This window comes from Eurytemora carolleeae, unplaced genomic scaffold (genome assembly GCF_000591075.1).
Source record: "Eurytemora carolleeae unplaced genomic scaffold, Eaff_2.0 scaffold1768, whole genome shotgun sequence".
NCBI lineage: Eukaryota > Metazoa > Arthropoda > Copepoda > Calanoida > Temoridae > Eurytemora > Eurytemora carolleeae.
This window is the reverse complement of record NW_019397655.1, coordinates 1-50,886: the sequence shown is the minus strand read 5'-3', so window position 1 is coordinate 50,886 and position 50,886 is coordinate 1. Positions and strand designations below refer to the sequence as shown.

General features: G+C 32.8%; 6 protein-coding genes and 1 long non-coding RNA gene across 7 annotated transcripts; 3 read left to right on the top strand and 4 right to left on the bottom strand.

Annotated features, from left to right (window-relative positions):
• The first annotated feature begins 764 nt into the window (after positions 1-764).
• LOC111715363 (uncharacterized) lies at positions 765-6,843 on the top strand. The gene is made up of 7 exons (XM_023490676.1): positions 765-924; positions 2,760-2,936; positions 3,144-3,192; positions 4,032-4,107; positions 5,518-5,548; positions 5,905-5,963; positions 6,529-6,843. Exons 1-7 carry the CDS (start codon positions 868-870, stop codon positions 6,545-6,547), a joined length of 468 nt encoding a protein of 155 aa, XP_023346444.1. The 5' UTR covers positions 765-867; the 3' UTR covers positions 6,548-6,843.
• A 5,470-nt stretch (positions 6,844-12,313) lies between these two features.
• On the top strand, positions 12,314-18,339 carry LOC111715361 (CTL-like protein 2). Its single transcript, XM_023490673.1, has 6 exons — positions 12,314-12,880; positions 13,143-13,331; positions 14,206-14,374; positions 15,032-15,204; positions 16,272-16,365; positions 16,860-18,339. The coding sequence occupies exons 1-6, from the start codon at positions 12,652-12,654 to the stop codon at positions 18,160-18,162; spliced, it is 2,157 nt and encodes a 718-aa protein (XP_023346441.1). The 5' UTR covers positions 12,314-12,651; the 3' UTR covers positions 18,163-18,339.
• LOC111715362 (uncharacterized) lies at positions 18,295-25,007 on the bottom strand. Its single transcript, XM_023490674.1, has 13 exons — positions 24,891-25,007; positions 24,358-24,456; positions 23,351-23,430; positions 22,895-22,979; positions 22,091-22,218; positions 21,568-21,633; positions 20,680-20,778; positions 20,430-20,500; positions 19,985-20,049; positions 19,361-19,416; positions 19,157-19,229; positions 18,595-18,718; positions 18,295-18,447 (listed from the first exon to the last, which is right to left on the bottom strand). Exons 1-13 carry the CDS (start codon positions 25,005-25,007, stop codon positions 18,329-18,331), a joined length of 1,182 nt encoding a protein of 393 aa, XP_023346442.1. The 3' UTR covers positions 18,295-18,328.
• Positions 25,008-25,044: 37 nt separating this feature from the next.
• Positions 25,045-29,008, bottom strand: LOC111715360 (uncharacterized). Its single transcript, XM_023490672.1, has 4 exons — positions 28,811-29,008; positions 28,649-28,693; positions 27,771-28,550; positions 25,045-25,090 (listed from the first exon to the last, which is right to left on the bottom strand). The coding sequence occupies exons 1-4, from the start codon at positions 28,828-28,830 to the stop codon at positions 25,045-25,047; spliced, it is 891 nt and encodes a 296-aa protein (XP_023346440.1). The 5' UTR covers positions 28,831-29,008.
• A 156-nt stretch (positions 29,009-29,164) lies between these two features.
• LOC111715364 (uncharacterized) lies at positions 29,165-31,882 on the bottom strand. The gene is made up of 3 exons (XR_002768222.1): positions 31,437-31,882; positions 29,621-29,740; positions 29,165-29,184 (listed from the first exon to the last, which is right to left on the bottom strand). It is a non-coding gene; the product is annotated as an uncharacterized LOC111715364 (long non-coding RNA).
• An 8,344-nt stretch (positions 31,883-40,226) lies between these two features.
• On the top strand, positions 40,227-44,032 carry LOC111715365 (protein croquemort). The gene is made up of 9 exons (XM_023490677.1): positions 40,227-40,377; positions 40,512-40,594; positions 40,733-40,863; positions 40,928-41,161; positions 41,264-41,435; positions 41,859-41,924; positions 42,123-42,229; positions 42,394-42,518; positions 43,260-44,032. The coding sequence occupies exons 1-9, from the start codon at positions 40,350-40,352 to the stop codon at positions 43,841-43,843; spliced, it is 1,530 nt and encodes a 509-aa protein (XP_023346445.1). The 5' UTR covers positions 40,227-40,349; the 3' UTR covers positions 43,844-44,032.
• A 908-nt stretch (positions 44,033-44,940) lies between these two features.
• On the bottom strand, positions 44,941-49,895 carry LOC111715366 (solute carrier organic anion transporter family member 5A1; the record flags this gene model as incomplete). Its single annotated transcript, XM_023490678.1, is given in 4 exon segments — positions 44,941-45,829; positions 46,809-47,003; positions 49,015-49,113; positions 49,821-49,895. Coding segments are annotated over 4 exon segments (422 nt in total), but the record flags the coding sequence as incomplete, so codon positions are not given.
• Between the last annotated feature and the right edge of the window lie 991 nt (positions 49,896-50,886).

Here is a 50,886-nt window from a genome sequence, read left to right as displayed (position 1 = left end):
TCCTTCCAATAAAATCCCATTACTCACCCTTCCCTTTCCATTTCACCCTTTTCTGTTCGTCTACAACCTCCCCCCCCATGATCCGTCCCTACCAACTTCCCCCCCATGGTCTGAAAATTCAGAGGCTGTAGTCTGGGACGGCCTCTAGAACAGAGGTCTTAGTGTACACTTATCCCGTTTCAGTACAGTACAGTACAGAGTACATAGTGCATAGTACATCTTTAAACGGCTATAAATATAATCCCCTTAGTTTAACAGCTTACCTCTTACAGCATCAACAAAATCATTCTGTACGTTATTGTTTTCAATACTGGTGTCAAATGTTTTAGGTGTGAGACAAACCATGTAATTAGATTACAGGGTAATCGGTATACTTACGTCATATTTGGGTTCGATGCAATGGATTTTTCCGAGCATATTTTCGTTTTTTTAAACTGCAAACCGGGTTGAGACTTGAGAGATCCGTTTCGGCCAGTTTTTCTTGGATACACTTTAGAACGTACTGAATATCGGTGTTCGTATAATTTCGAAGATTCATTCAGAGTCAATATTCTAGTTTCATGAAATTGTATGCCCAAGAGGAACTGAACAAGTGAATTACCGTATGCCCTTTTTCTTAATGTACATTTTCCGTGAAAAAAACAACATTTTTCCAATTACCAATTTAGGTTGAAATGGAAATTTTTTGATGAAAGGCTTTACAGTTATACGGTTTTACCATATCGTGCAATGTCTCTGGGATCCAGGATACACTGTATAGGATTGTGTACTTAGAAGTTGCCATCTTGAAAAAGCTAGTATCTTAATATATAAACATTTTCTTTATCCATCTCTGTTTCTAGGTTGTATAATAAAGCGGGTGAAAAAATGTTTAAGTATAATAAGCTTGGAAGTCTTCAAAGTTTAATCAGTACAACAGAACAGGTAAACCAAACCAGTCCAGTACATACAATAACACATTAGCCAAACCAAACCAGACCAGTACATACAATAACACAAGTAGGCCAAACCAAATCAGACCAGCACAGTACAATAACACGTGTAAACCAAACCAAACCAGACCAGCACAGTACAATAACACATGTAAACCAAACCAAACCAGGCCAGAACAATACAACAACACAGGTAGACAAAACCAAACCAGACCAGCACATACAATAATTCACACGTAAGCCAAACCAAACCAGGCCAGAACAATACAACAATACATGTAGACAAAACCAAACCAGACCAGTACAGTACAACAACACAGATACGCCAAACCAAACCTTTACAATACAGTGCAGCAGACTTTCACAATTAAACTAAAACAGTACAATAGGGTATACGATCAATCGATCATAGGTAAATCAAACCAACTGCATGGTGTTGACTAAATCAAATCAGTACAAACATCACATTAAAGTATCTTTAATGTAAAAAAAATTCGATTGATTTAAAAACAAAAGACACATTTTCAAAATGTTTGATTAACAGTTGTGTTTTGATTAAATATTGTACGTAATACAAAGCTTAATGTAAAACAAAAGCAAAACTAGCTAAATTATCTGAACCCGCCAAAAAATATCAGAAGTCGAATTTTTTTTATTGTGAATCTCTGGATCAGGCATTGATCTCCATCTTATGCAGACAAACGGATTCACTTAATTTGTCTTTGATACCTCGTGATAGTCCTACCCTGCAGAGATAACATTAGTGTTGACTTTAAAAGTCAATATGATAAAATAAAAGGAGATCTACATGGATATTTCTAACATTTATTTAATAAAACGGATGTTTTGAAATAGTGTAACTTCAAGTGACCCTNTGGTGGTGCAGATCATCAATCTTGACGGCAGGCTTACTCACAACTAGGCTTAGTCTAAGGGAGAGAGATTGCGGACTTATCCTGTATACAGGATAATGGAAGGACGTCTGATATCCCCCCGGATCTCTGGAACATTGCGGAGCGAACTATTGTTACCTTCTCCTGTGGGGCACGGAGCTAGGTGTAAGCAGTGTCTTCTGTTGTTGGTTCTGTATCTGAATCATCATCATGGAGGAGCCAGGGTTGAGACGGAGTTGTTAATGTCTTGAGTGTTCATGGCTGACTGCAGGGGCTGGGATCTGTATAAGGGGGGGGGGAGAAGAAGCGGGGTTTGACATGTGAGCACTACGTGGAGGAAGTAGATCTTGAGTACGCAAACATCTAGAGAAAAGGCTACGGCAATTTGAGTCGGAAAAATCGTCTTCCTTATATTTCGAATTAATTTTAACAATTAGATATCAAGATCAAGTGTTCAAGATTAACAATATCCACCCAAGCTCAGTGTAAATTGTTGTATGTATATTGGCCCAAAATCCGAAGTTACAAGTAAGAAAATCAATTTTTGAACAAAAAGGATGGAATAAAATGAAATACAAGGTGTATACATTTATTTAAAAAATTGGTTCAGTGGAATTTCTTTTTCACTGTTCCAAAAATATTTTTGATTTTTTTTATCACATTTTATATTTTATGCCTTAACTCCGTACAAAACAAAAATTTGAATAATTTTGTTTAAAAGATCAATAATCCCAGTTATTTTTTTGGACTGACACTGCATGTATTGTATTATAGGCCAAGTGTGGATAATGTTTATCAAATCTAAAAGGACTGCATAAACCCTCATTTCTGTCCAGAGAGAACGTTTCATTTTTTGTCGCAGAATTTTGTGCAGGAAAGTGTCTCCTTTTTAATTTATAATATTTATTTTTTTAAATGTGTTTTTTTTCTCGAGGCTGAGGATATCCTTGAGGTCGACAAGAATGAATCTGCACCGAAAGAGAAAGATGTTCCGACGAAAGAAAAGTGTGAAGATGAAAAACCGAAGGAAAAAAAATGGGTGAAGGCTGATTCTGATGATGAGGGGAAAAAAGAGAGTTCTTTATTTCGATGCATCCCAAAGAAAAAGAAGGTAAGACCCACACCGATTCTTATTTGAGAAATCGAAAAAAAAATTCTTTGTCTCAGTTTTTTAAAGCAACTTTTTTCAGAAAAAAAAATAAAAAGTTAACACTTTACCTTGGTAAACGCGTTTAAAGTAATAATTTAACTATGGTATAAAAGTTGTTTATTTGTGAAAAAATAGATAAAAATCTTGAAATTTAATTTTTTCGTTAAGATTGAAGACCTTGAGAAAACAGTGAATGTTTCCACCAATGACGATATCGGTAAGAATAAAAAACAATTCTTCCATTTTTATCTTTATGTTCATGCAAGATGAAGTGCCCGGCATTGCCCGTGGAATTTAAAAAAATCGAAAATAAAAAACCCTTTTTTTCAGTGTATGCTTCTGTTTTGTTCTATCATACAGGGTGTCCCAAAAAACATGGGAATTCAGTGACGAATTAGATATCGTCTTTTCAAATAATTCTTTGATTTAGTATAGTGATTCCTACTGAGAAAGCTGTAATCTGTAAGAGTTTCGTCTGCTATGTTTACATTTTGTTTGTTTATGTTTTGACTGCAACCGGTTGTACTTAATAAAACAAGAAAATTACAGTATACAAACAATGTAAACTTGTCCGTATTCACTGTTCATCTTGCGGAGACATTATAGACACATCTTTGCAGTCTTTTACCATTTTCATTAAATAAACTCTAGCAGACATAACAATATTATGGCTTTTGAAATTAGGTATTACAGTGCTAATTCATAACAAAGACGATATCGAATTCGTCACTGAATTCCCATGTTTTTTGGGACACCCTGTACGTAATTTGTGGTGTTTTATTCAGTTACTAGCTTGGGAACCATAGTTGCCCAGGTTACTCATAGTAAATCTCGCTGTTTACCTGCACTTGAACGATTTTACCCAACTAGAATCTTGAAACCAAGCTAAGAACATTACCGTGGGTATCCCGAGTTCCCCAATCAAAATTTGAGGCAAATCGGTAAAGGGGTTACTGAGTTATAATCGGACAAACAAAAAACAGACAGACAAACAACTTTATATATATATATATAGATATCTGGTCACCAGGATTTATAGAGTTTATTTTTATCCAGTTATATCCGGTCACCAAGATTTCCAGAGTTTATACGCTACTAATGATATGGTCACTCCTTCCTTCACTGTTAATAGGTATCAAAATAATTAGGAATATAAACTGTGACATAGGAAGAAGAATGTAAAAGTCAAGTAATGTTTTCTAATAGACTAATGACTAGTGCAGTGTTCTTATACCATACCTATTTTACTGACAAAGTTGATTTTCAAATTATTTGTTTTGTACCTCCAGCAGGAAACATACAGACAATTGACGAAATGTCGTCTTTTTTCCCACGTAATTATTGATTCATGTGCACAAGAGGTCGGAACGAAAGAATAGTAAGAAGTAGTTGAAGGGATTGTAACCGTAATTTCAAGTGACCTTCCATGAAAAGATGGTAATGCCCGATTCACAACAGTACCAATAAAACCTTGTCAGTATGCCATCACATTGCCATCTTGTCACAATGCCATCACATTGTCATCTTGTCACTATGCCATCACATTCCCATCTTGTCACTATGCCATCATATTGCCATCTTGTCACTATGTCATCACATTGCCATCTTGTCACTATGCCATCATATTGCCATCTTGTCACAATGCCATCACATTGCCATCTTGTCACTATGCCATCATATTGCCATCTTGTCACTATGCCATCACATTGCCATCTTGTCACTATGCCATCACATTGCCATCTTGTCAATATGCCATCATATTGCCATCTTGTCACTATGCCATCACATTGCCACCTTGTCACTATGCCATCATATTGCCATCTTGCCACTATGTCATCACATTGCCATCTTGTCACTATGCCATCATATTGCCATCTTGTCACTATGCCATCACATTGCCATCTTGTCACTATGCCATCATATTGCCATCTTGTCACTATGCCATCACATTGCCATCTTGTCACTATGCCATCACATTGCCATCTTGTCACTTTGAAGTTATGAACTATAGTCAAAGCTCTTGCACTAGTTATTTACTGTGACCGAGAGTGTTTTATAGAAGTAGTTCAATTTGTCGACAACTTTAGCGGTTAAAAAAATCCTCAGGAATTCCTTAAGATGGGATTTAATGAACTTGAGAGATTTAGTTCAAAGACCTACTACGTTAAACTATACCAAGTTCAGTTCCGGCAAAAAAATTGTGGTTCGACGACTAAAGTATATTAAGTTCAATTCTTGATAATGGGATTAGTCTTTGTCACAAAATCTGTTTTCTAATCCCTATATCTTTGCAACCCCATGTCGCAGACCTTAAATATTGCAAAACAAAAAATCTAAGTTTAAAAGTTTACCCTCATATCAGGTATCCTATCCTTATATCCGTATAGGATTAGAAAATTTGAGTCTGTGGCAAAAAATTCAATTTCGTTTTACCTAATAACAACCGGTAAAGTTTTAAAATCTTATTTCGAACAAAATCTACTCAATAGATTTTGTACAGTTGATTCTACTAAACTAAATTTTTAAAAATAATTATTTTCAGATTGGGGGCTCCGAATAACTCTACTGTAATGGTAGGAACATCTACTCTTTTTAATTTTGAAAAACTCTGCTAGACTTTTTTATTCAGAGATGATAAAACAAGCATAGATAAGATAGAAGTTTAAATTTACTATGTTTTAAACTGTTTAATAAATTCATGAATTCTTAAAGGGCATGTTGACGTAAATTTAATTGAACCTCCGTTAAAAGAATTACATCACAACGGTATCCTTTAAAGCTTTGTCTGCTGAAAAATAACAAGAATATTCTTGAATTTAAATTTGAAAATTTCTTATTCTCTATTTCGGTTTCGTTGGGAGAAAAACTTTCGGATTAATGCAGCAGGAGATTTAGGCAAGGAATAAAATTGACAGAATTAATTGTTTAGTGTGGATGTGACAATATAAACTGTCCTTTCTGTAATATTGTACAGAGTATTCGTAACAGGTATCAACTATGTACAGGGTGTCCTATCAACTATGTACAGGGTGTCCTATCAACTATGTACAGTACAGCTAGGGTGTCTAGTCAAAACGGAAATAAGAATTCTTTTAAATCGTATTAAAAAATATTTGAAAAAATATTTTTCAGTTATCAAATATTTAAATAAGAATTATTTTTACTTGACTCTTTAAATTCAGATAGAAGTAACAATTTTTTAAAATAGATTTTTCCTTTAATACCAATTATAAGTTGAATTCTCATGTTTTTATGGTGGTGGTGGGGGGAGGGGGGAGTGATTTTTTTCATCCTTTGACGTTTATAAATATACGGGATTTAAGTGCACTATAGTTCCGCCTGCCTAATATCATTGAGTCAACCATATAATGGGTACACTAGACGGGCTGGTACGAGCAAACACTACACCAGGCAATCATTGTACCGGTTCGGATTATGCAATTTAGCAATTATGTTTTTTGTTCTTTAGTTTCAATAGGGGAAAATATTATATCTAAAGGGGGTATACCTCCTGCACAATCAAATGTTAAATATTCAATCTAATAATATTTAGGGATCCAACTCTGAACTAGGTCTGTTGTCCTCTTGAACTAGACCTGATCAAAGATCAAAGATAATTGGAACAGTCCAACCAGGAGACGAATCAGAAATATCTTCCTTCACCTAATCACAAATATATTAGTTTGCAGGGGGACATTCAAATCAATGACGACATTTTTTATCCTTAAAAAGGATTTTGCAGGAAACACTGCATGGTTGCCGCGTATAATTTTTCTCTAAAAGTCGTCTTTGAATTCCAAATAATTTTGACCTGGGGATCACTTTATATGTATTTGACCCAATCCATAAATAAATCAAGTGTAAACTATATTATCGATCATTGGTTTAAGCAATTGATTGAAAAAAATTATTGAATGGATATAAAAAGAATAATCTGATTTAGATTTAAACAAAGCTAAGTTAAACCCTTAGAAGTTGTACAATGTACAATTGAATATATATTGTTTATTTCTTCTATATTTCTGTAATGATTTAAACACAACTTTAAAAGATTTATAAACAAAACTACAACACTCAAAAACCTGTGTTTAAATTAAACCAAAAATATACTTCCGAAAATTGCTGTCTTGAATCTGTAAGTAAACAAACTATTTGTTAAGATTCATTTAAACTGTTTTAGCAAAGGAATTAAGATCTTGCTAAATACTCAAATTTGTCATCCCTACATCTTTGAAACCTGATGGTAAATCTCTGATATTTCAAACTGAAACTATTTGATTGAACAGAACTCATGACATTATAAGACATCGGGTTGTAAAGACAGGTATTAGAAAATCAGAGTTTGTGGCAAAATCTCAATTTCTTTGTTTCTATGTGTATTCAAATATTATATTGAACAGTAGTTTAATCTTCAAAAAATGCGATGATGTTAAAATACAAGGTCCACTATTTGAAAAAAAATTTAAACGAAGCTTTAAATTCTTTTTTGACTTATTTATTAAAAAAAATCTTTGCGCCTTAAAATGTTAGTTTTGCATGCCATAAGTTTGGAAATTGCCTTAATATCTATTATGTACTGTGTACATGATCTAAGAAGATGTTCCTATAAACCAACAACTATGTACATTCGGAACTTCCCAATACTTATGTGTATTGTGTACAGTGTACTGCAGTGTTTATATTTCTCCCACACACAATGTAAATTAGATTTAAATAACCTACATTGAGTTTCTTTATATCCATTTCAGGGGACATTAGTTCCAAAACTAACACTTGGCACAAATTGAAAGACTGTGTTTTTGGGATCCCGACCTTTTTATATTCAATCTCTTTACCGTTTTCAACACAATGTCAGGTTTTCCGTTTTCGAGCATATCCTGAATTTGAAATATTGTCGCGTTTTCGAGACAAAACCCACTTTCCCGTTTTTGAGTATAATCCGCAATTCAAAACAAAACTTACCTTCATAACTTAAAAAATAAATAATTGGAATCAAAAATTATCTTATGAAGACTAAATTAATTAACATCTGAATTATTTCTAGAATCTAAGTTTCCACATTTTATCTGTTAAATTATAGAGAATATGGATGATTTATTTTCAAGCATTTTAAACAACCAGTCTCCCGCATTTCTAGTTATTTCTATATGGTAAGAATAAATGATATTAATATTTTGATTTCTCAATGCTGTAATGATTTTCAAATTATAAAAGAACAGTTGTTTTTATTTTCTATTTTTTTTATATTTTACCTTACCAAAAAATCTTATTTTGCTACGTAAGTGCGGAAACGCTAAAAAATTGACATTTATTGTTTCAATATATAGTTTTAGCCATTTTTTATAAATGTATAATGTAATTTTGTTCTACTCGTATTGGATTAAAAGATATATACTTTTGAAAATAATAACTTTGCAGATTTGGCCCATTTCTAACACTCAGTGTTAGAAATGGACAAAATTTTAGTTTTGGAACTAATATCCCCTGGATTTAGAGGGAAACTCAGACAAAACAGTCTAAAAAAGTTGAAAAATGGATTAATTTAACTCCTCTTTGATATTGGTCAAAAGCAAGGATAACTTTAATTGAGGGATCCAGCATTAATCCTTAAATTAAAAAGTGCCCACATCGGATATAGAGATCAAGCATTCAAGAGTAAACGACACTCCGAACAAAAGTTACGACCTGTGAACAACTGAACCTGAAACAAAGTAAAGTAAGCACACCCTGTCAATTCCTCTTTTCCAAATATCTCCTGCTTCATGATACAGCTAAACACTGTGTACACACAATTCACACGTCTTTGAAGATTTCAAATGTATATAGTTTAGTTTCTGCCTACCTTTTAAACAATAGGAGAGAAATATGTTAATTGTACGATATCAAGTAGGGTGGGTCATATTGTTAAATGCCCGATGTCAAGTAGGATGGGTCATATTGTTAAATGCCCGATGTCAAGCAGGGTGGGTGATATTGTTAATTGTCCGATGTCAAGTAGGATTGGTCATATTGTTAAATGTCCAATGTCAAGTAGGGTGGGTCATATTCTTAATTGTCCGATGTCAAGTAGGATTGGTCATATTGTTAAATGTCCAATGTCAAGTAGGGTGGGTGTCAAGTAGGGTGGGTCATATTCTTAATTGTCCGATGTCAAGTAGGATTGGTCATATTGTTAAATGTCCAATGTCAAGTAGGGTGGGTCATATTGTTAAATGACCGATGTCAAGTAGAGGGGGTCATATAATTAATGAAAAAGTACCAGGAATGACCCTTCACAGTTTTCCAACATGTGCACGCTCTCACTTTTGATGATTTTAGCAGGATTTGGCCAATTACTCATTTTTAAACTTATACTAGAACCAAGACCTCTCTAGTTCTAAAATGTACATGTCTAATGTTAATTATCTAGATAAAACTAATGGCCAAGACGTTGCGACAAATCAAACTCCTCCCAGTCCTGAATATTGATGCATGATTTACAATACTGTTTGTATCTTTGTGTGTAAGGGCTGCAGCAGGTTTTATACACCAAAAATGGAACAATTTTTCTGAGCCGATTGAATAAAACCTATTTAGACAAAATCGATTTTTTAAATCGTGATGGTATGACCCACTCTAATGAAAATTATCCTATGTTTCAACTCTTAAAAAAAAATTTGCATTTAAAAATATTAAAACTAACATTTTTGCCTATTTACATAAATAGTTACTTAGATATTTCGGACATCTATCTATAAATTTGGCTTGTCTGTCTGTTTGTCTGTCTGTCTGTCTGTCTGATTGTATCCAATAAACGTCAAAACGGCTGAACCGATCGGGCCCAATTTTTTTGTGGGACATCTAGTGACCCCAGGGAAGGTTTATTAATGATTGAAATTTTAAATATTTGTCTCCATCAAAATTCGATCTTCATTAAATTTTTTAAAATTTTGAAAATCCACGAAATGTTTTGTGAAAATCCGCGAATTATTTTTGTTTTGTTTTACGATGTACACAAAGAGAACATGTTCACAATTAATTTAGAAGATGGGCGCGAAGCGCCCTTTAAGGCTAGTCTATATATACATTTGGCTTGTCTGTGTGTTTGTCTGTTTGTTTGTTTGTTTGTTTGTATCCAATAAACATCAAAACGGCTGAACCGATCGGGCCCAATTTTTTTGTGGGACATCTCGTGACCCCAGGGAAGGTTTATGAATGATCAAAATTTCAAATATTTGTCTCCATCAAAATTCGATCTTCATTAAATTTTTGAAAATTTTTAAAATCCACGAAATTTTTTGTGAAAATCCGCGAATTATTTTTGTTTTGTTTTACGATGTACACAAAGAGAACATGTTTACAATTAATTTAGAAGATGGGCGCGAAGCGCCCTATAAGGCTAGTGTTTTAAAAATAAAATGGCCAGGAATGTCAGAATAAACATTATATGTTTCTTTTGACACATCTCTAGAAGTGCCATATAGTCTTATTCTTTAGGATTTTTTAATAGAAATTTCTAATTGTTGACACTCAAACTCCATTATCCATTTGTCCCTTGCCACCCCTATTATTATTCTATATCTATATGCAGGATTTACATTAAATGTATATATAATTAATTCTTCTTATGCTATATAATCTTTAAATTATTTAAACTTACAAAAAACACTAAAATATGTTATCATTCAAGCTAGTTTGTTGTTTTTTCAAGTTGTGAAAATAAATTATTAATTGTGATATTCTTTTTAAATAAATCAAAATATTGTTTTTTAACAAAATGTTGCCACGCAATTTTGAAATGTATGTGCCTAGGGTTACAAAAACGTGTAAGTGAGTTGGCGAGGTAATATTAGCTTATTTCTCTTACAGCAGCCTTAAGCCACGACCGTGCGGTCTTCATGCCACAGCATTTGAGTCTTCCGGCAATTATTACGTTTTTAATAATTAATTTATTGCATTGAAATGGCTTTTTTTTTTCAAAAATCCAGCCGCATTATACGATTAAATATTGCAAATTTCAGGTTATGGGCGCCCTTTGAACTTAAACAGTATGTTATGGTGCATCATTTTTATTGTTCATAATGTTTTCAAAAATAAGCCATTTTAGATGAAAGATTGATTTTATTTTTGGGGAAAGTAAGTTTAGCAGTTTACATTAATAGTATTCATACTTATTTCAATTAAAAACTTAAATATAAATATCTTTATAGATATCATTTGCATGACGCAGCCGGAATTTTGAAAATCGCAGTTTCAATGCACTAAACTATTTGAGTCTTTGCCACAAATTCAATTTTTGTAATCCCTATATCTTTGCAACTTGATAATTTAATAAACCATTGATATTTCAAAATCACATTATTGTATCTAACAGCATTCATAGTTTGAAATTTCAAAGGTCTACAACATTGGGTTGCAGCGATATTGAAATTAGAAAATCAGAGTTTGTGGCAAAAGCTCAATTCTTTTACCAAATGAAAACGTAATAATTGCCGGAAGACTCAAATGCTGTGGCATGGAAGACCGAACGGTTGTGGCTTATGACTGCCGGAAGACAAAAAAGCTAATTTGTGGCATGAAAGGGGAAAATGTTGTGGCTTATGGCCGCCTGCCTTTCCCCGCTCTTTTTGGACGCACTAATCATATGACACTTTAATAAGAACTCACCATTTAGCACGCGCTATTGAGGCGACACTGTTTGTGAAGCATATTGAGGACGCACAAAGTGTGACATACATATGTACATAAATACTTACATAACTTTTAGCTTTATGTAATAATGATGGTGTGAAATTTTGCAGATTTTACGAAAAAAAAACACTTTCTGGGATAAGCAATGCAACATAACTTGTATAGGATAACAATCAACAGGTGTGGGCTCATCCCTATTCGGACGATGATACCCCCCCCCCTCTAGTTCCCTCCTGGACCCATCCTCCCAACAAATAGTTACGGAAGAGTGGATAACCCGGAGAAAGCCCGCGAACCATGGAAACCAATCCGATGTAGTTCTCTGTAAACACAGATATCAGTCAGTGCAATTACAGAAAATTTATTCATTCCATAAATTTCTAAAAAAATATATTTTAGTAAATTTATAGCATTCTTTTTGAACACAACAAAATTTTTCGTTGTTTTGGGTTTAAATGTATTCTTTTAAAAAAGTTATAATAGTACTTTAATGCATTTCTTTATTTTCGTAACAAGTCTAATTGTATAAAAACTATTAATGTCACTTAAAGATATATTTCATTAATAATGAGTTTGAAAAATGAAAGCCACTGTTTGCGGCAGTCATAGAGCCGTATAGGACTGCAGTTTGAAATACTCCTTTCTTCATTACACACTACACTGCACATACTAGTCTCCACTTCCAGAATTATATGAATTTCTTCTAAAATGCAAAACAGAATATACTTGAAGCTCAATATTTAAAAAACAATTATTCGATCTATTTCATATTTGTCAGTAAAAGATTATTGGTTAAATAATTTCATATATTTTATATATTTCATATAAAGATCAGATGAGAAATAAAACGAGAAAAGTTCTGGTTTCTACTTTCCGAGAAAATCAATACAAACGGACGGACAAAGAAAACTAGAAATAACGACATTATTAGAGAATCAATAAATGTTCTCTTCTTTGTTGAAGCAATGAGTGGAAATCCTTGAAAAGTCTAGAGAAAATACGCAAAATGGGTCGTGGCAAAGCTTGTTGCGTAGGACCTTGTTGTGCTGGATCTCAAGTTGATAGTGAAGAAGAATACGACCCGTCGCACAATGGACCGATTAAGGACAGATCTTGCACAGATGTCATATGCCTACTACTATTTATTGTATTTTTACTCGGTTGGGGCGTGGTTTCCGTGTATGCTTTTGTGAATGGGAATCCTAAACAGCTCATATACCCTAGTAACAGTAGAGGTTTGTATATATAAGCTTTATTCTTAAAAAATCTATGCATATTAACACGCAACTTCGTTAATATAAAACTGTAACTTTTATAAACTTTATTTTTTTCATTTAAAAAAATTTATATTACGATCAAGAGAAAGAAAGAGTTTTAAAAGGTTTCTGCAAAAAGTTTAGTTTCAGTATCATTATCAGTTTATAGATAACAAAGCACTGACTCGGAAAAAAATGCTCACATGACTTACTTTTTACAGAAATAGTTCTCTACTTGTAGGTGAGATATGTGGAACTGCTGATCACTCTGAGAAGCCGTTCCTGTTGTTCTTTGACCTGACAGTATGCATCGGGCTGTCCGCGACTATCGGCGGATGCGCGACCCCGCAAGTGTGCGTGCGCGAATGCCCGTCAGGATACTGGTCTTATGTTACTGGAAAGACAAAGGAGCTCCAATCTTTTTGTACAGGTTTTTAAAATAATTATTATTTATCCAAATTGTATAAATCTTTTCTTTTTTGACATTATTTTCATGGAAATGTAGGCCCATTCAGATATACAAAGATGGTTTGATTTGATGTTTTTTGATTGAATGATTGTATGCCCAGCTTAAATCATTGGATGCTTTTTGATTGAATGGTTTCATGTTCAGCTTAAATCATTGGATGGTTTTTGATTGAATGATTTTATGTCCAGCTTAAATCATTGGATGGTTTTTGATTGAATGATTTTATGTTCAGCTTAAATCATTGGATGGTTTTTGATTGAAAGGTTTCATGTTCAGCTTGAATCATTGGATGGTTTTTGATTGAATTATTTTATGTCCAGCTTAAATCAAATGAATGGTTTTTGATTGAATGGTTTCATGTTCAGCTTAAATCTTTAAATTAAAATTAATCATGAAGTCAAAAATTGACTAAACAGTGAAATCCAGCCTTCAAAAGGTTACAATCAATGTTTAAAAACCCTAAATAATTCAAAGGGACTGCAGTAAACATAATTTTTCAAGTGACCCTCCCCCCTCAGTTAAAGAACTGCATGTCCGATTCACAGTGGAACCCTTTAAACTTTATCTGAGAAATTATGTGGAATATATTGACAGTTTTTTTTTACCCTGAAACGTGTTTAATTCCTTTTTTTTCTCTATGATAAAACTGCAAGTCAGGGTTTTACAGGCAGTTGAAAATTATTAATTTTCCGAGAGAAAAACATGAATATCTTCTCAGCTTAGCTAAGCCCAAGGTTAAAAGGGTTTTGTTGTGATACGGACATGCAGCAGATATTGAGGGTTGCTTGAAATTATACGGACAGTCCCTTTAACAATTATTAAATGTCAATTTTAGATTTGAGTCCTGGTGAGTTTGAAGGAACGGATGTAAATACTTTGATAAGATTACGGAAATGTCCAGCTTACCTCCTGGACAGTACTCATATTCTGGGTAGATGTGTTCCTAACTTTGGTATCTTAAAACTTAACTCATCAGAAGAAACTTTAATTCAACAACTTAAAAAGTAAGTTATCTTCTATATAATAAAACAAGACATTCGTATATATGTTGCGTATAGCTGACATTTTTTGTGGAGACTCAGGGGTGACCGGGGGTGTTATAGGCTAAAAAATATTTAAAGTTTTTCCTCAAAATTTGTTTTTTTTTACATATTTTTTCCACGGTCAACGCCGGGCTCTTCAGCCAGTGTATTATATAATACAAAATTTGCTGTAAAAAAATGTCGAATTCCCCCCCGTTATCGCCAGACTTGAGAGACATTTTAAGGGTTCAACTTCGTTTTTAGAGTACGTTGAGAAACTTGTTTATAAAATCCTCTCTCCGAAACAACGAAAGACAATACAACCTAAAGTACAGAACGATTCATAATTATAAATCATTCGAGAAACTGATTATTCTCCTATGGATAATTTATTTGTCTTTAATCGTGATTGAAGATTTAAGAATTAGAATGTTAGAATATGAGACTAGTACTCAACTCCTTTGGAGTCTTACAAATCCAATTTTTGAAAATATGAAAAGCTACATATATTTTCTTTATTCATAAATGTCTGTAAACAGTAAAAACGTCACCCATTCATGGAACGAAAATAAAGTTTTTGTTAACTTTTATTATTTTATTATTATTATTAGCTTTTAGACAATATTATTTATTGTAAAGGGATGATAACACAGCATTAGATACTGGTAGTCTAACTCAGGGAATAAAGTTCTTGATGAGTGCCATTAACCTGGGAGGTTTAGGAGATAAACTTCTAACTGATTTATCCTTCTACTGGTGGATTCTTCTCCTTTCTCTTCTAGCATCCATGCTTCTATCATTCTTCTGGATAGGTATATTAAGGATTTATTTTAGAGCACTGGTTTATTCCATCAGGTTGTAAAGATATAGTGATTAGTAAATTTGAGCTTTTATCAAATACCCAATTCTTTGATTTAAGTATTTTGAGTGGATAAACGCAAATAAGGGAGAGAAGAGCAATCCTAGTTTATATATATGTAAATAGTAGAGAGGACATTTTATCACTTTTAACTTCAAAACATTTTTTTATCGAGAATTGTTTTCCTAGAAAACGGATTTTGTACTTTATCAATCAACAATTTTATATAAATATTTTGTACTTTATCAATCAACAATTTGATATAAATATTTTGTACTTTATCAATCAACAATTTGATATAAATATTTTCTAATGCATATTAAGTTTATACATTATTGTTGACGTAGTTTTAGAATATTTAGAAAACATGTATAGTTGTTATTTTCAATTATTCAATATAACATTATTGTTTATTGAATATTTATATATATATTGTATACACGCATTCATCCATAGTTCCACAAAAACACAAATTTGCATGTTAATAATCAGTAATTTTCAAAAACCCAATTTATTGATTTATTAAAAAACTCAGATAATTTAACAAGGGATTTAACCAGTTTAAGCCAGTAGTTCTGGTTATCTGTGAGTACTAAGCAAACATGGTAAAATCTATATTCTAAGTTTACTCGTATGAATTACATAAAAGTACTGAAAGCTGCCTTTTTTTGTTAATGCAATAATGTGCATATTAGCACTACTTGGTACGTATGCTGCTCAAATAAAATATTCAAGTAGATATTATATAAAGAGAAATATATTTACAATTATATATTCAAACTAGCTTGGGAACCCAGCTTTGCTTGGTAACTAAGTTTTCCCTATAAATTCAACCAGCGCTCAACTTAAAACTTTTAAACCAAGCTAAGAACAATTGCGTGGTTCTACTGATTTCCCATATCAAAATTTTAAGCAAATCGTGAAAGGGGTTCCTGAGATATAATCGGAGATACAAACTGACAGACTAAGAGAGATTACTATTTTATATATATATATATATAAATGATATTGTACGTTTAGCACTGTTGAGATATGCTGCTGGTCCTATGGTCTGGTTAAGTATTATACTCGGAGTAACACTACTTTTAACAGCTTCAGCTCTATTCTGGTACAGGTACAACAATAACAACAACAACAACAACAACAACATTAGACACATTTTCAATTTTTCAACTTAATTCGTAGAAGGGTATAAATAGGAAGAGAATCTAAACCTATAATTAAGATATGAAGACTTTATGTATTTTCATCTTCATATTTCCTGATTGAATCATCTTTATATGATTTAAGGTTTGAAATACAACCAATTAAGCAACAAATCAAATTAAAAAAGGATTGTACTCATCCTCGATTTCGAGAGCATTTTTTACTAGGTAGAACATTATTTAATCAGATAAATAACGTTTTTTAGCAACTTAGACGATCAGGTTTACACTATCTTTTCAAAACTTAATTTAAATAATCATTGACACAAAGTTAAAGTTTCTAAAATTCATTAAACCCAATCCATAAGAGAAGATCACTTAGTCTGTAGTCGCAGAAGAGTCTAACTCACAAGTTTAATTTAGCTTGATGTTATTATAACTTTTGTAAACATGTTTATTGTAGGTATACTTTGCTGTTGGAAGCAGGAACTGATGCGGATAAAGATGCTATTTTTCTCCCTCCAGGAGTCAGCGCATTCTCCTCATTCTACTTTAGTCCAACATTTTGGATAGTTGCTGCGATTATCCTTACTATAATCACCGTATTCATCATCCTCATCCTTATCTTTCTTAGATCAAGGATAGTTATAGCAATAGAACTCATAGAGGCGGCTAGTCAAGCAATAGGAAGCAATATGACAACCTTGTTTTTCCCAGGAGGTCCATTTATCCTCGAGGTTCTCTGTATTATCTGGTTCTGCTTAATCGCATCCTTCCTTGCATCCTCAGGAGAAGCGCAGTTCAAGGTTGTGGATACATGTAAGGAGATGACCTGCTTGAACCCTGAAACTAACCAGGCCTACTACAAGAACCAGGTGTGTGAAACAACCTCCTTCAACTGTTCCACCTGTCCCCAGGCTAAATGTGTGTTCCATAAATTTGGTCCTGGTCTACTAGGATCCGTTCTCCAGGTTTATAATCTCTTTGCACTCTTCTGGGTTCTTTTCTTTACCCAGGCTCTAGGAGAGATGATACTAGCTGGAGTATTCGCTGGTTGGTTCTGGACAATGGATAAAGTAAACGATCTACCCCTAGCTCCGATATTCTCTAGTGCTCATAGAACATTCAGATATCATCTTGGAACCATAGCTTTCGGTTCTCTTATCCTAACAGTAGTTAGGATGATACGTGTATTCCTGGAGTTTATAGAGCAGAGATTGAAACAGTATGGACCTGATAATGTAGCTGTTAAAGCTATTCTCTGCATGTGTAAATGTTGCTTCTATTGTCTAGAGAACTGTTTACGGTTTCTCAACAGGAACGCGTATATAATGACCGCTGTTTATGGATACAACTTCTGTAGCGGAGCCAGAAGATCATTTATGCTGTTAGCTAGAAATCTAGCTCGTGTAAGTGTTCTAGATAAAGTGACAGATTTCATCCTTCTCATTGGTAAAATAATAGTTCTGAGTCTAGTTCTACTGTTTGCTCTAGCGTTGTATAAAGCAGGAGCTATAGATGCAGAACGCCAGCTCAACTTTCAGATAGTTCCAGTCCTTCTCATCATCCTTACAACATACGCAGTATCTTCAAGTTTCTTCTCCGTATACTCTATGGCGGTGGATACAATATTCCTGTGTTTCCTGGAGGATATAGAGAAACATGATGGTTCAGAGGAAAATCCATATTTCATGCATCAAGATCTCAGAAGGGTTCTTGGATATATGAACAAAATAAAACAAGTTGAAGAATCTAAACAAGAATAGATACCAGACACTTGTCAATTTTCTGTAAACACAGTCGGGAATACGGTTCTCAACAAATACAATTTAATCAGTTTCTGAACAAGTCTAGGTGTAAAAGTTGCCGTATCATGTAAAAAAAATTCGACAAATGTATATTATATAATCTATATATTTTCAAATAAACATATTATATTGCTATTTCATTTAAATTCTTTCTACGAATTCTTATTCTCTTTCTTTTCCTACACACCTTTCTACCGAGTAGTATTATTAGTATTGTTAGAGAGAGCCAACCTGTAACAGATCCTAAACAGATATACCTCTTATTAAAAAGTATTAAAAAAAGAAAAATATCAAAAGGTTGAAAGAAGAAGTTTATAGTGTTTTATAAAAAGGTTTCTTCATGTGTTCTTCGGTTTTTTTTGTATTCAATGTTTACTGTATCTTTCCTACCTAATCTATTAATTAGCACGATGAATCCAGACTGATATTGTAAACTCTGAACAAGGTTCGTCTGATCATGATTAAACTCCACTATAGATATATCTTCAGGTTCAGCTCCGAACAGAGATGCAACCTAAACATGAATTAACTGATCTATATCTTCAGGTTCAGCTCCGAATGTAGATGTAATCTAAACATGGATTTAACTAATCTATATCTCCAGGTTCAGCTCCGAACAGAGATGCAACCTAAACATGGATTTAACTAATCTATATCTCCAGGTTCAGCTCCGAATGTAGATGTAATCTAAACATGGATTTAACTAATCTATATCTCCAGGTTCAGCTCCGAATGTAGATGTAATCTAAACATGGATTTAACTAATCTATATCTCCAGGTTCAGCTCCGAATGTAGATGTAATCTAAATTTGACTGGACTCACAATATTTCATTTTAATCCTGATATCTTCTTAATCTGATATCTTAGACTATAAATACGTCTAGATCAATATTTAGACTTTAACTTTATAGTTAACACATCCTTACCCTATAATCCCTTGATTTTCTTTACCTTGTTCTCAACTTCTGCTGATATTGTGTTCACTTCCCAGTATTTTCTTTCACACTCTAGTGGACACTTTTCCCTTAGAAAAAATTGTAAATTTGATAATTTTTAAAAACATAAAATGGAAAAATTGAAAAACATGAAATGGATTGGATACATGCATCTGTAAGTATTTTCTAGACATCACTGTCCTCGTCCTTATAGGTCTACCTGAGATTTTTCTGAAACCGTTCTCTAATATTAGGATTCTGTGTTACCATATCTCCCTAGGATAAACAATTGGAATACAGTCAAAGGAATTGAGTCTTTGGAACAAAATCAAATATTTCAACCACAATATCTTTAGAACTCGATGTTGTAAACCTTTGATATTTCAAACTCAGATTATTTGATCTAACAGAATTCATAGTTTGAAATATCTAAGGTATGCAACATTTAGTTCCAAAGATATAGTGATTAGAAAATCAGAGTTTGTGGCAAAGACTCAATTCCTTAGTGTTCAAAATAATATGGCAGCATGCAGTTAAAATGTTATAAAGGGTGATGGTCCCGTTAACGAGAATGTATTCGTTATCTATGGTTATCTGCACATTAACAACCATTTCTTTTTTATTGTTATAAAAAACGATCAAAACTACGTTTTCAAAATTGCATAAGATAATAAGACAAGATTGTAAATATTAAGTCAACAATATATAAATATAAATACAATATATAGAGTACACAAAACAATTATTTTTCTTGATGGATTTAAGGTTTTTATGCGCGTTAACACAACTTGTGATTTGCTATGTTTAATAATTGAATAATCTTACTCTGAAAAGTCCAACTAACCTGTTCTCGCAATATGTACATGAGAGCTAGAGATTCCATTGGTCCGCAGACAGGTAGATCAACTCCTGGACACAAAATAACAAATTTAACTTAATATTGATTTTACAATGTTACTGTAGACTCACTTCAAACTATATTTTTTTTGTCCTTTTATCTTTGCATCATGATGTCGTAAAAATTTGATATTTCAAGCTATTAATTTGGTTGAATCAAATAATTCAGGTTTAGAATATCAAATATTAGGATGAAGAGATGAAAGTAATGGAAAAGTCGAGTTTGTAATTGTATAAGTATAAGGATAATGATGAAATGCTTAGCACAAATTAATCAAAGAAATCTCTGAAAAAAAATGATTATTAATCACTGGAAGACTTGATTTATTGACATGAATTTTTGGTGCATTTTTCAGTTAGAAAAACTGCACAAATTAAAGACGACATTTTACCTGGAGATGACGGAAGGGAAAGAAGAGAACAATTCACAGACTTTTCAGCAATCATTTGCATAACAGTATTCCTGGAATAACAAGTTTAAAATATTTTCACATTAATCTTATAAAGAAATATGACCCGTAGATAGTTTCAGTTTGTCGTATATAAGATACAATCATTGTAGAAATTGCAAAAATTTCAAGAATTTTACAAAACTTGAAGGAAGCTTGAGGAACACAGTTCTCCGTGTTTACCCTTGTATACCTGCATCCAGCTTGTGTATATGCTTGTTTATCAAGTACAGGAGCATCCTTGCATCTTGTCATATCAGATCTTGAACCCTCGTGGTTTAACAGAACAGGTCTAGTTCACCATTTAGTCATATCTAACTTTTCTTATTCAATATTGGTAAACAGAAAAAAATTTACTCAGTGAAAAAGTTAATTTTTTTCCCGACAAAGGAACTTAACACTTGCAAACTTTAATTTTCTAGTCCGATATCCTTGCAAGCTAATTATGTAAACCTTTAATATTTCAAACTTATAATTGATAATTCAAAATTTGAAATAATTTGAAGTAAGTAAGGATGTAAGTATGAAGTAAGTAAGTAATTATTTATTTATGAAATATAACAAAAACACAAAATTAAGGGTTTCAGGAGAAAATATTTTAAAACCTACAAAGTTAGAGGTTATAGGTCTACGACATTAGTTTTAAGAATTAGAAAATTATAATTTGTGACAAGAGTTCAGTTTCTTAGAACAGTCTGCATAGTATAAGATACTACAAATCTAGTATTCTTTAATTCATTGGACCATTGGATCAAAACTTTAGTATTTCTAATCTCCTTCTTTACGCGCTCAGTTATTTCCCCTTCTCGGAGTTTAGTATATGAAATCGGTCTCATCTAACTCTTTCTTTAAATCATTTTTTAGCTTTATGTGGATTTCCCATATATTTCACACATTTAAATCTTTAAATTAAAATATTTACAATGTGGATATATCTATTGAAGTCAATCTGACTAAGTGCTATACCCGCCATTAGTTTTAGACTGGGAATAAATTGAAACAACTTAACTTTAACTAATTTAAAAGTTTCTAACCCTGATAAATATATTGTAGAATTCATGTTATTTCTGACTAAACAATCCTTGAAGTGAGAGTAGAAGTGTGCCCGGGCCAAACCAACATATCTCGGGCAGGATCCCGGGACCAGCTAGACAATTACAGATTTATATTATTCTTCTTTAATTATTGTTTTTTGAAAGTATGTTTTTTAAAAGAACTAAGAAATTCGCCTCAAATTTTTAATTTTCCGATTCCTACATCTTTTCAATCTGATAATACGCGTGTATTCCTTGGATGTTTTAAACTTATTTGATCTAGCAGAATATAAAGTTTGATTTTTAAAAATAAAATCTAAAACGACAACTCTGACCAGACTTAATAAATAGCAAGACATAATTGAGCCCCGTAGACATAGTTAAACCATTTCTGTGTGTGTCAGGTCAAGCGAAGAGAAGTGGACAAATGGTTTAACTTAGTCGATCTACGAGGTTCAACTATGTGTTGCACTCCAGTTCAACTGAACCGTGGTCGAAAAGACGGGACTCGAAAATTGGAGTTTTAAAAGAGTAATCAGACGAAAATGAGACGAAAATGATAAAAAAGACCTGTCTTCGTCCTTATGAAGGACTGAGAGTAGAAGAGCTCTGGATCTAACCGTATCCCAGGGAACTATTCTATGATCCAGGTCAACTGAGTTTACTAGAGATGTGTTGATGATCATGGTTAATCTCATCTAGAATAATTTAATATGAGCCAGGTCAACTGAGTTTACTAGAGATGTGTTTATGGTCATGGTTAATCTCATCTAGAATAATTTACTATTTATCTTGTATTAAATTCAAGTTTACAGAATTTCTTCACTTTGCTTAATTTCCCGAAAAATAACTGATTGCTTGCCACAATCTTTAATTTTTAATCCTTGTATTGTTTTCACCTTGATGTCCTAAATCTTTGATATTTCAAACTAAGATTCTGCCAGATCAAATATTTAAAGTTTGATATATCAAGATCTCGCCATCAGGTTGCAAAGATACAGGGATTAGGACAGAGAGTTTGTGGCATTGGATTAATTTAGCATAAATAATTCTAATTCTGTAAAAAAAATCTTAAAACTAAAAAAAAACCAAAATCAACAACATACTTTAGTTATTAATATTCAACGAAATAAGTCAAATTATAATTATTGATTTCAAAATTTGGCTTAACTCGAGAAAGATTAAAAGCCTCGAAATGTTTAAAATTGGAATTTGTATAAAAAAACTGCACAGTCCCTTCACGTTAAAATGATTTATTTTCTGTAAAACCCATTCTCACTTTTAATTTAATTTAAATCTGATTTATAATGTTTTCAATTCTTTAAATATCAATACATTTTTTTTGATGGTGAAAGAAAGTCATTCAAATAATACCTTCTCGTCATTACCAAGAGGAAACCCTTCTACTTGACCTCTTATCCCTAGGTTTCCCTCCAGGCACAATCCTTCAGGTCTATACCTAGAGAAGGTCTAGGTTTAGATCAATACCTAGAGAATGGTTTTTGTAGACCTATTGGATTACGTTTAAACCCAAAGAAGGGTAGTTTTAGATCTTCGTTTACAGAAAGGTATAGGTTTAGAAGTACAACCTTTTAGGTCTAGAAATGAGTAGGTATGATTTGTAAGTTTAGGTCTAAACCTAGAGAAAGTAGTCTTAAGAACATAACTCTTCAGATCCATACTTAGAGAAGTATAGGTTTAGACAAGTATATATGTTTAGACACGCAACCCTTTAGTTCTATGCATAAAGAAGGATAGGTTCAATTTATAATCCTGTATGAAACAATATTATGAATTATATTATAAAATGTCGTCTTAATTTTGTCCAACCTGAAGTTTCCTAGGAACATGTTACAGCAATCTTGACCTCGTAGTATCTGTTTACTAGAAACCTGACAGGCCCTCACAACCTGGAACATATTGTTAGATATGCTAAATATAATGATAGCCATATTTAATAAGCATAGAGAAACGTATGGTGTTGGAAAAGAATATGAAAGTTTTGAAAATTATCCTGATTTGCAGATCTATATTAAATATATAAATTAGTTGAAATAAGTAATCAAGAAATATAAAAAAAAAATTTTACTGTTAAAATTGTAAACTAACCTTAGGACAGGTTGGAGATAAACTAACCTCAGAACAGGATGGAGCTAAACTAACCTCAGGACAGGGTGGAGATAAACTAACCTCAGGACAGGATAGAGCTAAACTAACCTCAGGAAGGGTGGAGATAAACTAACCTCAGGACAGGGTGGAGATAAAATAACCTCAGGATAGGTTGGAGCTAAACTAACCTCAGGACAGAATGGAACTAAACTAACCTCAGGACAGGGTGGAGATAAACTAACCTCAGGACAGGATAGAGCTATAATAACCTCAGGACAGGATGGAGCTAAAATAACCTCAGGACAGGATAGAGCTAAACTAACCTCAGGACAGGATAGAGCTATATTAACCTCAGAACAGGTTAGAGCTATACTAACCTCAGGACAGGATGGAGCTAAAATAACCTCAGGACAGGATGGAGCTAAACTAACCTCAGGATAGGTTGCAGATAAACTAACCTCAGGACAGGATGGAGCTAAACTAACCACAGGACAGGTTGGAGCTAAACTAACCTCGGGACAGGTTGGACCTAAACTAACCTCAGGACAGGGTGGAGCTATACTAACCACAGGACAGGTTGGAGCTAAACTGACCTCAGGACAGGTTGGAGCTAAACTGACCTCAGGATAGGTTGGAGCTAAACTAACCACAGGACAGGTTGGAGCTAAACTAACCTCAGGAAAGGCTGGAGCTAAACTAACCTCAGGATAGGTTGGAGCTAAACTAACCTCAGGACAGGTAGGAGCTGCGGATCGGAGAAGTCTTCTGAGGGGTTCTCTCTCAACCTTCTCTCCTCCTCGTTTCTTCCGTCCTTCCAGCACACGGTACTAAACCAAGAAGTCATCATGAAACTGTGGAGTATTCATTAGTACAGAATAGCCGTTTTGGCAACGCCACGCGCGTGCATTTTATTTAGTTATTGATGATAAAGGAATGACTTTAACTACTGTCTGTGTCCGACGCATTGGAACTAGAAGAGAAAAACTAACCAGTGAAATCTACAAGAATATTCATGAATATGTTTTAACTACAGTGGTAGTCGTATATATCTATGTAGTGAAGACGACTTTCTTTTTCTTTTTCAACTTTCTACCAATCTGTCAAACAGCAGAAACACAGCTTCTATTTGTTTACTAGTAAACTTGCAATTTGAAAAATGCTTGTTAAGAATCAAAGCATTAAATAAATAAAAAGTCGTCATCTTTGTATTGATATAATCTTAGACCACTGTACCATAATAAAGGGGGGGGGGTTCTCCAACCTGTTTAGTGAGTTCTGTGAGCAGATCCTTGTTCTCTAGTATCTCCGGGTTAGGGTTGAGAGGAGAGAGGGTGAAGAGAAGAAAAGAAGCAAGCTGCGGAGATATACCAGCACTCATGGTTAATCTCATCTAGAATAATTTAATATGATCCAGGTCAACTGATATCATTTCGAGGATAATATGAGGTTATATATCGACCCCTAAACATTATATATATCATTCGCGGGTAGTAGGAGGTTATGTATCGACCCCTAAACAGTATCTAGACCATCTAGAGGGTAGTAGGAGGTTATGTATCGACCCCTAAATATTATATAGACCATGTAGAGGATAGAAGGAGGTTATGTATTGACCCCTAAACAGTATCTAGATCATTTAGAGGGTAGTAGGAGTTTATGTATCGACACCCCTAAACAGTATCTAGACCATCTAGAGGGTAGTAGGAGGTTATGTATCGACCCCTAAATATTATATAGACCATTTAGAGGGTAGAAGGAGGTTATGTATCGACCACTTAACAGTATCTTAACCATTTAGAGGGTAGTAGGAGGTTATGTATCGACACCTAAACAGTATCTTAACCATTTAGAGGGTAGTAAAAGGTTATGTATCGACCACTTAACAGTATCTAGATTATTTCGAGGATAATAAGAGGCTGTGTATCGTCCCCTGAACAGTATATAGATTATTTCGAGGATAATAAGAGGCTGTGTATCGTCCCCTGAACAGTATATAGATTATTTTGTGGATAAAAAGAGGATATGTTTTGACCCTAGAAAATTATCTTAATCATTTCGAGGATAATATGAGAATATGTTTTGCCCCCTAAACATTAGATTATTTTGAGGATAATAGGAGGTTATGTATCGAACCCTGAACAATATCAGGATCATATCGAGGATAATATCGAGGATAATAGGAGGTTATGTATCGAACCCTGAACAATATCAGGATCATATCGAGGATAATATCGAGGATAATAGGAGGTTATGTATCGAACCCTGAACAATATCAGGATCATATCGAGGATTATTTCGAGGATAATAGGAGGTTATGTATCGAACCCTGAACAATATCAGGATCATATCGAGGATAATATCGAGGATAATAGGAGGTTATGTATCGAACCCTGAACAATATCTGGTTCATTTCGGGGATAATATGATGTTATATATTGACCACTAAATATTATCAAGATCATTTCAACTAATGATAAATACAAAATAAAAATAAAACTAATTTTTGTGTAAATACAGGGGAACCTACAAAAGAAAAAATTTAAATGTCGACTTCAAACTATTAAAGTTTAGCAATCTGAATGTTGAATTTGGTCTTATGTCGTTGTTATACATTTTTAAAAGTTCGTTTGCTAGCAACCAAGAATTCAGGCGAGTTCATCTCTTAGCATCATCTTGTACAGGTAACTTTTGTATAATATATAGATAGAAAGAAAAAATATTTGAATTATTAAAATTTATATAAATTGGCTCCAAAGTTGGCATTGATATGCATTGATATTTTAAGGTCAAAAGCATAAATTCTGCCAAATCATTGAATTTATCACTAAAACCTCTTCCTGTTGCTATAGAGCCAATTTTTCAAAAATAAAGAAAATATTTTAAATTCTGTTTCCTTTCGGGAAAAGTGTTTGTTAATACTGTATCTTTGCAATTGGAAACTGTTTATAAGAAACTGGTTACACGCCTCAAACTCTAATTATTCTTGCAACCAGAGCTGTCATACGCCTATGATATCATAAGTATATGAACCCTACTTAAACCAGACCAAATGGTAAAATGTTTACACCTTCGGGTTGAAACTTGCCAAATTATACGGATGAGATAAAAAGAGTGTGAAATAAATGTCTTTTTAATCAGCATTATAATAAAAAAGAACATCAGAGGACTCTTCTCTCGTCCAATTAAAATGAGTTTTTGACACAAACTCTAATTTTTCAATCCCTATATCTTTACAATATTTTATTATTTCAAATTATAAATTCTGTTAGATCAAATATTCTAGATTTGAAATACTAAGGTTTACATTATCAGGTTGCAGAGATATATGAATTAAACCATTTTAGTTTGTGGCAAAGACTCAATTCCTTTGCAGTTGTAAATCATATTTCTCTCAACTGGGAAAATGTAAGTTATTAAATACTCTTCATGCTTGACACACTTTAATGCTTTTAATCTAATTTTATTACTCTATTTTTTGCTTGAAGGTTAAAGTAAATAGAATCTAAATTAACATTTAATGAATAAAATATTCCAATTTCTCTCACCGAAAAATTGAGTGCCGGGTGTTTTGAGTGCACAATTGCACTCTGCACTTTACAATCGAGTAATCAAGGATCAGACAAGCTCAAAGGTACAGTTAAGAATGCACACTACAAATGGAAGTTCAAGTCCGTGAAGGTGGATTAGGTTGAGTTCAAGTATTTGATAAATTAGAAGTCTGCTCTGCACATTGCCCCGTTTAATTATCCCTTGCTCCGAGACTCTGATAGAAATTAGCTTGTCATGGTGGTTTGTCACAATTATAATCTATTTTATTAATATCAATTAAAACCTGATTTTTTTAATATTGATTGCAAAAATAGACATTTTTTCGTTTCCGACTTCTGGGCCCACTTCTCCCCTTACATAAAATCTTTCCTTAGTCGGTCCCAACCGTAGCGCTCCCAATTTAGCCTAAAAAGTTATATTGCTAGGATTACCCCCCCCCCACAATTTTTTTTTATAAGTTCACGGGGGTCGATAGCGTCTGTTGTGGCACATGCTTAAAACTATAGCGGAATTACATTTCGAGTGAAACCATTTAGAAAGAAGAACAAAAAGCCTAAAATATTGTTCAATTAATCCCTCCCTCCAACAGTACCTGTAGTGGTGAGGAGAGGTAGAGAGAAGAAAGACGACTAGGGTTAGTATAATAGCTGCTACCCCAAGGTATAGAGAGGAGCAGCAAGCATCCCTCCAGGAGCATCTTCGGCTGCTCTCCTCTACAACAACGCTCTCCCGATCCTTCAAACGGAAACTAAAATTTCGAGGATCATAGTTTGCTTGGAGGTCTCCTGTTGGTGCTGGAGCTCTGACGAAGGTTCCATGAGACACTGGTTTTACAAGATGGGATATATCTTTATAAACCACAGAACCTTTATCCAATCCGTCCTTGGAATCTCGTCTCCGCTCCGAAGAATATTCCGGATCAATGTCTTTACCGGAGAAAAGTCGACTGTGTGTTCTCCGATCGGATATATCCGGATCCCGGTGTAAATTTTTACGACTGCTGCTGCTAGATCCCTTTCTTTGGCTCACATTTTCCGAACTGTTAGAGTTAGATCTGCTTTTGAGATTTGGGGATCCAGGACGGGGATTATATTTGGTGTTCTCTACTCCGAGTCTTAGATCCATCCCGTATCTGATATCCGTCCCGGGTCTGAAATCCGTTCCTTGTCTTGTCTCCAAACCATGTCTGATATCAGAACCATGTCTAGCGTCTGGTAATCCATGTCTGGAATCTTCAATACGTCTGTTATCTTGTACGTGCCTAGTGTCTGGTAAGTGTCTGGTGTCTTGAATGTGTCTGATGTCTATATTTTGTCTGATATCCACCAGACTATCTCCATATATATCGCTGGTTTCTCCAAACTCGTATCTACTTCACCATGGATTCTCAATCAACGTTTATTTATTTAAATTATTTTTCAATTTATTTTCTTTAGAAATTATTTAATTGTTGAACGTTAAATGATGAACCTGATTGTATCTCTGTCATACTGTCTCTGCTTTGAGGAGGTAACACTATTGAAACAATGTTTTTATTTTTTTTGTCCAATTAATCCAGAAACATTAAATTAGAAAAAGTATCGGATATCTTTTCACGTTCTTAAAGAGCTGACATTTGATAAAATATTGTTCCTAAGTCTCCGATCCCCCATTATCTCTGGATATGAAGGGCTAGCAGGATGACCCTGAGCAATATATGATCTATCCGTCTTAGGACCCGGAGCACCCTCTTCGGGAACCGTCCTGATCCGAAGGGATGGAAAGAATTCTCCGTCCTCCTCTCTATCCTGCTGAGTGTTACTGAAGAATAAAATAAAATAATGGATTTAATTCAGGAGTATCATCAGTAATATAAAAATTAGATAAGTACTTTTTATTGCTTTTTGTTTTTGTTGCTTTTTCCAGACATGTTCAAGAAGATATCTTTCCTAATATTCTAGACATTTATTAATTCAATCCTTTCCTAATATTCTAGACATCTATTAATTCAATTCTTTCCTCACATTCTAGGCATTTCTTAATTTAATCCTTTCCTCTCATTCTAGACATTTATTAATTCAATCCTTATCTCACATTCATAAGTATTTCTTAATTTAATCCTTTCCTCTCATTCTAGATATTTATTAATTAAATTTTTTTCTCACATTCTAGAAATTTATCAATTTAATAGTTCATTTACGCATAATGGTGTGCAAATCTTTGAGATTTTCTGAATTTCAAGTTTTCATTTTATTTATAATTCATTCTAGCATTCATCCGTTCATTCACAAACACCCCAGACCACACTTATATTTGTTTTGGTTGTATGTTGAGGTCTTTTTTTTATTAAATATTTGATTATTTGAAATATAACATAAAGGGATTAGAAACGTTGACTTTGTACGTGGCAAAGACTCAATCCTCTTCACAAAAACATAATTTCTTTTTCTAAAAGTAAGATACCTTATTTTTAGATTTCTGGCTTTTTGGTTTCGACTTCTCTTTATTATTATTGTCTATGTCCTGGAGTGCACTATTGTACAACTGTAGATAGAAGAGCTGTGTGAGTTTATCCTCTCCGACCTGTACAGAACAAAGTTAGAAACAGTAGAGTACATCTAGGATTTATTACCGTGTAAAAACATACATATATACAAGATTAACATATCAAAAACATACATATATACAAGATTAACATATCAAAAAATACATGTATACAAGATTAAAATATCAAAAACATACATGTATACAAGATTAACATATCAAAAACATACGTGTATACAAGATTAACATATCAAAAACATATATATATATATATACACACAAGATTAACATATCAAAAACATACATGTATACAAGATTAACATATCAAAAACGTACATGTATACAAGATTAACATATCAAAATCATACATATATACAAGATTAACATATCAAAAACACACATATATACAAGATTAACATATCAAAAACATACATATATTCAAGATTAACATATCAGAAACATACATATATACAAGATTAACATATCAAAAACATACATATATACAAGATTAACATATCAAAAACATACATATATTCAAGATTAACATATCAGAAACATACATATATACAAGATTAACATATCAAAAACATACATATATACACGATTAACATATCAAAAACATACATATAGACAAGATTAACATATCAAGAATTAAATTCTTAAGTTGTGTTGATACAAAAATAATAAACGAATAAAGCTTGTCGAAAATAAACAAAATTAGCATATTAAAAATTAAATCAAGGTTTGTAAACATAAAGATGATAAAAAATAAACAACGAGTTGCAAATGCACGGTACTGGACACTGAACAGGGATTAACAATAATTCTAAGGTTCACTTTTATAATAATTTTATATTTTAGACTTTCTTTTTGTGGAAAAATAATTTTATAGTTAAAAACGCAATAGAAAAATAAAATCAATATTAGAAAATCCAAAACCTCTCATCCAAATATCAAATTGTTTGTTTTAAAATGGTAGAGTTTGGTAGAGTTTAAACATACTGGTTTTGTTAATTATGTACATTTGAAATACGAGGGAGGGGCTGCATAGCTGCCTTGGACCCCGCTAAACTAAGTACGAAACCCAGGGCATGAACTTATACAAACCCTGGATAGAAAACTTTGATATGATTCAATAGATTTTGAATCCTAAATTTGGGCAATCTTATTGCGAAAACTTTTGATATTTTAAACTTTAACAATTTGATCTGGCAGAATTCATGGTTTGAAATTCCAGAGGTCCATGACATACGGTTGCAAAGATATACGGATTAGAAAATTTGTGCAGCGAGTGTTCAGTCCTTTCAGATATTCCTTCACCTACAAACAAATTTTTAATCAAGATTGTAAAAAAATATACTAAAAAAGTTATACCCTTTTATCCTGCTAGTGTTATTTTGCGAAAATCAAAATGAACTTAACCCTATTCCCGCTGGGGGGGGGGGGTCAATTTGACTAATTTTCGCAAATTTGCAGATTCTAAAAGTAGAGCACAAGAGCTTTCTAATGATGTATCATTTGTCATATTTGGACATAAAACATGGGATTTAGAGGGGGGGTCAAATTGACCCCCCCCCAGCGTATCCTGGTTTTCAAGTACCCCAGCAGGGATAGGGTTAAAATCAAAATTTAGTTCTTAATTTCAGGTATCATTAAGTTTATTGAATCAGAGAAGTTTGCACATAAAGATATACGGGGTTTATTGCGGCTATCCAACCCCTCCCTCGATACATACCTGGAGATAAGGAGATGAATCCGTCCCATCCAGCCTTCTAAATATGTAGTGAAAGGTTATTTAATACACGCTGAACTGAACACCGGTCTCAAATTCTGTATATCTTCAGAAAAAATACTATAAAACTGTGTTGAGAGAAAACTAATTGCTGATCAAGGTAGAACAATAATGTTTATAGATCTGTTTGTCGTAAAATGTATAATATTAAGTTTCGGTTTGGTTAATCTGCATATTTAATGACATTTGTGCAGATATTTTATCTTTATATTTAACAAAAAAAGGAAGAAGGAAACATTTACAATAGTTCTGCAGCTGACTACAATTTAAGAATGCATTTAATGCATCAGGTCAAAGTTGATAAGAAATGCATGTGAACTTTCTTGGAAATGCATTTAAATCCTAGTTGCTGTTATGTGAACCTTGCATGTGCGACTAACAATGGTAAATTAAATTCAAATATCTATCTGTATATAGATAATAAAATAGATTAATCTAAATAAAACACATACCTAGCAAATATCTGACTGACCGAAGGCCGTTTGTTTCAATTTTAAATGATTTTTTCTTTACAAAAACACGTTTAGAAAACTTTGCTTAAGACTCAGACTAAATCTTAATTATTTCTCTCCCCTGAATTCTTTTCAACATCTTTGCATTATTCCTGAAAACATTGATGAATGCTATATTTTCAGCCTGTATAGATTTTTTATATATATTTTCAGCCTTTATAGAAGTTTGTTTTTTATATTTTCAGCCTGAATAGAAGTTTTTTAAAAATATTTTCAGTCTGTATAACAGATTTTTTATAATTTCACTTTGTAAAGAAGTTTTTTTTTTATATTTTCAGCCTTAATAGAATTTTTTGTATATTTTCACCCTGTAAAGAATTTTTTATATTTTCACCTGGAATTGAAGTTCGTTTTTAATATTTTCAATCTGAATAAAATTTTTTTATAACTTGACCCTGTATAAAGTTCTTTTTGTTTTTATTAATTCTAGATTTAATTTCCTAGCTCTAACTTTACTTCTGAAACTTGATCACAGGTTACAAAAACCACAAAATTTTTCTCCTTCAGCTAACTTGAGATTCGGTTTTATACCAGAGCTCCAGAACTAAACTTTCATCAGGATAAAAAACTTATTCCTAAGTTCAGAAATTGAAAAAAATATATTTTTAGGCGAGATAATTATTCATTTCTTAAATTTTCATACTTCTCACGGTTTTGATTTTATTTGCGTGTCAAAAAATTTCAAGGTGGCCCAAGACGAGAAAATGAAGAGAATGTGGCTCGGACGAGAAATTTTTGTGGTTGGCCTTCCTCCCCTCGTTGTATAAAATGTTTGCTTTCATTGTGCTTTTTAAAATGTTATCTCTGTAATGAGATGATGGGATACAAGCTTGAACGAAGCAAAATCAATCCTTCCAGTTTTTAGACATTTTATAAGTTCTTGGATGCTTGTTCAGGCTTTTTGAAAGTGCTAACAATGTCCGAGAACCTAAACTTTTAAAATAATTTATTTACTGTTTTTATTTTTATTCTATTAGTAACATGATATTGAACCCACAGAGATAAAATAATCCTTGAATTTTTATAAATTTAAATAATGTTAATTTACATTCGTCTAAGATTAGAATGTGAAGGTCAATATTTTATATAAGAGACTACTCACTCGATTTTGAATTAGTTGATAATAAAGAGAAATTTAGAATCGGTTGCATTCCGATTAACAATTGAATTCTCTTCTAAAACAACCAAAGTATCGGGATTCGAAATATTTTTTAATAAAAAAAGCAGAAAATTCTAATAATTTTTGAGTTTTAGAATTTGAAAAAATTATTATTATCACATTTGATTGACAAAAGATCATAATATCGATATGAAACTTTTTTGAAATTTGAGTTGATGAAATTTCTAATCTTAAAAGCAAAAGCCTCAAGCATTATTGCTTTGACTACTTTTTATACAGCATGTCTCTTTACTCTATTTTACACCCTGCTCAATTTTTAACAAATTATAAAGCTCTTTGATAAAATCTTGGAATTTAGAATATTTTGACACACAATTCACGAAAAACCAAGCAAAGTATCAGGAATCCAAAAAAAGGAATTCAAATTTTGAATCCCTATATCTTTGCACCATGATGATGTTAACCTTAGATATCTCAAACTTTGATTTTCTGATTTAACAGAATTCATAGTTTGAAGCATCGAAGGTTTACGGCATTAGGGATAAGAAAATAGGAGTTTTTGAAAAAGACTCAATTACTTTAAAAGAGAACAGAGGATGATCAAGCCTGGGAGTCTTGATATTTTTCCCTTTAAATGCAAAAATTAAACAGATATTTTTACTGGTGCACTTAAAGACCCCTTTCTAGATGTATACACGTCTTCACTTTTTTTAGCTCTATTCGGATCCAATCATTACTAAGTTTTACAGTGACCTAAATAGTATTATGAACACAAAAACAACCTTAAAAATAACTATAGATTCACATGTGCATCACCGCATACTATACGCAACTGAAATAAATTATTATCATAATAATTTATTTTCAACCTGCAGAGTAAGTGTGACCCTGTATGTTTATGTGTAAAATCATGCAACTGGAAACAAATTCATCCTTACTCTCTCATCCCATTACTTCCGGATTCCTAGATCAAAAAATACAAAAAGTTTTTGTCAATTATTTTGTTTTCTCTCTTACATTTACTCCAAAACTTTTATTTAAAACTTTTGAAAACCTTGATATAGCTATGTTTAATATTAGGTAATTTCGGAAATTTCTTCTTAAGGAATTGAGTCTTTGCCACAATCTTTGGATTCCGATGTCGTAGACCTTAGATATTTCAAACTATGTATTCTGTTAGATCAAATGATAGAAATTTGAAATATCAAAGATTTACGACATTGGGTTCTAAAGATATTTGAATTATAAATTCAGAGTTTGTGGCAAAGACTCAATTCCTTTAGGATTTTTAAGAATTGTCAAAATCTTTCCTTTATTATTAAACATATTATAGCAGTATTGTTTTAAATATATATCTGTCCTTAAAACCTTTCTTTTTGGAGATTGCCAGATTTGAATCCTAGTATTTTATAAACGATTCTCATTTTTTTAATGCTTGAGTGTTTTGTTGTATACCTTATGTGTTTGTATTTTCTATAATAAATTTAGAAAGTAAATGCCTAAAAACGTGATCAAAGATAACAGGATCAAATTTCATAATAATTCATATTGTGCTTTCCTCGGCTCAATTGTCTGGGAATAGAATTTAATCATCTAATTTTCAGAAGCAGACTTTTACTTATCTTTCTGGACGAGGTCAAAAAAAATTTTTAGTTAAAAAACATGTTTACACGAAAAAAAAACGGTTTTATTATGAATACGTTGTTTTGATGCTATGCTAAATATTAGGCTTCCCAAACCTCTTGTAATCCTAAGTTATCAAATGTAAACGTTTACCTATAATAAGTTTTATTTTATACAATTTGATATAATTACATTTAGCTAATTTTACCGGGAGTAAATATAATTACCATGAATTTTAATTAATATTTATGAGTGCATTTATAGAATACCCGTCAAGACAAATGGAGGAAAATGTACGCTAGATTGTGACGTATGTATTTAGGTTAATCAACTACACTGATCATTGTTATTAGGTGCAGTACGTGGAAAAGGGATTTGAAAATAAACCAAAATTTCGCTGAGGGGGGGGGGGATTTTATTCATGGACTATTTGGGTTAAAATCATACATGATAAAATGGTAAATGAAGACAACTTCTCATAAATATACAGTGCTCCCCAAAATAAATTGGTAAGTATTGGCGACTTTTCAAAATATCCAGTGCTCTCCAAAATAATATGGAAAATGAAGACGACTTCTTATAAATATTCAGTGCTCCCCCCAAAAAATATAGTAGGAATAGACGACTTCTCTTAAATATTAAGTGCTCTCCAAAATAAAGTGGAAAATAAAGACGACTTGTATTAAATAAACAGTGCTTCCCAAAATTGAATGGTAAAGATTGGAGGCTTTTGATAAATATACGGTAATAAAAGGGTGATGTTAAGACGACTTTTCTTTAATATGCAATCTATTTTTCAAGAAGCACTGTATATTTATGAAAAGTCATCATCACTTACCATATTATTTTGAGGAGCTCTTTATATTTATTAGCAGTCGTCTATGCTTACCATATCATTTTGGGGAGCACTGAATATTTCTGAGAAGTCGTCTATGCTTACCATCTTATTTTGGGGAGCACTGTATATTTATAAGAAGTTTTCAATGCTTGTTATTTTATTTAGGGAAGTACTGTATATTTTAAGAAGTCGCCAATGCTTACCATTTTATTTTGGGGAGCACTGTATATTTATGAGAAGTTGTCTTCATTTACCATTTTATCATGTATGATTAAGGTGAAGAAAAAGTTACAATTCTTTTTATAACCCAAATAGTCCATCAATAAAATCACCCCCCCCCCCCTCCACGAAATTTTGGTTTATTTTCAAATCCCTTTTCCACGTACTGCACCTAATAACAATGATCTGTGTAGTTGATTAACCTAAATACATACGTCACAATCTAGCGTACATTTTCCTCCATTTGTCTTGACGGGATAGAATATACGATGGTAGGTTATTATATCAATATAATGAAGACGACTTCTTTATTGCAGTTATAATTGTTAACACGCTTTTTTCGAATTACACAAAGAAAAGAGAAGCTTTTTAAACTGCCAGCTTCTCTTTGTTTCCATGTTTTTGTGTATCCATGAAATGATATGATATGATATGAATTGAAATCGAAAGTTGTCTCCATTAAATTGATATACCACTGTTGTATATTCGGAGGAAGGTCCAAACATCTTTATAAGTTCTGGGACTACTGGAACTACTGCAATTACTTGTTCTAAAAAATATTCTAAATTCTAGACGAGAAGTGTCAAATGATTGACATAGCATGCTGCATGCTTGAATTCAAAACGAGAAGTGTCAAATGATTGACATAGCATGCTGCATGCTTGATTTCTAGACGAGAAGTGTCAAATGATTGACAGAGCATGCTGCATGCTTGAATTCTAAACTAGAAGTGTCAAATGATTGATAGAGCATGCTGCATGCTGGAATTCTAAACGAGAAGTGTCAAATGATTGATAGAGCATGCTGCATGCTTGAGTTCTAGACGAGAAGTGTCAAATGATTGATAGAGCATGCTGCATGCTTGAATTTTAGACAAAAAGTGTCAAATGATTGACATAACATGCTGCATGCTTTAATTTTAGACAAAAAGTGTCAAATGATTGACAGAGCATACTTCATGCTTTAATTTTAGACAAGAAGTGTCAAATGATTGACATAACATGCTGCATGCTTTAATTCTAAACGAGAAGTGTAAAATGATTGAAAAGGCATGCTGCATGCTTGATTTCTAGACGAGAAGTGTCCAATGATTGACATAGCATGCTGCATGCTTGAATTTTAGACAAGAAGTGTCAAATGATTGACAGAGCATACTTCATGCTTTAATTTTAGACAAGAAGTGTCAAATGATTGACAGAGCATACTTCATGCTTTAATTCTAGACAAGAAGTGTCAAATGATTGACATAACATGCTGCATGCTTGAATTCTAGATGAGTAGTATTGAATGCATTAAGAAATATTGGTAAAGACATACACTCCAGAAAACATAAGCCTGGTAGAATTCAAAGATGAAATGATCAAGGGACTGAATGATGAAGAGTTGAAGGAAACATGCAGTTTTTTTATGCCGGAGAAACCACAACAGGAAATAGAGATAAAGCAATATTAGATCGCCAACTATCTTCAAATATATATCTTTGATAGCTACGCTTGTGTCCTTGTGTGAAATTTAGAGCTGATGGGATTGTGCCTTGAGATTTGGCATTGATCGACCAAGAGCTTGTTTTTTAGCTACGCTTGTGGCCGCATGGACATTCAGAGCCGATAAGACCGTGTTTGACATTGATCGCTGAAGAGTTTGTGTCCTAGTTGACATTTATAGCTGACGGGTTGTACCTGGAATGATACAGTTCGGGACGAACTTTTTAGAGTACAGCATTTACTACATGCTCCATGCTTAAATTCTGGATGAGATGTATTGGATGATTGATTATTAAGTTAGACTGCATGCTTGAATGAACACCAGGGGTTAATTTTATTAAACCACTTGAACTGAACAATATGATAAATACACAAGAGTGTCCTATTCTAGACAATAATACAGGGTTCTTCAAAATGTATGGAATGTAAAAAAAATCACAGAAACTCTAACAATTGTCTCAAAGATGAAAATATATATAAAAACCTTACGTGAAATGCTAAAATGAAAATGGAAAGTGTGGCACTTTTCATTTCTTTTGATGACTTTTGCTTCTTTAATTAAACCATCCGTATTTACTGTTAATCTAAAAAATAATTCGCAATAAAGGAACTGTAAGCGTGATTTCAAGTGACCCCTCATACACACATGGCAAGGCCCAATTTACAACGGTACCCTTGAAACATTTTTATGGCCAATAATATTGAAGATATCGTCATTTTTTCTAGGTCTAAGAGTTTTTATTTTTGAAGAAATGCGCAAGTTTTGTAGAGAAATCACATTTGAAAATAATTAGTTTAAAATCATAAACATTGATATTTAATTCATACTTGATCAGACAAAGCTTTTTAGAGTACCGTTGTGAATCGGGCATTGCCTTCTGTGCGTGGAAATTACATTTCCAGTCCTTTTAAATAGTATATATATATATTATAGAGAAGACTGTATTGAAGCTTTCTATTTAGTCTTTTGGTTGGATCGCAGATTTGAATTTCTCTATAACATCAAATCAAATCAAATTATATACTTAGCCATAAATAAAACATGTAAAATTGGATATTTATAATTACATTAGTTGATTGCAGTTTATGGCAAGGAGACGGAACTAGTCGAAACTGTTTTCAGTCGGTCTCCTTTACAGACAGTCTCCTTTACAGACAGTCTCCTTAACAGTCAGTCTACTTTACAGTCAGTCTCTTTTACAGTCAGTCTCCTTTACAGTTGGTCTCCTTTACAGTCAGTCTCCTTTACAGTTAGTCTACTTTACAGTCGGTCTCCTTTACAGTCAGTCTACTTACAGTTGGTCTCCTTTACAGTCAGTCTCCTTTACAGTTAGTCTACTTTACAGTCGGTCTCCTTTACAGTCAGTCTACTTTACAGTCGGTCTCCTTTACAATGGGTCTCCTTTACAGTCAGTCTCCTTTACAGTTGGTCTCCCTTACAGTCGGTCTACTTTACAGTCAGTCTCCTTTACAGTCAGTCTCCTTTACAGTCGGTCTCCTTTACAGTCGATCTCCTTTACAGTCAGTCTACTTTACAGTCGGTCTCCTTTACAGTCAGTCTCCTTTACAGTTGGTCTCCTTTACAGTCAGTCTACTTTACAGTCGGTCTCCTTTACAGTCAGTCTCCTTTACAGTTGGTCTCCTTTACAGTCAGTCTACTTTACAGTCGGTCTCCATTACAGTCGGTCTCCTTTACATACAGTCAGTCTTTTAATCAAAAATTTAACTTTAAAAGTTTCACAAAAATTAGATTTAGAAAGGCCTGCCCTGTGGCTAAAAATTAGCATTTAAAATAAATGATATGATTTCTGGCTAAAAAGATCCGCAGGCTGGTCAAACGAGAAACAAAACTATAATTGAGAATTAATTAAGTATTTGAGCAACTGAAACAATAAAGTTTATCACATCTAAAGTCCGAATATTTATCAAGCTTAAAGTTCAAACCCGAGCTTAATCTCAATTTGTTTAATATTAGGATCAAAATCATTTCATAGCAAAGGAAAGCTTTTGAAAAACTTATTTTAAGAAATCGTTACGGAGCCTTGGTAGAAAAAAATCATCAACATTTCTGAGTGGATCCGGGTGATCCGTTAAGGCTGAATTTTCTAAAAAAAACATCGTTATCAATAATAGAATATTTATGATCTATAAAATGCATAATTAATAATTACTGTTGAATTATTAAGTCAAGATGAGGCAGAATATCTAATGAGGAAAATAAAGGTTGAGAGTGAGAATTCTACGAAGCTTTAGAAATTATGCGTACGCATTTTTTTTGAAGTTTTTTTGTGATAATCAAAATATTTTCATAAAAATATATGCCGAGCATTTTAAAAGCTGGTTATGCTTTGGAAATGTTTGAAATACGTTCATTAGGAAAATTCTGGTTAAATCAGGACTTGAGTTGAAATGATTATTATAAAAATAAAATTGAAAATCAGGAACGGATATTTGCTTTGTATGATTTGTAAACATAAACAAGTTAATGTGTGTAATATAGAGTACAGTAATCAGAGTTTGTGGCAAAATCTCAATTCATTTTGAAATATTTTCGGTGAGTTTTTTTTCTGACGGTAATATTTCAAATTACTTCTTCTAAAGTTCATATTTATAAATCTTAAAGGGAATATAAGTGTCACAGATCTTTGATACTCAAACTATGAATTCTGTTAGGTCTAAGTTGCAAAGATATAAGGATCAGACAACTTCTGTCTGTGGCAAGAACTTAGTTCCTTTCAGTAAGAATGAACAAACGACTTTGTTGCTAATGGTGTGTGTGTGTACTGTCACAACAACTTTGTTTAAATAGTGTAAAATGTAAAAATAATTAGCTCCTATGCAGTCTCATTAACTAAACTATATTAATGTCTGGATATTTCTGTTAATTAATTAAACTGATAAGACTGAGTGTATAAATGTTACTAAATTCCTTGTATAAATAATAGTCTACTACGACCTAGAGCAGTTAGCTGATCTACCAGCCAGAATAGACTCTAGATTTAACATTTAGTTTCGCCCAGTAATAATTCAAAGAATAAGTTTAATCAACAAAAAAATACAATGTGGAAATATTGCGGTCATTTAACAGGAAAAACTTTCAAACTATAAATTAAAAAAAAAACCATTATGATTTTAAGTTATATTTAGAAAGAAAAAATTTATTTCATTTTTGGAATAAAACGAGGTTTATTGTATTTTTTTTGAAAGTTTTAATTTAATCAGGTATTTTGGGGTTCATAGGAATAGTAATTGGCGGAGCTACTCTTATTGGTTATGATACTCTCTACAATTCACTTCTTATCAAGGTAAGATTAATACTTATTTGTTTATTCAAAAAATTGTTAAAAAGTCAAATTAAACTTAGTTCTTTACCATTAATTTGAGAAAAATTCAACCTAAAATAAAACCAAATAATGACAATAGTAGTACATGTTTATATTCAGTTTATGGTTGTCGCTCCTGGGTCAATGAGTTATGAGATGTGGTCTGAGCTACCCATGCCCATGTACATGAAGGTGTACTACTTCAACTGTACAAACCACATCGATGTTCAAGTAAATGGCGCAAAACCACTGTAAGTATAGAAATCATAGCTAAAACCTGTTTTTAATAATTTTCTTAAATTGCTCTGTATTTAGGCTGAAACAACTTGGTCCGTATGTTTTTCTGGAGAAGCACGAGAAAGTTAACATTTCTTTCAATGCTGATACAACAGTTGATTTTTACCAGATTAAAACCTGGTTCTTCCAAGAAGATTTGTCCAATGGAACTCTTGATGATGAAATATATACGCTGAACGTGATCGCTCTCTCAGCAGCAGAATCAACAAGATGGCCAAACAGTTTAGCGGAGAATGATTATCCTTTCCTTAGGTATGATTAACAACCCTAACCAAAATTGTACGATTGAAAATCAAGATAATGTGGGATTATTTTAGCTGAAAACAAACAGAAATTTATTTTTGTAATCTTTAGGATGTCAATGGACGGTGTTTTCCAATACACTGAACAGGAACTCTTCTTGAAGACAAACATCAGAAATATAACCTTCGATGGTATAGAGAGTGAGCTGCTAACTATGCTAGATGGAACTCCTATGGAGGGAGCTATACAGATGCCCTTCGACAAGTTCGGTTGGTTCTACGGGGTAAGTTTCGTTGGTTCTACGGGGTAGGTTTAGTCAGTTCTATGGGGTAAGTTTAGTTGGTTCTACGGGTTAGGTTTAGTTAGTTCTACGGGGTAGGTTTAATTAGTTCTACGGGTTAGGTTTAGTTAGTTCTATGGGGTAGGTTTAGTTAGTTCTACGGGGTAGGTTTAGTTAGTTCTACGGGGTAGGTTTAGTTAGTTCTACGGAGTAGGTTTAGTTAGTTCTACGGGTTAGGTTTAGTTAGTTCTACGGGGTAAGTTTAGTAGGGAAGTTTAAGCTGGTTGTACATGGGAGAATTATTTGATTCAATGGGTTAGGTTCAGGATTGGTTTAAGAGGTTAGTTGGTTCTATAGGTTAGGTTTAATAAATCTTTGGGTTATGTTTCCGCAAAAATATTTAGACTAACAAAATTATGTTTTTAGAGAAATGGATCTGCAGAGTACGATGGACTTTTCCAAATGTGGACTGGTGAAGGAGATTTACAAAAGGTATATAATGATTAATGTTTCATTAATTATTAAAATTTCGTTTATTTGATTTCAGATGTCCACATACGTTGCTTCATTTTTTATTTTTAAAGAGCTTTTAATGCTGACATAAATTGTTTATCGGAAATTTTCTGTGTACATGCTTTGTATTTTTTTTTTGATTCAAAACATAATGCTTAACACAATTTTTCCGTTTAGGTTGGACAGATTACTGCCTGGAAGAATGAATCTGATCTATCTACATTGTATCCTAGTCCCTGTAGTGAACTCACAGGAAGCGCTGGAGAATTCTTCCCGCCAAACAGGTATTAGTCGATTTGTAGATGTCGTCTTTGAACTTCAACAAGACTTTGCGGCATTCATCAGGAAGAGTTTAATGTACGGGGACAGTTACATGTTTTTTTCTAACCCAAAAAGTTGAAGTATAACTTGTCATGTTTTAGACACATCAATTAATGATTTGTTTTAGGGATAAGACATCTGTTTCTTACTTTACTCCTGATCTGTGCCGAACCATCTTCTTCAACTTCCAGGATGAAACTGATGTAAACGGAATCTCAGGGTATAAATATGTACTGGATTCAGGGTTTGTAGGTAAACTATTCATTTTTTATCTTTAAATGGATTATCCAGTTTACCTTTCATTTTAAAGGAACTGTAAGCGTATTTTCAAGTGACCGTCCTTGCAAAGATGGCAATTCCCTATTCACAATAATGGCACCCTATAAAGCTTTTAAACCTAAAAAAGCAGCGACATCATCTTCCACATTATTGATCAGATAAAGGCTTCAAGGGTACCACTAGCTATGAATGGGACATAGCCATCTTTGCATGGAGGTCAGTTGAAATTACCGCCCCTTTAAAATTTAAATCGTGTATTCATAAAAATAGCCTTCAAACATATCTGAGTAACAATTGAACAACATTTTTTGATCCAAAATTAGAAAATTCTCACACTCTCCTTAAAATCATTGCTTTGCTTTCTAGAAATGTTTAAAAGGCTGTTTAAAGGGTACTGTTGGGAACTGTTTAAAGGGTACTGTTGGGAACTGTTTAAAGGGTACTGTTGGGAACTGTTTAAAGGGTACTGTTGGGAACTGTTTAAAGGGTACTGTTGGGAACTGTTTAAAGGGTACTGTTGGGAACTGTTTAAAGGGTACTGTTGGGAACTGGGGATAAATGCAGATATTGTAAAGCAAAGCTGATTCAAGAAGTATTGGACAGTGAATTCATGCCTAAAACAAATGCTTTATTCTTCAGATTTTTAGATAACGTTAATTTGCTCTTTCTTTTTAACAATGTCAGTCTTCAAACTTGAATTGTTCTTTTTTAAAGGCAATGGAACTTACAACACTTCCAACACCTGCTACAACCCTCACCCTGACCTACTACAACAACCTAAGGGTATGTCAGGAGAGGATATTGATGATATCCATCCTATCCTTGATCTAGTGAATATAGGATTATACAACGGTCTTCTGAACGCATCAGCTTGTAAGTTTAATGCACCAGCTTACGTTTCCTTCCCTCACTTCTACCTGGCAGATCCGGAGCTACTGGAACCATTCCACCCAGATTCAGATCTGTGGCCTAACCAGAAGCAGCACGAATCCTACATCTCCCTGATGCCAGCTCCGGGTATACCCCTGGATGTTGCAATCAGGATGCAGATCAACTTCCTAACCAGACCCCTGGAGTATATAACCCTGCTGCAGGATGTACCGACGATGAATTATCCGATGATCTGGTTTGAAACTACAACCGTTCTTACAGATGATATCATTGCTCAGCTGCAGTTGCTAGAGATTGCTACAAAGATGGGAAATATATTTGGAGGGATCAGTGTTGGTGTAGGAGCAGTGCTCGGGGCTCTTGGTTTAATTCTTTTCAGGAAAAGGAGCTCGTCACAATATGTGTAAACCTTCCCATTCTGTGTAAACCTTCACAATATGTTTAAACCTTCACAATATGTGTAAACATTCACAATATGTGCATATCTTCACAATTTAATAGTCCCTGGAATCTCAATATGTTTTGCATATTTGCAGGCTTAAGAAATTTGTAAATTAAATCTAATTGTAAATAATATTAAATATATCATACAAAGTGCTTATTATAAATAAACTATTATTTATAGATTTAACTATTTGTTAGCATGACCCAAACTTGAAAGGATGAATTGTGAATCATTATATTATGGTGATGCAATGAAACTCTTGAAAATACTTTTCTATATAATTTTCCTTTTCAGAAACATAAGTTAGAAATACTACAGAATTCTTTATTTTACTTTGCATATACAATTAGTTTTAACCTAAACTATTGCTTTAGTATTTTTTTTAATGCATATAGTCGGTTACACAGTGTAGGAAGCTTAGATTAGACCCTCCAGCCTTTTTATGTGGGTAAATAGCTCCCCCTCTCGTACTTTTCGAGAGTTAAAGATACGAAGAAAATGAGTCTTTGTCACAAACTCAAATATTCTAATCCCTATATCTTTACAACTTGATGACGTACACCTCTTTAATATTTCAAACTTAGATTATTTAAAATAATAAAATTAACAGTTTGAAAACTAATATATTTAGAATTTAATCATATTTACAATCAAATATTTACAATAATCACACAGGGGTACTTTAAACAAATTTATATTTTACTAATATTGATTCTTGACATTAATGGGACTATTCACTTCATTTCAAGCAATCATTCATTTAAAGAGTTTCATACCCGATTAACAACGGTACCATTTAAACCTTTGTATTAAGCAAAAATAGGTATCTTTGTTTTCTGTTCTAAAATAGATTATTTTCTATTGTGACTTCTCAATCAGATTAAGTGACTTGCGTACGTGTTTATACTGCAAACGACACCGAAGGAAATTGACATCATTTTCCGCGTTTTAAAGATAAATAGATTGATTGATAGAAAAGCAACATTATCTTTCTAATTTTTGATCAGATAAGGGGGTTACGAGTACCATTGTGAATCGGTCTTGCAACTCTGTTATAGGGGGGGGGGGGGCGGTGGATAACTAGATATTTAGTTCCTTTAAATATATATTTACAACCTAACATCAAGGGAATATCAAAAGAACGATTATATATAAATGTAATTATAAAGAACATTTTTTGTTCATCTTTTCATTCTTTTTCATTAATTCAGTAATTTTTAAAAATTCATTATTCTTCGGGTTTAAAACTTAATCTTATATTGCTTCATTTATGGTTAAAAAAGCCTTGATTTTGATTGAACTTTTTATGAATTTAATTTAAATTCTAATTTTGTCTCTTATTTCAAATTTGGTATTTGTTGAATTTAAATAACATATCAAATGTACTGTAGACTCTTTCCTCAAACTCTAATTTTCTAAATTCTATATCTTTGTAACCTAATTATATTTCAAACGGCGAATACTTTCTCTATTCAGTAGTGCAGTTTGAAACATCAAAAGACTACAACATTCAAAAATTAGTTTGAGACAAGTGTTCTGTTTCTTTAAAAACTATTCTAGTAGATATAATCTGAATTCATTGTTAGCAAAGACACATAGTTTTATTGTTTATATCACGTGGTTTATTTTGATGTATAGCTTGAATTTGTGTTTATTGGTATCCAAAACTTGTTTAAATAGTGACAAATTTTAAGTTTGCATTGATAATATTTCAATCTAAAACAGGTTTTTTTTTTAACTCGTTCTATTGTGCTAGATTTCTCGTCATGTCTGATTTGGAAAACATTGTAAAAAGTCTATTATCCAGGCTTGGGTTGCAAAACATCCAGGTTTGTTTTGATTTTGTGATGACGAATGTGATTAAATGGGACCATATTCTATTTGCCAAATCAAGCTCAGGACTCAAGTTTGGTTTCAATCTTTGGCTTCAGTTCAGAAGAATCCTCCACTGAAAAGTATAAATAACGTTAGAACAGTTTACCAGAAGAAAAATGTGTGTCGGTAAATGTCGTTTGTTTTTCTGAATCCAAGGAATTGAGTCTTTGCTACAAACTCAAATTTTCTAGTACCTATTATATCGTTACAACCTGATGATGTAAACCTTCGTTATCTGAAACTTAGATATAGGGATTAGAAAAATTTTCTCAATTTGTATGGCCGCTAAGTTATTCGGTATGAGACGTCTTTAACAATTTTCTCCTTATAGACGCAACATATAGAAGTAAGATTAGTAGCGATCAAAAGCGCTTTTTTATCGCATTAAGTCTATACCCCCTTTCATTTTTCGCAAACACTCCCTTTAAAGCTAATTTTTAATATGAATTGAGTATTTGCCACGAACTCAAGTTTTCTAATCCCTTTATCTTTGCAAGCTGATAGTTTTCTTTATATTTCAAACTTAGATTACTGATAGTTACAGACGAAAACTTTAATTTTTCCTAATTTTTTATAGATACCCCAACATGCATCAAGAAACTGGTTTATTTGCAGAGTTATTCGAAAATGATTCGACATATGTTAATGTTTACTGCTTACAGAATTAAAGTCATTTAAGTTTTTATCAATAATTTACCAACCAAAAAAGGCGACAACCTCTACTGTGTAGTTTTTTATTAAATAAACTAGTTAGATGTAACTTCTATTTTTAGAGTAGAATGTCTGATTTCTAACGGTACCGTTTAAACCTTTGGCTGACCAAGGTCTTCATTTATGACAAATTGTAACTAACTCTGAATGCAAGCTGTTTTATTTCGAAAATATTATCATTTTTTTCACAGAAAATTTATTCCCTGCAAGTGTTTATCGCAGAAACACTAAAAAACACAGAAAAATGTGAGAAGGGTATTGTTGTGAATAGAACAATACCACTCTTTAAATGAAGGCCACTTTGAATTACGTTTACAGTCCCTTAGAATAAGATATTTTACCTGTTTGATCCCCAGGTTCCTCGTCAAATATTTGAAGATCCTTGCAATAGAACCAGGCGATAATATCGAATATTGTTGAGATTATAACGAAAACTCCAACAAAGGAACTGATTGTAGTTCGCATACGATGATTATCGTACAGGAGACAAGTAGTTCGCTCACCACAGTTCTCTCCCCACACGATACAGGAGTTATCTGGAGTAACATAATTTATCATTAAAGGAACTAAATCATTTCCACAAACTCTGGTTTTATAATCCATATATCTTTGCACCCCAATTTTGTATACATTAGATATTCAATGACTATATCAATTCTTTGAGTTTCTTAGTTTAAAATATTAAGGCTAGCCTACGCAATGTTGTTGTAAGGATAAAGGGATAAGAAAGTTTTAGTTTGTGGCGGAGACTCAATATTCCTTTAGATCTTTTCCAAATAATTTTAAGAATCAGAATCTACACTCTACAGTCTACTGTCTACTGTCTACTGTCTACACTCTACAGTCTACTGTCTACTGTCTACACGTTATAAGAGTAACTAATATGGACAAATTCACCTTGCTAGCAATTTATTTCCGTACATTAAAATAAAGTAGATTTAATTACAGATTGTAATTTCGCGCGCATGCTTTCTATCATATCCAATTTTTTCTGAAGAGCTATTAATAAGAAACATGTTAAAAATCCATTTATGTAAATCCATCTTTGCCATTCCTTTTACCATGTAAAATCAAAACTAGGCGAGTAGCGAGGTAGCAAGGTTGTTCCAGTATATTTTGCCATGTTCTTTTTGTCTAGATAGGAGGAGTANTATATATTATATATTATGAGACTGGAGGAAGGGGATCAATTTATACAGATTTATAATATCTTTATTTTCTTCCTGCTTCTATCAAATGCATTTTGCAGCCAAAGCCAATTAATTTCTTGTTTCCTCCTTTATGGTGTTTGATATTAGAATCCCGCAGATTTATGTTGGGATAAAAAGCTCATAAAAAGTTTAGAAAATCCTAGAAAATTATTGTTTTAACACATACAGGGCTCCCCAGAAGTTTATGAAAGCCTGACATGCCTACGAAGGGGGAGGCAATTGTTTATTCTTCTGAAACAATTAATCTAAGACAGAATTCAAAAGTTAAATTTCTTAGAATCCCCCCCCCTCCCAATTATCTTTAAATATTTCTCCTCGAAATAGGAAGACGACATTTAACACATCTTATGTGTTGTTGTTGTTATTACAGGCAAATAGTTTTAACCTCGGCTTACAAATCAACTTATTTAATAAAATGGGTCTGTGTACACTGCACAAATACTATTTTTTTTGGTTGGTTGGACTTCCTAAAATCATAATTGTCGTCTTTCTATTCCGCAGTTTCACGGGCCCCACTGTGTGATAGTTTCCATTTAAAGGGACTGTAAAGGAAAAATGAATGGGGGTATAGGCTGAAACCTAAGTATTTTAGGAGTTAAGCGAGTCCCATAAAAGTGATACAGACGGCGACACGTGTCAATGATACTGCACTGCCAGTGGTGGAAGTTTTGATCACCAAACAACTTCCCGAAAATGCGCTTAATCTTACCTAATAACTTCCCGACAATGATCTTAATCTTATCTTATAACTTCCTGACAATATTATTAAACTTACCTAACAACTTCCCGAATTCGATCTCAATCTTACCTAAAAACTTCCCGAATTTGATCTTAATCTTACCTAATAACTTCCCGACAATGATCTTAATCTTACCTAACAACTTCCTGACAATGATCTTAATCTTACCTAACAACTTCCCGATAATGATCTTAATCATATCTAATAACTTCCTGACAATATTATTAAACTTATCTAATAACTTCCCGACAATGATCTTAATCTTATCTAATAACTTCCTGACAATATTATTAAACTTACCTAACAACTTCCCGACAATGATCTTAATCTTATCTAATAACTTCCTGACAACGATCTTAATCTTACCTCACAACTTCCCGAAAATGCTCTTAATCTTACCTAATAACTTCCCGACAATGATCTTAATCTTATCTTATAACTTCCTGACAATATTATCAAACTTACCTAACAACTTCCCGAATTTGATCTCAATCTTACCTAAAATCTTTCCGAATTTGATCATAATCTTACCTAATAACTTACCGACAATGATCTTAATCTTACCTAACAACTTCCTGACAATGATCTTAATCTTACCTAACAACTTCCCGACAATGATCGGGGATGGAAGAAATGCGAAGAGGGATAAAACTGAAACCATGATGAGAAGGCTCGCACTTTTATCCTCAGGCTCAACTTAATAAAAACTTTTAATATGACTCTTCATAAAAATTAAAAAATGTGTAAATGAGTTTATTGGAACTTTTTTATGAGTTTAGAAATTTTAACCAAAACCGATTTTGAAAATGTTCATTTAAAAGTGTTTTTGAATAATAAGAGTAGACCCAACCCATATTCGCCTGTTCTTAAAGATATAAGAGTAGACCCAACTCATATTCACACCTGTTCTTAAAGATATAAGAGTAGACCAAACCCATATTCACCTGTTCTTAAAGATATAAGAGTAGACCCAACCCATATTCACCTGTTCTAAAAGATATAGGAGTAGACCCAACTCATATTCACCTGTTCTTAAAGATATAAGAGTAGACCCAACCCATATTCACCTGTTCTTAAAGATATAAGAGATTAAGGACCTAACCCATATTCACCTGTTCTTAAAGATATAAGAGTAGACCCAACCCATATTCGCCTGTTCTTAAAGATATAAGAGATTAAGGACCTAACCCATATTCACCTGTTCTTAAAGATATAAGAGTAGACCCAACCCATATTCACCTGTTCTTAAAGATATAAGAGTAGACCCAACCCATATTCACCTGTTCTTAAAGAAATAAGAGTAGACCCAACCCATATTCACCTGTTCTTAAAGATATAAGAGTAGACCCAACCCATATTCACCTGTTCTTAAAGATATAAGAGTAGACCCAACCCATATTCACCTGTTCTTAAAGATATAAGAGTAGACCCAACCCTGCTTGTTGATGAAAGTAAACTGAAAACCAGCATACATGATACTAATAAATATTAAAAATGTTATTCAACGAGTTTCATGCCTAATACTTTTAAAAACTTTGTCTGATCATGAATGAATGGAAATTCCTTATTTTTCTACCTTAAAACTTTTTTTCAATTGTGGTTGTTCTGTGTACTTAAGTGAGGAGTGAAAATAAAAGAAATTATCATTGTAACTTGAAATCATGGTTTCAGTGTCTTTAAATTTAGTTTAACATATTTTTTAATTTTTCAATTGTAAAAATATTTCTTTTACTTTTTTCGGAAGATTGCTTAAATATCTAAGGTATTTTTATAATCAATATTTGAAAAAAACTTTACACAACAATAATAAGAAAAAATTTAGAAAATAATTGTAATTGTTTCAGATAAAATGTAAAATTTGAAGGATATTTTGTCAGAAAATATTAGAAACTTGCAAATAATAAAAGGTCTGTAAATAAAGTATAAACCTCTTAAAAAGTTGAAGCTTTCAGAAGTGAGCAAACAATACAGAGTGAAGATTTAATGCTTCAAAGAAAATTTACTTCAGAGAAATAAATTATAGATATTTAAAATACATTTTATTCGAGTACTTCTTTATAAAACCTTATATTTATATATATTATATATTGTTGGAGGCAAATTTTTAAAAATTCCATCTTTTATAAACTTTCCCTGTGGACATGTGAGGTCCCACCCAAAATTTGGGACCGATTGGTTCAGCCGTTTTGACGTTCATTGGATACAAACAGACAAACAAAGAGACAGACAGGCAAAGTATATAGATAGATGTATAAAATTTACATTGAAGACTAAAATTATAAATTCCGCTTTATAGTTAATACATTAATTGAATATGAAACATGTAGGAGATAATACAATTAAACTGTGTTACAATTCCCCAGGCACCCTCCACTAAGCATTCGGTACAGGTGACAACAACGTCGTTCTCAGCATACAATTAGTCTAGATTTGATTTGAAAATAAGTAGATTTTGTATCATTGATAAAC

Coding starts and splice junctions, on each gene's coding strand:
- LOC111715363 (XM_023490676.1), top strand. CDS start 868: ATGTTTAAGTATAATAAGCTTGGAAGTCTTCAAAGTTTAATCAGTACA. Junction 925..2,759: donor TAATCAGTACAACAGAACAG/GTAAACCAAACC, acceptor TTTTTTCTCGAG/GCTGAGGATATCCTTGAGGT. Junction 5,549..5,904: donor CGAATAACTCTACTGTAATG/GTAGGAACATCT, acceptor TTAATTGTTTAG/TGTGGATGTGACAATATAAA.
- LOC111715361 (XM_023490673.1), top strand. CDS start 12,652: ATGGGTCGTGGCAAAGCTTGTTGCGTAGGACCTTGTTGTGCTGGATCT. Junction 12,881..13,142: donor ATACCCTAGTAACAGTAGAG/GTTTGTATATAT, acceptor CTCTACTTGTAG/GTGAGATATGTGGAACTGCT. Junction 13,332..14,205: donor GCTCCAATCTTTTTGTACAG/GTTTTTAAAATA, acceptor TGTCAATTTTAG/ATTTGAGTCCTGGTGAGTTT.
- LOC111715362 (XM_023490674.1), bottom strand. CDS start 25,007: ATGAGTGCTGGTATATCTCCGCAGCTTGCTTCTTTTCTTCTCTTCACC. Junction 24,457..24,890: donor TCACAGAACTCACTAAACAG/GTTGGAGAACCC, acceptor TTCTTGGTTTAG/TACCGTGTGCTGGAAGGACG. Junction 18,448..18,594: donor CGTGCTAATTAATAGATTAG/GTAGGAAAGATA, acceptor ATATCTGTTTAG/GATCTGTTACAGGTTGGCTC.
- LOC111715360 (XM_023490672.1), bottom strand. CDS start 28,830: ATGGGGGATCGGAGACTTAG. Junction 28,694..28,810: donor ATGGGGGATCGGAGACTTAG/GAACAATATTTT, acceptor TTGTTTCAATAG/TGTTACCTCCTCAAAGCAGA. Junction 28,551..28,648: donor TATGACAGAGATACAATCAG/GTTCATCATTTA, acceptor TCCATGGTGAAG/TAGATACGAGTTTGGAGAAA.
- LOC111715365 (XM_023490677.1), top strand. CDS start 40,350: ATGTGGAAATATTGCGGTCATTTAACAG. Junction 40,378..40,511: donor ATATTGCGGTCATTTAACAG/GAAAAACTTTCA, acceptor TAATTTAATCAG/GTATTTTGGGGTTCATAGGA. Junction 41,925..42,122: donor GTGAAGGAGATTTACAAAAG/GTATATAATGAT, acceptor TTTTCCGTTTAG/GTTGGACAGATTACTGCCTG.